Source organism: Meriones unguiculatus, chromosome 19, assembly GCF_030254825.1.
Source record: "Meriones unguiculatus strain TT.TT164.6M chromosome 19, Bangor_MerUng_6.1, whole genome shotgun sequence".
NCBI lineage: Eukaryota > Metazoa > Chordata > Mammalia > Rodentia > Muridae > Meriones > Meriones unguiculatus.
This window is the reverse complement of record NC_083366.1, coordinates 7,526,716-7,587,663: the sequence shown is the minus strand read 5'-3', so window position 1 is coordinate 7,587,663 and position 60,948 is coordinate 7,526,716. Positions and strand designations below refer to the sequence as shown.

General features: G+C 45.5%; 1 protein-coding gene and 1 non-coding gene across 2 annotated transcripts; both read right to left on the bottom strand.

Moving 5' to 3' along the window:
- Positions 1-1,113: 1,113 nt before the first annotated feature.
- LOC132649326 (uncharacterized) lies at positions 1,114-29,676 on the bottom strand. The gene is made up of 6 exons (XM_060372994.1): positions 29,596-29,676; positions 18,912-19,049; positions 17,088-17,268; positions 16,324-16,568; positions 15,539-16,088; positions 1,114-3,144 (listed from the first exon to the last, which is right to left on the bottom strand). The coding sequence occupies exons 1-6, from the start codon at positions 29,674-29,676 to the stop codon at positions 3,023-3,025; spliced, it is 1,317 nt and encodes a 438-aa protein (XP_060228977.1). The 3' UTR covers positions 1,114-3,022.
- Trnan-guu (transfer RNA asparagine (anticodon GUU)) lies at positions 16,914-16,987 on the bottom strand. Its single transcript has one exon. It is a non-coding gene; the product is annotated as a tRNA-Asn (tRNA).
- Positions 29,677-60,948: the final 31,272 nt, after the last annotated feature.

Sequence of the window (60,948 nt, the reverse complement as noted above, 5' to 3'; positions counted from 1 at the left end):
ACAGGAAGAGGGGAGAGGGCGGGACTTAGAGAAGGAAGTATCTGTTATCGTGAACTATACTTAAAAGAATAAAAATGTGCCAGGCGTGGTGGCGCACACCTGTGATCCCAGTGCTCTGGGAGGCAGAGGCAGGCGGACCCTGTGAGTTCCAGGCTAGTCTGGTCCTCAAAGGGAGTCCAGGACAGCCATGGCTACACAGAGACTGTCTCTAAACAAACAAACAAACAAACAAATCAAAATCCAAAGCCTAAGGAATTTTGCTGTGGCTCCCAACTCTGAGAGTACACCCAGACTGTGGGGTTTCCACCGTTTTCTTATACTGAGACAATGGCAAAAAGGAAAACAAAACAAAAAAAAAAAAGCCAGACTTTGACTTTTCTCTTTCACATGAGAGCTGTGCTCATGAGTGGCACTTAATGGTTTGTGTTTTGACCGTATTGATTTTCTTTTCTTTTTTTTTTTATTTTATTACATTTGTTTAGCTAGTTTACAGTTCTTTATTTAGTGTATTGTGAGAGCACATGTGCCTCAGCATACACACGGAGGTCAAAGGACAGCTCTGATGACTCTGTTCTCTCTCCCGACCATGTGAATCCCAGGGATCAAACTTAGGTCGCCAGGCTTGGCCCCGAGCGCTTTATCCACAACAGCGTCTCCATGACCCCTGTGTCACTTCTTAATCTTGCTTCTCAAAGATTTAGCCTATAAGTGACCAGCAGCTCTAGTTACAGAGGGGAAAACTGTGTGGATCTCTGTGTGTGAGTGTGCATGAGTGTGAACATGCGTGCATGTGTGGCGGCCGGAGGACAGCCGTGGGCGGCGCCAAGCTTCTGGATTTGCGTGTCTCAGTCTCTCAGTGGACTCCCCCAGGGCTAGGCCCACTGGCCGGGAGCTGCGGGGACCTGCCCTCCTTGTCTCCTCAGTCTTGGGGTGATCGCCGGACCCTCATGCAGTTTTCCACATGGGTTCTGTGGACCAGACAGGAGCCTCGTGCTTAGGAGGCGGTTTACAAACTCAGCGCCCCCAGCCCAGCCTGAGAGCTTTCCACAGTCCCAGATGGTGGAAAACAAAGGCTCAGAGAAAACAGTCCTGACATTCCCGATTACTCAGATGACTAAAAGTTACGGCTGGCATTTCAGTGAGGACATCGCTGTGTCACATCTACTGAGCATACCGAAGCACATTTGGGTTCTTTGTGATTCTGCGAGCTTTCTGAAAGTTATACCAGACATGCAGACGACAGTAACATTAATACATTGATTTGTATATTTTTCCATACAATCTTATCATTAACTCCAAACACAACAGAGAAAAGCAGAAATTAGGCCTGACTCATCCTTCTGAAACATGCAGTTTTTAATGGCTTATAAAAATCTGATCCCTGTTCTTATAAAATTTGATAGCAGGAGACACAGCCCAAATAACCTTTCCAGTCCTTTCCATTTGTTTTGTAAAGAGAGTAAAATCCCTTGCGGGGCATTTTTAACCTAGTTATTGATTTATGGTCTCAAGAGTATTCCTTCAGGAAGTTTCCAGCCCATTTGGCAATCTATTTTTGGTACAAAATCTAGGCCAAACACAAGCTTCTTGAATCCTTTCTGGAATAAAAACGTTTGAAAATTTTTTTAATAAATACAGTTTGTGTTCCCAGCACAAAGATTACATGAAAACTTTTGTCTAGGACGATGGGTGTAGCTCAGGCTAGAGTGACGTGTTTAAGGTTCGGATCCCAGGCACCACACACAAAAAGAAAAGAAAAGCCCATCTGTTACAGAATAATTCAGTATCTCCACTCAAATAAGGAAACAAAGTGTCTCATTAGCCACTTCCCTCCGTAATTCTCTACCGAAAGGCAAATTCTCCCTGAAGCCCTTGGCCACCTCAAACGCCTCCTTTGTTTAGGTTGTTAGTACACAGCCCTTTCCCCAGGAAACTTGGAAAGGAATGAGAAAATGCAGGCTATTCAGTCACTGCCAATTACATCTAGCAGGTGGCAGTTCGCAGAAAACCTCCAAAACGGAAAAGCAGACTAAAGCTTCACGTATTTCCTAATTCCAGTGAATATTCCCTACCTTGCTTTCTAAATAAAACACTGACCGAAATCAACCTGGGGAGGAAAGGGTTAGTTTGGATTACCAGTCCCTGAGGGAACCCAGGGAGCAGGAACTGAAGCAGAGGCCATGCAAGATGGAAGCTTGATGGCCTGCTCTCAAGGCTTGCCCAATCTGCTCTCTTAAATAGCCACCTGCCCAGGGATGGCACTGCCCACAGTGGGCTGGGAGCTTTCGTATCAGTCACAACCAAGATGCTTCACATTTTCTTGTGAGGGTCAATCTGATAGAGGTCATTTCTGAAATGCCATTTCCTCTACTTTGTGTTGACAAAAACCTAGCCACCACAACACATCAGCACGTAACAGAACAGGTCATCTGCAGCGGCTACAAGCACAGGTGTGTGAGGGGCTGGTCAAAACTCAGCGACCAGGGCTCTATGAGTTTGCTGTATGTATTCTCTAATTTCAATTTCGTATTATTTCTTCTTTAAAGTGTCTTCAAAATTGTATAAGCAAAATGTTTTGTTTTTAATATTTCCTCATTTCTAAGCTTTAAAGCATTCCTCTGTAGATTTGTTAATTTAAATATTAATGTTCATTATAATTATTCAAATAATTTGAGATATTTTTCTGCATAAAAAATTCAATATATTAGTACATCAACTCTTTCAAAGTCAAATAGCAAATGTGGTAAATACCCTGACTATATTTAGAATACCCAGAAAACTTTGACAAAATCTGCGAAACATTTGAAAGAAGACTAAGTCACTAAAAGTATTTGGAAAAGAAAATTAATTGGATGTGAGGTGCTGGGTTGCAAGGGAAATAGTTGTTTTCTTCTTTTTAACATACAAAACATTTTATGAATTTTTTACTAATTTAAATAATTTGGCCCAGGTACAAAAATTGACATGCTGACCCAGACAGACATTAGGGCATGGAAGCACCTACTGTAAGCAAGTGCTGGGTTCAATTGCACCACAAGCCATCATCATCCTCGTCATCATCCTCGTCATCCTTGTCGTCAACGTCGTCATCATCATCCTCGTCATCATCATTATCGCTGTTGTAGTCATCATCCTCACCATCATCTATGAAAGAAGCACATCAGTAGAACAGAAGGAAGAAGTTAAAAAAGGTTAATTGTTCAGGTAATGTCGACTGAACTGAGTGTTATGCACCTCTACTGACTCAAACTAATGAAATATTTTAAAAACTCGCAATATCGAAAAATTAAAAAAATAACATCAATACTCAATTAAGATTTACATTGTGCAGAGGAATTAAAATGTTTTTCTGCGGGCCTAGGTGCTTCTCCCCAGCGTACTGCTTGCATGTCCAGTGCCCATGGAGACCAGAAGAAGGCTTTGGAGCACCTAGGATGGGAGTTACGGATGGCAGTGAGCTGCCATACAGGTTCTGGAAATCAAACCAAGATTTTCTGGAAGAATAGCCAGTGCTCTCATCCTCTGAGTCATAGAGTCCTCTCTGGGATGTTTTTAAAGCTTAACATGAAATAAGGTACAAAATATTAACTGAAAATATAAATATTAAAGGCATTTGTTTAAAAAAAACATTACCTAAATTAAAGGCAAGCAATATATGGAGATTAATGATGACCTTATATAAAAACCTTACATAAACCCACAAGAAATCTTCAAGACATGTTGTAGGTGGTGTTTAATATTTACTATTGATTTATCTTTTAGTAATGCTGCTGTTAATCCTAAACAGCTGTATAACCAAATCACTACACAGAGACTGGGTTTATTTAATTAACCCAGTAACTAATGCTGGGCAATAGTTACACCATCCTAAACCTCCAAGCCCTCATAGTTTCCTAACATTTATATTTCCCACATTATACTTGCTTTTAGTGATATCCTAGGTCCAGTCCATCTCTCCATGTAGTTCCAAGATCTGTCCTCCCACTCTCTGTCTTAGCAATCCTCTCGCCCCTTCTCCTCCCATTCATTTCCTGCCCTCTGGCTCCTCCCCTTTCCTGTCCTCTGGCTCCTCTCTTTGCACAACATTGTGGCTAGTTGTTTTATTTTGGCCTGTTCACACACAGTTGAGACAGGATGCTCAGAGTAAGTATCACAATGCAATATCTGGATTGAAACCAGGGGGGGGAGAAATCAGCATTTGAATGAACAAGGGTAAGGTGTATACATTTCAAAAGAACGTTATACCAACAAAGACACGAAGAAATTAATGTGTGTGTATATAATATATGTGGTGTGTGTGTGTGTGTACAACTGCAAAATTTTCAGCATCATAAGCAGTTTGCTCCCTAATATACACAGGGAGAGATGAAAACGTAAGTCCCTCAGAAACTTGTGCATGAATGCTTAGAAACAGGACTGCCAGTACGTAATAGTGAGCAACCTGAGTAGCCACAGACGCAGGGGAAACGAAACAGGCCGCATCCACAGGGTGGAGTCCAGTCAGCCGAGGAAGAGGGAGATGTGCATGTGAACGCCACAGCGTTTCTCAGGAGAGGACATGCTAAGCCAAGGCTGTCCCCAAAGGTCCTGTGTTATGTGATTCCGCTTGTGTGAGATATCCAGAGTAAACCACATCCGTGAAGCAGAAAGTAGACTAGTGGTGCTTAGGTGACTGGGTCGGCGGAAGGGAGGCGGCTGATGAAGACTGGGTGTTGTGCAGGCCAAGCAGGCCTCAAACTCATGATCCTCCTACCTGAGCCTGTCCCAGCTCAGCCTCCTGAGTGTTGGGGTCTCAGGCCTACATCACCACACCTAGCTCAGCTAAGGTTTTCAAGTAGAAGGCTGAATTACAGATGGAAACTCAAAATCGTCTGCATTCTCAAAAGTCAAGGAAACACAGACTGAACAGGCAGTCAGGAGCTTGTGTTAAAAGTCTTTTTGTCTCTGTGACATTTCGCACTGTCTAGAAGTACGACAAAACATATATTCTTATACATTGTTGTAGATGGATGGTCACAGTAGCTTGAATCATAGCAATAAAACAAGGGGAAAAACTTAAATAGTAATGAATGCATGGGTAAACATATAGGTTATATGTTTACTATATCCATACAGTGGAATATTATTTAGCAAGAAAGTAACACGTAGTAAAAATTGGCATAGTCCTTGTGAGAGTCAATTTAGCACTGCCTACCCAAAATTCCACACATAGTAAAGCTCTATTCTATTGATATTGCTTATTAAAACATCACCAAAGAACTTCACCCTGAATATAAAGGGAGAGAAAAAAAAATTTCTGTAACCACTCAGTTCAGCTCTATAAGCGATAGGGAAGAAATGCAACCTAAATGTTTAGGGACAAGAGACTGGACAAGCGTGCTGTGGCTTGCACAGACGATGAAGACTAGCAGCCAAGATAGATTCCTACGGAAAAGGTATCATCACATGACAGAGATGACGGTTTAAAATTACATAATGCAAAATGTCGTTAACACTAACTTTCATCTCTCTCTTGGGGGGGAGTCACTGTGTAGTCCCGGCTGAACTTGAACTCTAGATCACCTGCTTTCACCTCCCAAGAGCTAGCAGGGGCTGGAGTTGTGTGCCTCCAATTTTGGCTCTCCCTGTTCCCCTCTGTTAGTACTGTAAATTATCTTTAGTAAGTTATCTTTATAGGTATTTTTTGTTTTATTTTTTTTTAGGAAAAAAAAAGTCCAAGATAAAACACTAGCAAGGACTTACATGAAGCGTTGCTTTAAAGTGCTGGAATGAAATCAGGTGGCTCAGCACCTCCAACTTCTCCTACCAACAGGCAATTCAGACTTTGTAACTGCTCTTCAAGCAACTCTAATCTAGCTTCTTAAAATATATTTTAAAATGAAGGTAGCAGATAATTGATTTAGTCGTTGTTAGGAAATGTGCGCCTGTGAAGCTTACACGACGGGTTCACAAATCACACGAGTTCCACGTGGGAGGTTTATTAGGGGAAGGGAAAAGGGGCCACAGAGAGACGAGGCGGAAGAGAGAGAGTGGGGGGGGGGCTCCAGGAGTTCTCTTATAAGGTGACCCAGGGCATGCGCAGGTAGTTCCGGGTGATCAGCAGCTGGTCTGGTGGCTTCACAGATGCCTGATAACTAGTTTGTCAGGTCCCTTGGGGCTGGCCATAGAGATGCCTGCTTACTGATCCCAACAGTCATCACCAAATTGAAGAACTAAGCCCAGCAGGGCAGCTTCCTGCATGCGTGAGGGGTTTGGCTTACAAGATTTCTTTGGAGATAATAGTCAAATGGCTGTCACACCTTAATTGCTGGAGCCAAGCATGACAAAATCAAGAAAAGACACAGTAACTGAAGACTGAGGATTTTAATGAAGAGATGTAATTTACAACTTGTGATCACACAATGAGCTCAAGAAATTTTAAATGGATTTGTTTGTTGGTTGGGTTTTTGTTTGTTTGTTGTTGTTGTGTTGTAGTCTTGTTTTTGAGGCAGAGTCTTGCTAGGTAGCCCACCCTGACCTGGAACTCAAAGCTTAATTAGATTGTCAAACACTGAGAGCTTGGTCAAAATGCCTGCATAAAATGCTTCTGAATAAAATGCCTCTGGCTTTCCCTCCACTTCTCGGTTCTTCCCCAGTTTATTGTCCCTTTTTTTCTGACCAAGTCTTAAATAGAGACTCTGAGCTGTTTCATTTTCTTCACCTCAAGCAGCCTACAACTCATCATTCCAAAGCTCATGTTTATTACAAAACAAAAAAAACCCCTTTCTATGCAAAAGCATTTTTATGGTTCTTTTTTATTGAAAATAAATTCTTTTTCATGCAATATATTCTGATCACTGTTTCCCCTCCCCAGCTCCTTCCGGATTCTCCCCATCTCCCATCCACATAAGCTCTTTCTTTCTTCTTTTCTTTCTTTCTTTCTTTCTTTCTTTCTTTCTTTCCTTCCTTCCTTCCTTCCTTCCTTCCTTCCTTCCTTCTCTCTCTCTCTCTCTTTCTTTCTTTCTTTCTTTCTTTCTTTCTTTCTTTCTTTCTTTCTTTCTTTCTTTCTTTCTTTCTTTCACAAACAGCCAAACAAAACAAAGCAACAACAAAATCCAAATAAGCCAGAATAATTTTTTTTATTAATTACAGTTTATTCACTTTGTATGCCAGCTGTAGCCCCCTCCCCCATCCCCTCCCAATCCCACCCTCCCTCTTCTTCTCCTATGCCCCTCCCCCAGTCCACTGATAGGGGAGGTCCTCCCCTCATCGGCCAAAGGTTAGCATTCCCTCCTTGCCTGGAGGTGATGCAGATCTCCCTGCCTTGTAAGACCACTTCTCCTGTAGACACAGCTTCTCCCCCAGGACAAATCAAAACCCAACCCACCCGCTGAGGCAGAGAAGAGGCTCCACTCCCAAAGGTCCATAGGACCAAGCCTAACGTGTCATCAGAAGCCACCAGAGTATTCACATGCTTACTTATGACAGATGTCATCTCCATAACCACACAGGAAGTTGAAAGGCTCACAGTGGAACAAGTGTGTAATACACGTAACCCGCTGAGCGCCCAGCGATGGCACATACAGTATCGACTGTCCCCCTAAGTGATAAGTGCCACTGCCCAGCTTCACCAGAGACTGCACCACGTCACCAGCCCAAGAAAAGGTCAGAATTTCAAGTGCAGTATCCGCTGAATGTGAGTGCTAAGCTGATCTGCCTCCTTGGGACTGCTGTATCAAGTAGGTTGAGAAGGAAGCTGCTTACAGAATCAGTGTGGACCACTGTACTATAAAACAGTATTATCTGGCAGCAACTAGAGGACGATGCTGAGTCCTGCACAGTCATGATCACTTGGAGAAAACACTGCTACTCTAGGAAAGAGCAGTAGAAAGCCTATCTATCTGCACACTAACTTGATGCCTTTGCTCTCTTCACCGGGTGATTATCACTCACAATGCTCACAACACTTGCAGCTTCTGGTATGATAACAAATCAGGGGCTTTTTTCCCCTCCCTTCTTCACAGTTTCATGCATAAAGCGTCGGTTTTTCCCAAACGTGTTAGTGACCCCAGTACACATTATTTCTTTGGTTACTAAGGTGAGACCTTTTCCTTCTTCAGCTGATGGATGCAGGCTCTCTTGGACATATCCAGTTTTTAGCCTCACTACCCTGGTGCCTCAGGACCAGCATTAAGGAAAGTAAGGTCACTCAGTCACAAGCCCTAAGTGACATAGGGTCAGGTAGCACATGACAGTGGATACACTGGGCAAAGGGGCTGTTCCCTTCCAGGGGCAGGACTGGGTGTGATATGAAGTTGTTCACAATTCATGAACTGTTCACTTCTGGAATTTTCCATTTAATATTCTTGGTCCATGGTGTGTGAGTGCCGGCAATTCAGGAAATCTACCAGCCAGCAACGTTTTGTGGGCAGGCCTGGGGGAGTCTCTAGTCAGTAAAGTCATAGGAAAGCATGGGAGAAGGGATAAGATCTCTCTGTGTGAGAGCCAGTGTGGTAGCCTCTGTGATTGGGCAGACATTGGAAATATTGTTACAGAGCCAGACCCTGATGCCAGGTGTGGGAATGATGGAGTCCTGAAGTCATGAGGTGGAGTGTGACAACTACTGAAATGACTGGAAAGGATCAACTGGAGGGCTTAGGTGTGTGACCCAGAGAAATGTGGAGATGGTTAAAATAACAGAGACATGAGGAACGAGCAGCCAATAAGTATGTTACTGAAACTACATAACCAAAAGAAAAAGTCTGAAGTAAAGTGTGATGGCGCACACTTGTAATCCTAGCGCTCAGGAAGCGGAGGCAGGAGAATCATAGTTTAAAGCTGATCTGAAAATAAGGGGCGGGAGAAGAGAAAGAAATGGGGCTGAAGAGATTTCTCAATGACTAAGAACTGGCCCCTCTTCAGGAGGATGTAGGTTTGATTTGCAGCAAATCAAACCTGTGGTGTCTCATAACCATCTGAATTTGAGTTCCAGGTGACCTGAAAGCTTCTTTCTTCCACAGGCACCAGGCCTGTGAGCTGCACAGACATACATGCAGGCAAACACCCATCTACATGAGACAAAATAAAGTGAACTGAGAGCCTGCAGGGTGGTTTAATGGATCAAGCCTGACTGATGAATTTAATCTCCGGACGCCGCATGGTGGAAGGAGAAAGCTAATTCCTCCAAGTTGTCCTCTGACCTCATTGTGTGTCATGCCACATGCACAGTTGCACATGCACACACATGCACACTGGGGTGTGTGTGCGTGCACACAAAATAAACGAGCGCATGTTTAAAAACGATAGAAAGCAGACCTCTGCAATAGAGCTTCAGGAGGCCGAGAGCACTCACCCCAGTAATAGTCTGTATTCACCCCAGGGCCTTAAACTGAGTCCCTACTCAAGCCTGAAACCCACTGGACTGAAATACTGGTCTAGACCCAGTCGAGAAGGAGTCTATCACCCACAAAGTTCCACCCCTGCCCTCCCAAAGGAGGGCAAAAGTGCGAGAGGAGGAACTCCCAGTGTGGGATATGGCCCTGACTAACCGTAGCATCCTGGTCCACCCCGCTTTAGAATGGGGACCTTCAAAGGAAGTGGTCAGTGACGCCCTGCCTCCCTGGACCACTCAGAGCAGCTGTGCCCAAGTGTGTGACTAAATGCCCATGACTGGTGGAAACACCTACATCCGATTTCTTGTGTGAGGCAGGGCCGCCCAGTGGGAGAGACAGAATAGAGGCTCTAAAGCTCCCTCCTCCTTTCCTTGGTTTAGCTTCAGAGGAAGAAAAAAATCATATTGCCAGAAGAATGGCAGTGATTTCTGCTACCTTTCAGGAGTCAAAAAATAAGTTGTCAGATCTCTGTGTACCCGGAATTTTTAAAGACGGGTGCTATAAAATGACAGTGAGTGCTGCGACTTCTGTCTCACAGCGCTCTCGGTGGTACCTGCAGCTGGCTTCCGGCCATCGGCAGCAAAGAGGAAGTGCAGAGGCAGCTTGCACTCAAGGCAGATGCGGCGCACATTTCTAGGGCTGCGAAACGAGTTCACGTGCCCTTGTGCATAGTGTGGTCTGAAGGGAGCAGAGCTGCCTATACACTGTGTTGAACATGATTGTGGCACACTCTGTGGTGACACATGGCCAGAAGTAGCCAGAAGTTCAGGCACATCAGAGGCTTTGGAATGCAGCCTCAGAAGTGGGAGACCCATGCCACTGCATGTCCCCCATATATTTGAGGGTACAAAGAGCCTTGGGTCTGTAACACAGTCCAAGAACGACTGGCAAGTCCTTTGTGATTCATGCACCTCACCACTAAGAAAATGCCAAACCCTGTGCAGCCTGGTGCACACTGCAGCCTAGTTACTCGGCTTGCTTACCTGAGGCACAGTTTGCATGAGATGCTGGGCAACAAAGGGCAGTGAGCCCTCACCAAATGGGCCGCCCAACTCAGCACACTTTGTAGTAGGAGGGACCTCTTTGCTGTGAAACGATGCCGTGTGAGTCCATGGCAATTCTGAACATCACTATAGACAGGCCCCTTGGGGTTCTAGCTGATATCGAAGCTGTGGGCATCATATTCATGTCCCAATCAAGTGTCACATACTGTTCAGCACACATCTGAGCAGCTCACTGATTAGAACCCTTGGCAGGATAACCAAATGGTCATGAGACTAGAACTGCCCAACACAAGCTGAGCCTTGCAAGCCTCACTCTCATCCATTGCAAATAAAAAGGACGTAACCAGGATCTGCACAGCCAGATTAAAGGAGACAGTAAATAGGCAGGCGGTCCTTATCTCCTCGTCCTCCACCAGAGTCACCCCATGTGTGTCTCTCAGCTTGCATCAGCGGTCGGACAGGGTGTAGGAGGGTATCTCTATGACCAGGCAACAGAGGAGGAGGGAGTTTTGATGTGCCAGACCATAGCCCTGAGTGTCAGGTCAGCATTCAGGCACAAGGGGAAAAAATGGACAGAAACTGTATTGCTCTCCCACTCGGGAACGACCCAGAAAGACAGCAGCAGCACAGCCAACACTGCCCCATGGTGGGTTACAGACCTACAGTGCTGGACAAAGGGCTTTGTTAGTTTCTAAAAAGACAACTAATTCTCTAACCCCCGAAATCTGGTAGAGCTAAAGCCCACTTCTTTTCAGTGTGGGAACAGCCTAGAGCTATTTTGACTAATGGAATGAAGACTGGTAATTTTGGGCATCTTTTTATTCCTTCTTGGAGCCCTGAAGCCACGAAAGAAAGAAGGGAAGAAAGGAAGAAAGGAAGGAAGGAAGGAAGGAAGGAAGGAAGGAAGGAAGGAAGGAAGGAAGGAAGGCAGGCAGGCAGGCAGAGGGAGAAAAGAAAGAACGAGAAGAGGAAGAAGAAAAGAAAAAAGGGAGGGAAGGAGGGAGAGAGGGAGACACACATACACACACACGCACACACACACAGATTAAGCAAGCTAGTAGGTTACACTGCTAGAGAGACAAAGCCCTGTGGAATGAGATGTCCAAGAGACAAAGGCACCTGAAAGGGACATTGAGATGCTGAATGCCCCAGTCTCATTACAGCATCTGAGCCATCCCTTGTAGGAGAGTTTCCACTGCTGCTCAGCCGAGTCTGGCCAACTCACCGAGCTGGAGCCCTAGTAATCTGGAAGTCTTTTTATGCCACTGAGATTTATAGCGTTTACTTCTGCAACTAGAGATCACTAGAACAGAACTTGGAATCTAAGAATGAAAACTGTGACATTTGTCTTAGACTCAGGAGATGGACTACAATGAACATTTTACAAGATCAGTAGCAAGGGCGTGAAAGGCAGAGATGGAAGAAGGGGGAACAAGTGAGCATGTGGGAAGACGCAGACAACTGTGGGGACAGATGTTCCCTATGGGATGTGGGGAACAGGAGAGACCCTGAGGTCACCCCCAGGTCTGGAGAGGCTGTTTTATAGGCAGAGTGCTGAGAGTGCCAACTGCTTCTACTTTAGCTGCCTGTGAAAAACTATTTGAGGAATAAAATAAGGACTCCCACTCTCACCTGCAAATGTGTGGAATCTAGAGAAATTTAAAGTACAGAGGATTCATTGAGTTAGAAAGCAATGCTGCTTCTCTTGTCCCTCCTGTGGAAGGTAAAAGCCTGTCTAATAAGAATTGGCTTTGGAGAATCACACGAAGGTCACGGGAGACAGGGCCCTCCTTTGGTGCGGTCATGCTCCACCATGAAGTCCAGACGCAGGGTGGGACCACAAGGGTCTGTGTTGAAAGGTCAGTGAAAAAAACATCTGTGAATCCTAGTGTGCCTTAAGCCGCTCCTGACAAGACAGCAAGCTGCTTCTAAGAGGCAGAAGGAGAGGCGTGCAGATCACTGTGGAGACCTGAAGTCAGAGCCCTCAGAACCCACTCAAAGCCAGACACTGTAGTGCACCAGGATAATAATCCCACCTCAGTGTTCTACAGAGAGAGGAGGGGGACAGAAGAAAATGGAGAAGCTCTCTGGCCGGCTGGCCTGGCTCGTGGAAGCAACAAACAAGAGGTCGTGTCTCAAACAAGGTGGAGGAGAAGAACGGGCTCTCAAAGCTGACTTCCACATTCTGTCTCTCCTCTTCCCATCCTCCCTTCCTCCCTCTCTTCCCTTCTCCCTTCCTCCCTCTCTTTCCTTCTCCCTGTTTCTCTCTCACACATACACACATGATGTATGTGTCTGGAGTCAATTCCAATTTTATATAAAAGAAACAGTTTTCAAGAGAACCAAGTCCTCTTAGACTGAAAAAATGGAGACAATTTGGGGTCGGGAAAATGTATTTGAGTCAGTTTACTTGTCATACCTCCCTAAACTCCTCTTGGCGGTGACAGTTTCCCAGACTCTTCTTGCCTTTGAGGATTGTGACAATTTGAGTCATGCTGCTCAAATATTTTGTAGGATGAATTTCAACTGGACTTTGCCCATTTTTTCCTTTGAGAAAAGAGCAGGATTATCAGTTTGGGTGAAGACAAGTGTGAGCGATGGTGTGCTGCGTGGAGTTAAGCATGCTGAGGGTTTGGCCTAGCACCATTGACATCACCATTAACTTTGGCTTTGACCCCGACTCATCTTTTAGGCTTAGTGTTTGCATTAGTCAGACACTCTATAGCGACATTACTAGTAGAAAGAATATATATATATGGGATTTATTAGAGGGCTTACAGGCTGCGTTCCGGCTACTCCAACAGTGGCTTCTCCCAGTGGAAAAGAGGATTGAACAGCTCAGTCCACCGGGCTAGATGTCTCAGCTGCTCTTCAGTATTTGTTGGAGTCCTGAAGAAGCAGGCTCTAATGTCAGCAAGGAATGGACTTGCAAGTGCTGACAAACAGGCAAGGAGCATGTCCTTTATACAGCCTACCACCAGAGAGAGACACAGTTCGAAGGTAGATCTTCCCACCTCAGAAGATCTGGATTTAGGATAGCTCTTCCACTTCAAATAATTTAATTAAGAAAAATCCCTCACAGGTGTACCCAGTTTTTAAAGGATTTATTTAGATGTATGTTTTATGAGTATGGGTGCTTGTCTGCATGTACGCACAGCTTTTGGATCTCATGTGACTACATGCCAGAGGTGTTTGTAAGCCACCTGGGTGCTAGGAATTGAACTTAGGACCTCTGGAAGAACAGACAGTACTCTTCCAGGCTGAGCCATCTCTCCAGGCCCACTCTTAGGTTTAATAAGTTCCAGATGTAGTCAAGTCGACAACCAAGCGTGGCCATTATACTGTATAATACAATTTGGAGAAATTAAATGAAAATTTAGTATATTATACTGAGTGTTTTACTCAGTATAATGTACTATGTGTTCAGAACCAAGGAAACCATTTCTTCAGATTCCCTCTCCCACCCCCAAAAATCTTTCACCATAGGACATCAGATGCAGGGGTAGAGATAAAAAGGAAAACAAATTATCCACATGTCTCTCCCCAACCTCTATCTACAGAGACACTTGCAATACAAAAATACTGTAAATGGGTGATTTTTTTTTTTTTATGACAGACCTGTTATTTTTGTTTAACCTATTTTTTTTTCTTTCCTGGTTGATAAAACATTATATTCCTTAACGAGTTTGCAATGCTATTTTGGTGAATTTCCCTCTGATTTCACATATACTGTTTAATATTGTTTCGCACAATATTAGGGGAATGTTTACTTACCTAGACATTCAGCACAGTCCTTCAAGGGCAGTTTAGCCTTCAGCCAGTGCTACAAACTATCTGAGCATGTGTCTGGGCTTGGTTAGTGAAAATCAAGTTATGTAAATGTAGTTTCCATACCTACTGAAGGGCAGGTCTTCGCCTCCTCCCTGTCTTCTCCCTTGCTAAACCGTTAGGTTATATTCCTAAAGCTAGCCCCAAAAGTCTGTTCCTTTATTTGGCCACTTTCGTATGGCTAACCAAGGTCCAGCAATCAAAACTCATTATTTGGCTACCCTGGCTATCATGTCCGATCAGGGCTTATCTGAGACTGCCCTTTTTCTCCTTAAAAGCCACTCCTGTAATGCTGGACAGTGGTGCACTCATTTAATCCCAGAAGCAGAGAGAAGCAGATCTCTGTGAGTTCGCGACCAGCCTGGTCTACAGAGTCAGGACAGCCAGGTCTGTCTCCAAACACCAAGCCAAGCCAAAGCAACAACGCGTTCCCGCAGACACACCTGCTGCTGCTCTTGCCCTCAGAGGCAGCCCCTCCAGCTCACCATTGTCCTTCTGGGGTAACAAATCTCCTTTGTGTCGAGATTTTGGTGTCTGGGTGTGTTCTGTGCTGATTCCCAGCCCCCTTCATCTATGACCAAACACACACTAAGGTTTTGCAAAGCCAATTCATCCATAACTATGTAAAGCATTTTCCCAAAATGTTTCCTGTCTTTCCCATCTGTATGCAATGGTTCCAATATGCGCAACGTGCAAGCAGCAGTGCCCACACAAGGCAGTCCCCTGCTTCCGTTAGAGGGCGGTTTGTTCTCAGGGTCCTGCTTCTGTTCCCATTCAACCTTCGCTCTTTCTTTCCTGGCCTCTAAATCCCTTCAGTCACCCTCAACAGGAGGAAAAAGAACGTGCTTCGGAACCTAAGATCAAGTTGAAAACTACCGCCCACACACCTGCGGGAGGCGAACCCCCGTGCACCCCACGCGTCCTCTGGGTGAGGGTTTCTGTGGGTGATTCCTGAGCAGCAGCCTGGGGGGAGGATCGCAGACGCCAGGCTTCCTGCACGGCCTGACTCAGGCTTTCTGCTTCTCCCCCATATCTTGTCCGGCCTGTGCCTGTATTTTCAATCCTGTCCCTTTCCCACTAAATGCCACCAAACTGTTACCTAGAGACAGCAGTTCCTCTGAGGTTCCACGTTCGCACACTAATTTCGTGTGAATCAAATCTAGCAACACAGTAAACGTGTAATTTAACATGCCCTTTTATATTTTATTAAGTTTTAAAACTCCCCGCATGACATGAGGAGTAAAATAGTAATTAAACTTCGTGCAAAAAAACAAACAAACAAAAAAAAAACAATTAAAATAGCACTTTGGGTTTTAAATTAAGTAATCACGTTACCGCTTTGGAGGCGGGCAGTGCGGCCCTGAGGACGCGGCTGCTGGCCTGACGTCAAGGCCGGCTGTGACGTCAGGCCAGTGGCTCCCGGTGCGGTCTGACCCCGGGCTGGGAGCCCGCCCCGCAGCGCCGCAGTCGCTGGCGCGCTGTTGTTCGGGTGTTCCCTGGCGCTCCGTCGTGGAAACTTAAGCCCAGAAGTGTTCTGGGACTGTTTGGAGAGGGAGCCGGGGAGGCCCGTCCCGTGCGGCGGCGGCGGCTTGGCAGGAGGCGAACCCGGAGCTCGCCAGCCCGCGCCGTCCCGGCAGGCGGCCGGTGCACCGCCTCGCCCGGCCGAGCCCCGGAAGAGGGCGGGCTGCGCCGGCGCCCGTGCCTGCTCTTCCTCCCGCGTGGGGACTCGGTCGCTGCAACCCAGGAGGAGAAGCACTCGCGTGCAGGCTGGAGAGATGCTCAGCGGCTCAGTCAGCTCTGAGCTCGGAGGCCTGGGTTCACCTCCGGCACCCGCGTCCCGCCAGCTCTTCACGGTCTGCGGTCCGGGGATCCGGCACAGACGTATCTGCAGGAAAACCACCCACGAACGAGAAGAAAGTATTTTTAAAGAGTAAATCAGTATGTGCAACGTCAATGTGTACTACATGTAAATCTAAATTACGCATATTAATAAATTAACATATACACACATGCACAAGGAGAATGAATATGTGAGCCCAGGGGAAATAAAAAACGCGGGTGTATACGTGTGTATATGTGCGTATATGCGGAAACAAGATTTGAAAATTATTAATACCCACACTGAAACACTGCCAGTGCCGGCGGAAGTCAGTGATTTCATTTATTTCTTCTTTGCTGCGGTTTCCACTGAGGTAGACACGGCGGCCTCTCGCTTCAGCCTTGCGAGAAGCTGGTGCAGGCGACAGGTGCCTCCTGATGGCCGATAGATCCGTTTTTACCTTTTTCTTCAGACTGGCTTCAAATGTCCATGATCTGCACCAGATGGCGAAGTTATTAAGGAGAAACTGGTTGTTTTCCACAGTAGCTAGTGTGGGAGGTTTGGTACTTTGCGCACAAGTGATGTGTAAGCAAAATACGAAAGTAACTTTCCTTTTTTTTACCTTAATTTTTTATTTTTAGAAATTTACTTATGAAACTGTACAGTAGGTTTATTTTTTCAGATTTATCGCCTTTTTCTACAAAAGCCTAGTAGGCTAGAAGGAGTAGAGGGGAGCAGACAACAACGGAAGCGGGCGTCATTGTGTCAGGACTAATTTCTGAAGGTGGGAAGGGTGGTTTAGCATGCAAGCGGGCGGCTGGACTTCAGTTTGAATTTGACACATGGAAATTCACAGACAGGAGGAGGCTCGGGGCCCCATAAAAGCTAGGGCGTCCCTGGGTGGGCTCGAACCACCAACCTTTCGGTTAACAGCCGAACGCGCTAACCGATTGCGCCACAGAGACTCCGGTGCCGCTGGGGCCTCCAGCCGAGGCTTTTATGAAGAATGATCAAGGCTCCGCGGCTTCTCCCTCTGCCTACGCCTGATTCAAGCGGGAGCTGTACCCGGAGCTCTGATGGAGCGGACTCGCGGGCGCGGGGTGGGGCTCGGCTTTGCTGTCCGCCCAGCCGCGCCCGGGACAGCCGAGGCCGCGCGGCTCGGGGCCGAGGCTCCCTCTGCGTCCGCGCGACCGGCCGCCCGCCCACTGGCCTCCTCCGCGCGCCTCTCCGCGTTCAGATCCCGGCTCTGCCAAAGGCGCGCACGCCGTCCCCGCGGCGCCTCGACCTCGCCGCGCGGCTGGGGTGTGTGTGGGTGTGTGTGTGTGGGGGGGAGGTGTGTGTGTGTGTGTGGGGGGGTGTATGTGTTGTGTATGTGTGGGGTGTGTGTGTGTGTGAGTGTGTGTGGGTGTGTGTGTATGTGTGTTGTGTGTGGGGTGTGTGTGGGGGGGGTGTGGGTGTGGGTGTATGTGTGGTGTGTGTGTGGGTATGTATGTGTGGTGTGTATGTGTGTTGTGTGTGTGTGGGTGTGGGTGTGGGTGTGTGTGGGTGTATGTGTGGTGTGTGTGTGGGTGTGTGGGTGTATGTGTGGTGTGTGTGTGCTGTGTGGGTGTGGGTGTGTGTGGGTGTATGTGTGGTGTATGTGTGGTGTGTGTGTGTGTGTATGTGTGTTGTGTGTGTGTGTATGTGTGTGTGGAAGGGAGGTGTGTGTGTATGGAGGGGAGGTGTGTGTGTGGTGTGTGTGTGTGTGTGTGTGTGGGTGTATGTGTGGTGTAAGTGTGTGGTGTGTGTGTGTGTGTGTGGGTGTGTGTGTGTGTGTGTGGTGTGTGTGTGGGTGTATGTGTGGTGTGTGTGTGTGGGTGTATGTGTGGTGTGTGTGTGTGTGTATGTGTGGTGTGTGTGTGGGTGTGTGTGGGTGTGTGGGTGGGTGTGGTGTGTGTGTGGGTGTATGTGTGGTGTGTGTGTGTGGGTGTGGTGTGTGTGGGGGTGTATGTGTGGTGTGTGGGTGTGTGTGTGGTGTGTGTGTGGGTGTATGTGTGGTGTGTGTGTGGGGGTGTGGGTGTGGGTGTGTGTGGGTGTATGTGTGGTGTATGTGTGGTGTGTGTGTGTTGTGTGTGTGGTGTGTGTGTGTGTGTGTGTGTGGTGGGTGGTTGGGGGTCGGGTCCCCCTCGGGATGTACGGAAGCTGTGAGCGACCTGCTTTAGTCCAACCAACGTTTCAAGTCCCTCAACGGCCTGATGACAACTCAGATTGGCTTTAGAACCAACTAGCAGCGACGTCCCTTGAGGTGAGGCGTCGGGCCGCTGGGAATGGAGGCCGGGCTGGCTCCTCAGCTTGAGCATTCTGAATCTGAAGCCAAGCAGGAACCTTCGGGGCGTACTGCGAGCACAGACACCTTCATGGTGCTGACGTCAAACCTTCGGTTCTTAAACCTCTTCATCTGTGCTAAAGCCAGGAAGTTCTGGCTCTTTTTTCTCAAAGTGTTTCTCCTCGGCTGTTGTCAGGACCACTTAGAGCAGACTGCAGCCTTGTACCTCACAGGCCTGTCGTTAAATATTGCTCTCCTGCTGAGAATATTAACAGCAGTTGTGTTCATGTCCACGTCTTTACTTCCCATCTCTCTGCCTGGCTCAAACATCACCACACTAACATACATTTTCATTTCCAAAAAGAGAGATGAACCATTAAAAAAAAAAGACTAATTCAGAAAAAAATTTTGTTGACTACTACTGTCTCTTGAAAACTCTTCAAGCCTGCCTCTAAAGTTGTTTACATTTTAGATAAACAATGGTCAGTTCCGGTACTAATCAGCTTTGCCCGGTTGTGTCCCTCCATTTGAAAATACTTCAAAGGAGCATGTCAGTATTCTTTAGAACTGAGTGGGACCATAACCTCTTTCTTCAGTGACACCTGCTGACATTCCCACTCGGCGATCGTAACAGGGCAGCCGACGCTGCCGTCGGAACACTTGCGCTCGTAGGCCTTAACGTTATACACAACCTTGAAAGTCCAATTAAATCCACTGAATTCCTTTTAGAGACAATTTCCCCTTAAGTTTTAGGATAACCTAAGAAAAGCGATTTCCCACACTTGTCTTTAAAGTTACTGAAACTGAACAGCGTGGACATTCTGTCTCCTTTTGTAGACTGTCCACCTCTCAGCTGCAAATTTACCTTTCCCAGGAACACCCTATCAGCGGAGGCCGACTTTCACAGATTAATGGGCCCATATATTTAATTTTCTCTGGGAGAGGAAAGAAAGAACATCTGTGCAAATGGCCCCACGTGTCTTACCAGACAAGGCAAGCTGGACCTCGAGGATTTATGGAGCCCCAGCTACCGTGGAGGCAGGGATTCAGAAAAGACCTGCTTCCTCCCAGAAGAGCAGGCGGCTTCCGGGATCGCCTCTAACCCGGTGTGCTAGACAACCCTGCTTCTCAGCTACTGACTTTGAGAAGTACAACTAAGTCGTTAAAAAAGAAGCAATCCAGTCAGAGCGGGCTGTGCTCCAAGAAGCCAGTTAAAAGAGGACGCTAACCAGAGGTCACCAAGAGGAGGCCAGGACAGACACCCGTGTGAGTCACAGTTACACAGGGATGTTGTGCTGAGCTCTGGGACACAAGTCGTGCATTACACTTACTGAAACCTTTCTTTTTCAGTGAGACTGCAGACTTAGGGGGTCAGTCAGGTCAGAAAGCAGGGTTTGTAGGTAACCAACAGGTCCAGTACTCAGAAGCTACGCAAGACATTTCAGAAAGGTTTTTGGATATAATTTATTCTCTTCTTCTGTTTTAAAAATCATTTAAAAAACCTTGTCACTTGGAGCTTTCTGTGAAATTATTCAGACGATTGTCTCCATTTTATTGTTACTAGATGACAATATATAATAATAGATAGAGGCAAAGATAGTACGGTAATATATGTACTGCCCAAAGTGTTTAGGCAACATTTAAAGTAAGTTCTCACATCTCTCTCTGATATGTGAAAAAAATCCCAAATACATATACATACATACACACACACACATATATATATATATTAAGCAAATAATAAACTAAAATTGTAATCCCCTCCAGCACTACAGCATCACCCCCGTTGTCTTCCTCTGGACTGTCTCCAGATCTACTCCTGGCAGTGGATGGACCTCTAACTTGCTTTAGCACATGGTCGGGTCTCTGCTGGGAGCCCTTGTCAGCTCAGGAAGTCTGGCAAGTTCTCCCTCAACTCCATCTCCTAGGAAGTCGCAGCCTCTGTTGCCCGTGACAACAGAAGAAGGAAGGGGCAGCTTCAGACCTCAGGCCTCAGCTTACCCATCTACACAGGAAAAGCGCCAACCAGCTGTCAGGTTGCCAAGCTTGCTTTTTTTTTTTTTTTTTTTGTCTTTATTTTCCTCTTTTCTTTTCCTTCTGACCCCCACCCCCACCCCTCTTCCTCTTTAACCATGCAAGAGGAAGGGGGAAAAGGGTTATTTAGGTGCAAGAGACAGCAAGAGGGTCACTAACGAGAGGGTTGTCTAAGGCTCCTGCCTAGCTTTTAAAGTAGTCAGTTAAGGAGTAACATTCAGCTCACTGTGCCGGGGCCACACCTTTAGTAGAAGGAGGCACCAAAGTCATCCTAAGCTATAGAGTGAGCTCCAGTTCAACCTAGGCTGTAAGAGACGTGACTCAAAACACGAAAGAATATAAAAATAACCATTGTCTAAAAATTAGAGCAGATACACTTTCTTATTTGATTTTAAGAAATGAAGTAAGCAGATAGCAGAGACAGAGGCTTCAGAAAGGATGAGGGTGGAGAGCGGACTCAGCAGAGAGGGTGGAGTGGAGGGGCTCAGCCTTCCTCCGCTTGCTCCAGTGCCAGGGAATAAATTTTGCTTTGTCTAGTTCAGAAGTCTTTTGGGAAATAGTACATAAATATGCCTTTTAAAAATGTTAAACAAATAGGTCACTTATAAATTAAAGATCGATAGCTCTGCTTAAAAACAAAGAAAACACAAAGCCTTCCTTTAGCTAAAGGTCATCCTTTTAATTACACCTCCGACCTGCCAGACTGTGGCGGCACACCCCTTTAATCCCAGCGCTCAGGAGGCAGAGGCAGGCGGATCTCTGTGAGTCTGAGGCCAGCCTGGTCGACAGAGTGAGTTGCAGGACTGAAAGAGAAACCCTGTCTCAAAAGAATATTTTAAATTAAGTAATTTTTAAAAAGCAACAAATCTAAGCTGCTAGTTGTTGATAAAACTCTAGGTCCTTCATGCAATCCTGGTGGCCCCCAGGAGGGCACATAAGACGCTATAAAAGAGTGAGGCCAGGGTCCCTGAGACCCACAGGCCAGGGTCCCTGAGAACCACAGGCCAGCAAAAACTCAGGTATGAACATTTCAGACTAACGCCCTGGAGACAGCTTCCCTCCTCGAAGACATTTCCCACAGAATGAGCAGGAAGCCTTGAGTCAAAGTCAGTAAATCATGAGGGCAGCTATGCCTCCCTGTCCACATATCTTTAAAATGTTTGGAGACAGACAACACCTTAATATTTAGAGCAATGGGTGTGGTCTACATTGTAAGCAAACGGTGTAAAATCTGTATATGACAAGAAATAGATTTTGAAGTATTACAAGGTGGGAGAGTACTGTGACTTCTAAGCGCCCTTGTGTAGTTATGTATTCTCCCACGAGGTAACAGGGATAAAGCGTTTTCCTGTTGCTTATAGTTTCTGTGGTTTGGCCAAAGTTACACTCCACGGTAGGGGGTAGAACACAAGGAATAGTATTATGTTTATCACTTGTCAGACTCTAAGTCCAAGTCCCCAGCACACACACACACACACACACACACACAGTGAGCTAATTTTCCCTGGAACCATTTAAGAACAGTGTCACTCTCCTAGAAGCCCAAGCTGAAACCCTGGCATTAGCTCAAGCTCTTCTCAAGTCTTACCTTGGTTAGCAGGTCCCATCCCTACCAGTGAGTCTCAACTTTGACTCAATGATACACTGTGGCAACATACGTGATGGACTGTCCCACTGTATGTGAGATGCTGTACCTTATGTGATACGACGGACCGTTGTATGTTCCATGCATGATAAGCAAGTCCTGTGCTAAACACGAATGGTCATCTCCTCCTCTCCGCTCAGCAAGTGTGTGTCATTGTTAGGATGCCTTTTATCTTCTTCCAGGGATGCTGGGCATTAAATCCAGGGCCTCTCTGTGCTGAGCAAACTCTACCATGAGCCATGCCCCCAAAACACGAAGTCCTTGTGTTTATACACAAGACTATGTTTATCCATAGTTGCTGAGAGTTCTGTAATCCCAGCACTTGGGAGGCTGAGGCAGGAGGATGGAGGCCAGTCTGGGCTACATAGCAAAGCCTTACCAAAGCAAGCAAGCAAACAAAGAAACAAACTCAACTTGATTTGAGCTTCAGATAATTTGCCCAAGGCTCTCACTGCTCCTTGACAGTGTCTAGCTTCTGCCCAGTCTCGAGTTTAAAATGCCCTCCTTTCTCTTCTCCCTTTCAAGTCACTTTGCATCTGGGCATCACTTCCTTCCTGCAGACCTCTGTAGCTCTGTTTACTTCCCCAAACGCTGAAATGTGTGGCTGTTTGTGGCCCTACTTAGTTCCCTTCTTTGCTCCTGCAGAAATGTCACCTCAGGAAGTGTGTTGGGAAAATTCAAACAGTCATGAAAACAAAACAACTGTCTTAAACATTTTTCATGGAAAACCGACAGTTTCTAAGTTCCTAATGTGAAACATAACACATAAAAATTAGTGTAAGGTGTTATTAGGGACACAGCAGGTCAGGGATGGTGGTTAATACTTAGAACTCCAGGACTTGAGAGGATCTTAAGTTCACAGCCAGTGTGGTCATACCCTGTCTCACAAAACAAAAACAAAACGACTAAGAAGCTAAGTCAGTGCAGGTGGGAGGAGGCAGGGAGGCCTCAACAAGCCAGAGTTCGGCCGCTGACCCCGTGGAAAGGTGGAAAGGGGGGACCAGCTGCACAGAGCTGTCCTGGCAGCTCCTCAGTGCTGTGGCATGCTCACCCACACATCACGCATACACGCTCACACAGATAGTGAACGTTTTCAGCTGGCAAGGACTTAACAGAAAAAGAACCCAAATCAGTTTTTCTTGTAGAAAAGCTTCTTTAAAAGTGGGTAGAGTTTAAGGTACTATGTTTCCTGAGGTGATTTTGACAGTGTTAAAGCTGCAGTGTTTCCTAACTGAGTCGTTCACTCAGCACTTTATAAGCGACAGGGAGTGACATAATTCCAAGTCCTTTGCAAATATTTACTCATTTAAAATTTAAAGGCTGGGATACAGCTCAGTGATGGAGAGCTTGCCCAGCACGCGTGAGGCCCACGGTCTCATTCGAGTGCTCTGTCCTGTGCTGTAACAGCATGGTGAGTTAGGTAACTCACTGAAGGCCGCAGAGCTGGTGTCCGAGAAAGAAGTTAAACCAGCCGTGCCCGCATGCGTGGGTGCATGAGTGCGTGCCTGTGTGTTAGGGAGGAGACCCAGGTCTTCCCTAGTGCAGAGCACCAAGCTCTGACACTTCTCCAGCTCTCTCTTCCTTTCTTTTTTTCTTTTTTCTTTTTTTTTTTTTTTTTGCTACAGACTGGTTCTCATGTACTAAATACTCATTAACAACCTGGAAACTTAAAACTATTACACAAATTTAGAAAGGTTTGAGTTTGACATATTTTTGGAGTTAAAAGTTTCAGGAAATAATGTCAAGAATTCTGTCACATTTTGAAGGTGATAATATGCTACTTTGCTGGCTTTTCCTTTTTCTCTTTTATTTTCCCTCAAAGTGAAGTATTTTCCTGACACACTTGGAGTAAATATGAGAAGACAGAGTGAGACCCTGTCACACACACATGCACAAATTTTTTTAGTCAAAACAAATATTGGAATTGTAAAGACTACGAATTGAAATCAGAGATTTTGTGGCCCAAACTGTTAAGAAAATTTGGATTTATTTCCAAGAATCCTTCCATTATGCTAAATCCTTAGTCTACGTCTACAGACAAAATTAATAAAAGATTTTTCTAGAATTAATGATCTGAAGGGTTTTCCTGGGAGTGGAAAAGCAGCTTCCAAGTTACAGTAACAGTGAGAATTCTTCCACTGAATGCCTCAATTCAGAGTCGATGCTTTTGTTTTCTGAGGCAGACAGAGGTACCCAGGGGAGCTCAGGGCAGCACAGCCTGCCGTGCCCAGCGTAAGTGAGTCTTCAAAACTGGTTTCCTAGAACATGCAGAAGAGGATGCCAAAGCCACATCATTAGCATCAGTAGAGTTACATAGAAGGGTCCTGCAGGTGAGCATTTAAATTTGGATTTGTGCATGCAATTTATTTTAGATGTGGTTGGTGGAAAACTCTCTTTTCAAATAAAGGTGAAAGAAAATTTGTAACCACATGTCTCTTCAATTATTCAGTCGTCATTGGAGAATAAGAACTTTTTCCATGCTGTTCACTGGGCTATTTCTGGGATTGAGTGATGGCTGAGAGTGGACATGGAGGTCACGGTTACAACTGATGGTCATACAGAGGTCAGTCATGGAGGTGCTAAGACCATTCGCCAGGGGAAGTCCCTCCACAAACAGCACCAGAACAGCTACAAACCCACACGGGAAAGAAAGAACGTGAATCTCTAACCTATGTGAGGCAGAAATATTAACTCCAACTAGACCAAAAGACCAAAGCAGAAAAGCTCAAGATAGGAATCACTTCAGAAAAACCACAGTTTCTGTGTGGGTGTGGGTGTGTGTGTGGGTGTGTGGGTGGAAGAGAGACCTCGTGGCAGGCAATGGTTTCTTGACACGATATATGAAGAGTGCAGCCACAAAAGAAAAAAATGAAGCAGATGCGAGGTCAGGGAGATAGTGGTTTGGCAGTAAAAGCGCTTGTCTCACAAATCTGATGGCATTAGTTTGAATCCCAGAGCCCACAGCCACAGAGACATGAACCCCAGAAGGTCACGGACATGAAGAAATGCAACCCTGTCTCAGATAAAGCGGCAGGTGAGGAACACACCAGGCTCTTCCTCTAAGTCCCTCACTCCACACGAGCCCTGTGGCGTCCGCACAGTATGAATACATGTACATGGCGTACACATGTGTGTTCGTGCACACACACACACTAGAGAGATAAATGTTTGACAAAAAGATTAGAAATTCCTGGGCCTCACAAAACTCTGCCAAAATGATGAAAAAGTGAACAATTATTTGCAATTATTTGTCTGCTAAGGGGCTGAGTACGGAATATATAAAGCACAATAGAACAACAAAAAGGGGAAATAATCCAATTTAAAAGTGGGCAGGAGTTTGTAGACATTGCTCCCAAGAATATATAGAAATAACAAAACAAAAATGCAAATAAAATGGAGATAGGCCTCCTGCAATTGGTTATTAGGGAAATGCAAGTCAACTGGCAAGATACCACTTTACTATTGAGAAGATAGCAAAAGCGCGGAGCTAGACCAGAGCGGGCCTGGAGAGGCAGGAGCCCTCAGACAGAGGTACGGACACACGTTGAACACAGAGTTACCGGACAGTTTAGCAATTTCTCCTAAACCACTTCTAAGCACCCAAACCGCATGGCCACATAGAAACTCGGAAAACAAGGCCAACAGCTGTATTGCACATAATCATTTGAAAGTGGATATAAATTCAGTTGTCCATCACCTAATGGATAGTCAATGCAATGTGTCCAATGAATTAATATTATTTAGCTGTAAAAATGGAATACTGTACTGAGACATGCTAGAACTCAAAATTTTATGCCTGAACTTTTTATGCCATGAGAAAGGGGTCAGACACAGACTACATGCTATATGATCACACGTACACAAAACATCCAGAACAGCCAGACTGGCACATACAAGAGGGAGAAGCCAGGAACATGGAGTGGTATTTGGTGTGGGGTGTCTTCATGGATGATTAAATGTTCTGGAATTGATAAAGAACTCCTAATAAAACTTCATAAATAAGATGAAGCTGACTTCGCAGGGCGTGGCAGTGCACACCTTTAATCCCAGCACCGAGGAGGCAGAGGTGCTGTGAGTTCAAGGCCAGCCTGGTCTATATAATGACCTCCAAGAGAGCGTGAGCTACCTGACCCTGTCTCAAGAAAACAACAACAAACCCAAAACAAACCACAAACAAAAACCAAAAAAGGGTGACCTTCATGTTATATGAAGGACAACTTAATAGCAATAAGTAAATAAAAACAAAAATAAGTCTTTACTTCTGAGTGATTCACAGACGTGAAGGTGAAGAGCGTTAGATGGTTTGTGCGAAGCTGGTTCAGGTAGCTGCAGACCCAGAATGGCAAATACATTTCAGTTTGTTTTTCTATGTTGTGAACAGCTATCTCTAGCCCCAACCCCAAAATGAAACTATTGCCTGACTTTCAGTTAGTTATTGAAATTTCATTACGGCATGCTAAGAAATAACTCCTTCCTGCTCACCACGTAATGCCACCTTCCTTGATCCCTACATTTACTCAAACCCTCAGCTGACTTAATTATCAATCAGTGGGATCAATGTTGATGTTAATCGGTCCCATTGCTAAGTACTCAGTACTATGCACCTTACAAGAAATATGGCTGTGTGCTGAGTGTTGTGCCCAGAGTAGGAAATGTGCTGCTGTGAAGGAGCAGTAGGAGGAGGCGCTGGGGTCCAGCCTGGGGACCTGGGCATGCCATCAGGAACTAGCTTGCCAGGCAGGCAAGGTAGATCATGTGTGAGGCCTAGGCAGGAGGGGGATCCCAGTTCTAAGTTAGCCTGGATGACCTGGATGACATAGAGAGACCTTGTCTTAAAAGAAAAGAGAAACAGGAGAGAGATGACAGGAACAGGAAGAAAGGATGAGAAAAAGGAAAAAAAGGCAAAAGAAAAGGAGGAAAAAGGAGACAGTGAGATGGATCAGCGCATCAGGGTGCTTGTTGACAAGCAGGATAACTTGAATTTGGGAACCACGTGACAGAAGGAGAGACTCAATCGGTTGTCCCTGATTTCCACACAGAGGAGCGCACACATCCATCCAAATCCATACACACAACACTCTTACATTTATGGTGGTGAGCCTAGTCTTCAAGGGCTGAGCCATCTCTCCAGCCCCCCCCCCCCACTCTTACACGAAGACACATACAAACACACTGTTTGTTTCTTTGTTTCTTAAGAGGAAAAGAAAGACAGCCCAGCACCCCCTGCTAAGGCTGGCATAGAAGCTGTTGCGTGACGGCAGGGAAGGTTGCTGCTGCCCCACCCCCGCTTTCCTTAAAGACCGTGTCTTTGTATTTTCACACTTCACTGTCACACAACTTCTATGATGGTCTCCTTTGGGCAAGCTTCTGCCTGCCCCTACAGAATGATAAGTCACCAATGTCCCCCAAATTCTCACCTTCCATGGACTTCCTCCACCCCTTATTTCTTACCTTGTCTGCTTGACAGTATGAATAAAGAATGGAGCTCCTGCTCCAGCAGGCAGGGCCTCAAGCAGAGTGTGACTGCTCTTCCTGCCCTCGTCCCTCCCCCCCCCACGGGCCACACTGAGGCTCCCACACTGTGGACCAAGTCACCCTGGAGTTTAAATTCTGTGAACAATTACACAGAATGCTGTAGGATATTTCAAATTTTGAGAGACAAACAGACACATGTCCTAGACACCAGACAAATAGCCATTCTCGTGTCACACACAACTAAATGAACAACCTCCCAAAATGCAGAGTTCGGCCATCTTGGGTGCTTAGGCTGTGACATCTATGGGTACAGAGACATGGGTCTCACATTCCAGGGACAAGGTCAGGTGTCCTCGGTGGAAATGGGGAGGATGTTAGATCCAGCAGTAAGCCGCTCCTAAATCCCCACACCTACAGATTCTGATTGAGTTGTGTTGTCTGAAGTGGGAAAGACATTGGTTAGGGATAAAGCTCCTTTGACAGAGTACTTGCCTAGCCCAGGATCCAATCCAACACTCAGCAACAGGCATGGATGTCTGAATCCCAGCACTTGGGAGAAGGGGACAGGAGGATTAGAAATTCAAGGTTACCCTTCTGGTGTATACAGACTTCCAAGCCAGGCTGGGCTACAAAAGAGCCTATCTCAAAACAAACAAACAGAAAGAAACACACGAACAAACAAAAAAATGATTGATTGGGCTGGTAAGGTGCCTCAATGGGTAAAGATGCTTGTTGTACAAACCAGGGACCTGAGTTTAATCTCCAGAGTCCAGCGAAGGTGGAGGGAAAGAACCTACTCCACAAAGATGTCCTGTGACCTCCTTGAACATGCCGTGGGGGGGGGGCTCGCAAACGCGAGAGCGCGCTCGTGGGCACACACACACACACACACATACACACACACACACACACACACACACACACACACACGGGAGAGGAAGGGAGAGTTCACATACAGAAGCAATAATAACAATGAATTTTTAAAAAATAATCCTTTGGGAATCCCTGTGCAGCCAGCTGAAGGATGGAAATCAACACGATGCCCGAGTTTTGTATTTTAGGAAAGTCTCCTTTTCAGTGTGCTGGAGTGTTGGTTGAAGGTTTGGTGGGAGGTAGGAAGGTCATTTGGGAGAGATGCAAGGAGCATGTCACAGGGTTCAATGACAATCAATGACAAGGTGGTGAAAAGCACCCGACAAACGTGACTGTCTCGCCAGTGAGCAACCACCGGCTTCCCCCACAGCAATGAGCCGAAGCTCCTGTGTTCTGGAAACGGCTTCTTTCTCTAGGCTGCGTTTTATCCAGTCACAATCCCACCACGTCATACTTGATGGTCTTTCATGAGTTTCTCGGCCATCTCCTCTGTAAGCCTTAGCCTATGGAGGGCTGAGTTTTGCCTCTTTCTACCAGTCTGGTCACCATGAGTCACGGGTAGATCATGGGTGCTAACACATCCCGGAGGCCCATAGCAGCATCCATCCAACAGAGGTCGATCAACTCAGACCCTAAGCCCGCTCAGGGGGGAGAAGGGGGGAGTGACACTCCTCCTTGGGAAAGCTGAGGCATTGAGGAGTGGACTGAGATGATCCTGGGATTTTTCTGCCTGGTCACGCTCGCTTTTGTTCTAGATAGCCAGCAAGAAAAGGTACATGGGAGGCTTTGAAGGGAGGAAGAGAAAGGAAAAGGTGTAATCCTAAGTAAAATAAATAATTTTTAAAGTCATAGTTTATTAACTAATATTTTTAAAATAAATGTTGCTCTACTAAACTTTATTATCAAAATGCTTGGAACCTTGGGTGGGCAGGAAGGGCAGGAAGTGACTTCCTGTTTTCTTCCTACTCCACAAATCTAGACTATTTTCACACAGACACAATGTATGCAAATGTAAACAACAATCAATAAAATGTTCTTGCTAGAGCTGAAATTAGTCAAGTTTTCTTTTCCTCCTTCCTTCCTTTCTTTAGACAGGGTTTCTCTGTGTAACAGCTAAAACAGGCTGGCCTTGAACTCACAGAAGTGCACCTGTTTCTGCCTCCCAAGTGCTGGGTTGAAGGTGTGCCCACCTCCATGCCCGGGTGATTAGTCAAGTTTCCATCAGTGTTTGTTTGTTTTACGCTTATGTAAAGGAGGAGACCTGTGCCACAGCGTGGAAGTAGAGGCCAGAGAACGTGCAGGAGCCGGTTCTCGCCTGCCATCGTGATGGTCCCAGGGGTCAAAGTCAGGCCGTCAGGCTTGTCAGCCCGCTAAGCCATCTCCTGTCCCCTTGTCAGTGTTTTCACCTGATGCTGAGGGGCTGAGGCACATTTTGTTCTCAGCTTTCCTTGAGCGTACCCACCCACCAGAGGGACCTTGGGAGTCCTTCACTCCTTTTTTTTTTTCTTTTTCTAAAAGGAAAAGATTCTGTTTTTAATGATCTATTTATTTTTCTTATTTTATGTACATTGCTATTCTGCCTGCTTGTATGTATGTGAGGGTGTCAGATCCCCCGGAATTGCAGTTACAGAGAATTGTGAGGCCCACTGTGGGTGCTGGGAATTGAACCCCGGCCCCATGGAAGAGCAGCCAGTGCTCTTAACTGGCTGAGCCATCTTTCAGCCCCTACTCCTTCCTTCTTAAAGTTCCCGCCCATCCCAACTGCAATAAGACAGAGGCTAAGGCATGGACCTTTGAGAAAAATTAGAATCCAACTGTATGCAGCACTTAAAAATTTTTTTCATTGAATAAGAATAAATATTCTTATTGTAAATCAGTTTTAGACACATTTTTACTCTTTTCATTAAATCTACTCAGAAAGCAAACAAGCTTGTACATGGAGACCCGGAGGAGGAATCTCTGCTGTGAATAGTCTCTTCCCTTTGGTTCTCCCGGGTGGACACTAGGGATGCTGTGTGCTCTCCATGGAACATGTGAACCCCACCACACAGGGTCAGTTTTACTAGGAAAAAGAAATGTGTCCTTTGTTTGTTATTTGAATGGCCATTGATGCTAAAGATTTTTTAAATAAATTGTAACAAACTAATAAAAATTTTCAAAGTGCAGACAGTGTTAACAACTTGCCAGAAAGGCCTCTGAGCGTCTAAAAAGAACTGTCGCCTCTCTGGGATTATTTCCAATGAATCTTCCCTCTTTCCATTTCTCCAAGAGGAAACCATTTTCTTTTGAAGTCAATATGCATCCTTTTTGTTAATTGCCCTGCACTATTACTTCATGTGTGTGTTCCTACCCACACCTTTCACTTACGAAATCTCTGTAAATTATTAATTTTTCTGCATGACTTATTTATACATTCGAAACATTAATTCCTTGTCAAGTACACGCCTTGGAAAGACCATCTCAGTCTATCTTTTAATTTTTATGCTGTCTCCTGTCATATTAAAGGTAGTTTAAAATTTTATATGGGATTCATTTTGTCATTTCCCCTATGGGTTGTGCATTTTAAAGCTTTGTTTAAGACATACTTCCCAAGCTGGAGGAGCTCAGGGGTAGTTGCAGCATCCTGAGTTTGAACCCCAGTGTCACAGCAGGGAGGAAGGAAGGGAGAATGGAAGGAAGGAAGGAAGGAAGGAAGGAAGGAAGGAAAAAGGGAGCCTTCCCTATGCCATGCTTATGAAGAAATTCTGTATTCATAAGCAATATTCTAAAACAGCCTTGTTTACGGGCCTGTGTCTGTGCTGGTGCACATGTGTGCACATGCCGGGAGAGGGCATCAGGTCCCCTAGAGCTGGAGTCACAGGCGGTTGTGACTCACCCAGTGTGGTGTGGGTGCCGGGAACCAAACTCAGGTCCTTCGGAGGAACAGCCAGCGCCCCCGGCCAGCGCTCCGGCCCTGTGAGAAACATTTTTCTGTAAGTTTTATTTTTCTTTAGTTGGTATTTAATGTCTCTGAAAGTTAATTTTTATATAGAGAAAGGGAACATGTTTGTTTCTTAACTGAGAGGAAACGAGAAAGAGCAAGTATTTCTTGTACTCTGTAAATACTGGCTTACGTGGTCCTCTCCATGCTGCCTCAAATGCCTTTTATGCTTCTCATACTGAGAAGACACAGTCTGGCCACTTTTTCCCGGCAGTGGGGATGGCTTAGACGGAATACAAAGCTGACCCTCTACAGTCATCTGAGTTGTGCTTAATTTTTGCTACTTTGAGCAGGAAATGACATCTTAATAGAATTAACTTGATTTAAGTACTGAATTATTCTAACTGAATTAAAGAACAAGAGAGACTTCCCGATGAGGCCCATTTTTAGAAAGCTCATTGGGGAAAAGTCTGTATTCACAGTCAAATGCATTTGCCATCCACCAAGAGAAATGCATAGAAGATATTTTAATCTACTGTCCACAGTGCTAAAAGTCAGGTTCTCAAATCAAAAAATCCAAACAAAAATAAGTAAATCAACCTTGCTGCCAGCTTCCTCATCTATAATTTGAAGTTACCGCTGTAAGTTTAACAAGGCCTGGCTGCACTGCTAAGGTTCATGCTTTCTTTCATAAACAGTCTGAAAAGCAGGTGTACCTACCTTTTAGAACCTGATTTTTGTGTGTGTTTGTTTGAGTTTTTTGTTTTGTTTTTAATTTATTTATTTTTTACATTAATCATAGGTTATTCACTTTGTATCCCAGCTGTAGCCCCCTCCCTCATTCCCTCCCAATCCCACCCTCCCTCCCTCATCTTCTCCCTGTCCTTTCCAAGTTCACTAATAGGGGAGGACCTCCTCCCCTTCCATCTTACCCTAGCTTATCAAGTCTCTTCAGGACTGGCTGCAATGTCCTCTTCTGTGGCCTAGCCAGGCTGCTCGTCCCTCGTGGGAGGGGAGTTGAAGAGCTCGCCATTGAGTTCATGTCAGAAATAGTCCCTGTTCCCCTTATTAGAGAACCCATTCGGACACTGAGATACCATGAGCTATATCTGAGCAGGGGTTCTAGGTTATATCCATACATGGTCCTTGGTTGGAGAAACAGTCTCATGAAAGACCCCTGTGCCCTGATATATTTGGTCCTTGTGGAGCTCCTATCCTCTCCAGGTCATACTAACTCCCCTTCTTTCACATGATTCCCTGCACTCTGCCGAAGGTTTGGTTATGAGTCTTAGTATCTTCTTTGATACACTGCTAGGTAGAGTCTTTCAGAGGCCCTCTGCGGTAGGCTCCTGTCCTGTTACTTGTTTTCTCCTACTCCCAATGTCCATCCCATCTGTCTTTCTAAGTGAGGATTGGTCATCTTACCCCGAGTCCTCTTTCTTGATTATCTTCTTTAGGTGTATAGGTTTCAGTATATTTATCCTATCTTATAGGTTTATATAAGTGAGTATATACCATGTGTGCCTTTCTGTTTTTGGGATACCTCACTCAGGATGATCGTTTCTAGGTCCCACCATTTGCCTGCAAATTTTAGAACCTGATTTTAATCAAAGGCAATGAAGGCAAACTAAGGAAATCATTTTGTTTTAAAGGAAACACTGTGATTTCTGCTAAGAACAATTCCCTCTAGAGTTTTTGTTGTTGTTGTTGTTTTGTTTTTGTTTTTTTAAAGAGTCTCACATTTTTTATCTTTCAAATGTTTCTAGGAAGCCCAAAGTCTGTCGCCTAAGTGAGGGACACCCTTGTTTGTTCTGGAGGGGCTGGCTGTGCTGGTGAGGAGGACATGTGAATCCAAAATGTGAATCCAAACGGTTAATGTTGGTGAATTATTTTATTTTCAGTCTCTACAAATAGACCAACTTCCCTCATTATTATTGAAAGAGGTGCCTAGGTCAGCAAATGATGTCATTTCTTCCCATCACTTGAAAAGCTTCTGTCAGCTGGCTGGAATAGAGCCAAGGAGGGTCCTGCCCAGTTCCTCCACTGTCTCCTCTGTGAAGACCAGCTAATGGGGAAACACCTCAAGGAGCCTTTCAGGAAGACACATGGCCCGCTGCCGCCCAGAGACTTCAAAATCACGCGGTTCTCAGGGACTCCCCAAGGACCACAATTTAGAAATATTTTTAATTAAAAAACAATAACAAAAAACAGCAGTCTTGAGTTACTCTTTTTCAGAGAGAGAGAGAGGGAGGGAGGGAGAGAGAGAGAGGAGAGCAGCCATGAGTTTATAAAAGAGTAATTTAAACAAAATTTAATCTTTAAACACTGCTTTCGAGGTCCCCGTGTCCAGCAGAAAACAAGCACGAACTATTAACACTACCGTTTTCTTGGCTTCTCCACCAATCAGCACTGGAAGTCTGTCTAGAAAGAAGATTCCTTGCCTATCCCAAACCAGCTCAAGGCTGCCAGCTGCAATGGAAGAAGAAAGCAAGGGAGAAAGCCAGCCAGCTAACCAGAAACAGAAAACAAGAGAGAGAAGGGGGGAGAGGGGGAAGGAGGGAGGGAGAGGGAAGGAGAAAGGGAGAAAGCGGTGGAGAGAGACGGAGGGAGGGAGAGAGAGAGGAGGGAAGGAGGAGCACGGGGAGCACTAAGTAGGCCCCCTCGTCGCAGCGGGGGACCACGGTGGCCTCTGCGGCCACCGGCTCTCCAGCCCAGCCACCGGCGGCCCAGGCCTCTCGACCATTCACAGACTCAGAAAGCGCCGGGCCGTCCTGTGAGCCCAGAAAGCAGCGGCGACGGAACAGTCCGGCCACAGACACAAAATGGAGAAGGGAACGGAGAGGACAGGGAGGAGGGTGGCGCGGGGAGGAGGCCAACGCGGGGACGGTCCAGGGGCCGGGGTGGAGGATGCCCGAGGGGGCGCCCGGGGCGAGCGCGCCGGGGGACGAGCGAGGAGGCCCCGCAGCCCCCGGACAGGCCCTCCTGTGCGAGGCTGCGTCTGCAGCAGCGCCATGTTCGCGCAGCCTGTCCCCGGGTGTGATTCGGTCTCCCCCGGCGGCTGGGGACCTGCCCCGGCGGGCTTCTGCAGCTCGGGCCGAGGGCTCGGCGGCCGGGCAGGAGGAAGGGCCCGGCTGGGCACCCTCCTGCCCGCACCCTCCTGCCTGTCCATATCCGGCAGGGCTGCAGGGCGTCCCTAGCGCCCGCCCTGCAGGGCCGAGGGCGCTCGCTGAGGACAGCGGCCGCGGGGCCCGGGAGCGGCCGTCCCGTCCGGGGCGAGGCCGCGGGACCCCCTGCCCGGACCCTCCTCCTGCGCAGCCTGCCCCGGGGCGCCCGGGGCCCCGCAGGGTGCACTGTCCGGCCCGCTCCCCGCAGCCGGGTCCCCGAGCTCCTCGGGGTTGTTCGTGGGATGGCTGCAGGTGCCCCCGGGGAAGCCACGTCGGCACGCGTCGCAGCCGTCTCCGTAGAAACGCGCCTCAACCTCTTCACTGCTCCCTCGTTCCCGACGCGCCCTGTCCCGTCCTCCGGACGCCATCCTTGCCGACCTGGGGAAGCGCCGCGGGGAGCCGGCGGGCCGGGGCGCTCGACGCCGCCGCACCCCGGCCACAGTCCCGCCCCGCCCGCGCCCTCGGGGCTCCACGCCCTGGGCCAGGCCGGGGGTTTCGGGCTTCGTCCCCGCGGCGGGAAGGGCCGGGGCCGGAGGAGAGGCTCCCCTAGGCCCGCGGCAAAAAGCCGGGGCGCTCGCCGTCGCCTCCGGGGTAAGGACACCGCGTCGCCCGGGGCCTTCGCGGGGCTCCGCGCTGGCTCCGCGCCCGGAACACGCCCGCTTCGGGCTGGCGGTCCTCTGCTCCTGGCCACCTCTGTCCACACCGAGCGGTGCCCGCAGCCACCCAGCGCTCAGGTCAGACCCCCGGGCTCAGGCTGCCCCCAAACCCGCAGCTGGCCCGGGGGCTGAACTGAGTCACTGCGCTCTTCACCTGGTCTTGACTTCTGAGGCAGTTCTTGCACAGACACATCTGCGTTTCTGCGTTCACAGATTTCAGATTTTTCAGATCTCTTCCCCAAGCAGGAAAAACAGATTTCTTTTTTAAAATTCCGTTTGAAAAGTTGCATTCCAGTGCAGGTTGTAAATCTCTTGAAGCGGAAAGAGAAGGCTCATTGGCTAGGCTCCCACGGTGCGGACCGGTTGGTTTCAGGAAAATCCTTCCCTGGGTTTTTCGTGAAATGCTAAAACCAAGTTTCAAAGTGAAATAGCCATGTGATGACTTCGAGTTATTCCACAGAATCCTGAACCGGGAGCCTTGGCAAGCTGAGAGCCTGCTCAGCAAACAGTCTAGCTTGTGTTGCCCGAGTGGCTTTTTTTAAGGCTGTAAGACTTCTGAAATTAAACAGTTGATCACAGCACACACGTTTATGGTCTGACAAATAGCTGCCGCTTTCAGCCGCCGGTGTGCGCTTACGTTTCTCACCTCCTGTGTGTTCTTAACCAATTTTCTGTGCTCTGCTGACTGTTCACCAGGTCTGTTAGTTTAGTCAGGAGTTTTGTGACTGTTAAGATGAGTGTTTTATGAACTACAAACGCACAAGTGGTGCTTAAAATGAGCTGCAGCCTCACCTGGCAAGACAACTGCCTTCTAAAATAAAAGCTGGAAGTTACATTTTTGATTGATAGTCTGTCCGCTCTTGATTCTAGTCACTGCATCTAGCTGATTAGGTTCTGAGGCCTACTTTTTTCTTTAAAATCATTGCAGAACATTATTAAATCCCAAGAGAAACATGGGTTTCCTGTTAGGAGGCAAGAATCAATGTGATGATTTTTTTACATGTTCACATTGATGCATGTTATTTCTAGCATTTAATGTGTTAAATATTGCTGACTAATACAAAAGAAAATAAAGATTTACCACATCTAAGAGAGCACATGGTTCCTGTCCCAGAATTTAGTGAAGTGGATGTTAAGTAGAGCTCTTACGTTTTATTCAAAATCCGTTTACTCAACTAGACGTTGCCATCAGAACAATTTTGAGCAAGACAGTTTTTAGGAATGCAAAAACATGACTTCACAAGTGCCTAACATATGACACTCAGCTTTTCAACTTCTCTCACGCCCTTTGCAAAGGGCTGTGATCTTAATTTTGACATTATCTATATTGCCATTCAAAATGCCATTAGCTCTGTCATTCAAAAGCTTCACGTTGCAATGTATTGCCCACCTGGAAGACATTTCTTCACAATTATCTTTGTTATGTTGCAAATCATAGCCTCTTTGACCCATCGACATATACAATCCTAAGTGTATTTTAAGTGGTTCTTACTTACCTGTATACCTCAAGTTTCAAGCAGCTACTCTATAATTTGAAGTACATTTTCTTTTCTTTCTTTTTTTTTGAAGTACATTTTCTTAAATGCTAGATATGCTCATATATCGGCACATAGAATAATTCATGTGTTTCATGTACCAAAATATTGGAAACCAGTATAACTATATTCTCTGGCAGCTTCTCCCAGCCCAGGGCTTTGTTAAATCTCCTGATTGTGTATGCTCCCCAGCAGATACTACCAAACAGTTTAAATAAATGGAGATATTCTCATCTCCCTTTCTAATGTCCCATGCTGATTTCTAATTGTTTTATGAGAGGATGGTAACATTTTCACAGTTAAAACTATGACAAACACTTGTATTCATTTATCAGATATGTACAGTTTTTGAGGTCTAGTGGCACCTGAGCAATGAATATCTCCAAATTATGTTCTGTTATACAGAGAAGTCATCGTTGCGACTCTTCGCGCTGCCTGGGGTTTAGAAGTGGTGATCTTTTAACACTTGTGCTTGCCTCTTGCTTTAGGATAGCTAAATAGGATACAAACTCTTCTAAGGAACAAAACGTGCAGCGGGGTGGTGGGGAGAGAGGGGGAGTGTTGGAATGGCCTTAAAATGTTCGTGTCTACATGGTTTTTTGAAAGCAAGACTTGGTTTTTTTTTTTCCCTAAAATTGTGATATGTTTAATTCAATGCCTCAGCAACAATAAGGCAGTTTAAAGACCTAAAAAGTTTTTTTGTAAAGCAAAACATTAATAGTCAGCCAAAATGTTAGGTTTTCATGTCACAAAAAAGAACTACCCATAGCCATTGATCTTAAGTGGTGATATGACTGAAAAGTTTACAAAATATTACAGAAAAATATCCTGGTCATGTTGCTGAATGGCAAAGCTTTCAGGCCATAAATGCTGTGTTTATAAAAGCTAGGGAACGTTCACAGTGGTTTCCACACAACATTTTCATATGTTGTTTTAAATTCTCTTCATTATAGCACAACCCTTCTGAACTGACTTCTTTTAAAGCACATAGAATAGCTGCTTTGTCATGAATACGAAGAAATTACTGAGTCCAAACACAATGACAGCAGTTTCATAAATCAATTGTGCTTGGAAGGTCTGAAGGCCAGCGAGCTCACTGGCCTAGCCCAGCAAAATTGTTTCTTCACAGAGCAGACCCTGAGCTGTTTTCAGTTGCTGTCCTGAAGTGCTAGCCCCTGGAAAGAAGGGTTAATGTAACGATGGCCTCTCTGCACTGAGCCCGGACATGAGCTTGCCAGTTGTTTGCTAGTTATAGTTTCCTTATTTTCATAATTGATTTTCTAACGAGGAATTAACGATTACCTTTTTTTTTTTAACTGAACAACCTGGTTAAACACACACAAATTAAAAAAAATCATACATAGTCTTTATGAATGATATGATATAAAATGAAGCCTTTGAAATGGCATGTCAAAATTGTGCTGTAATTCCTGTTTAGAATACCGAGCACCAAGTACTGTAGTTTTGTCACTCCTTATACCCTGCCAGTCCCTACAAAGAGACAGAAAAATGTGGAAATGAAACAAATGTCTAGATACTGTTGAAACTATTGTGGGGGCGTGAGACGCAGACTTCTCTGCCATTTTCATGAGTAGAATAGTCAAGGGCTTCAGTCTTTTCACTAGGTAAAATCCAAACAGTCAGGAGGAAACTCACACCCTGTTATAGTTGATATCTTTGACTGTCACAGCAAATGTGGGTGGCAAAGTGCTAGGACGAGTGGGGGCATGGAATAATTATCACGAGTGGGAGAGGTGGCAGGGCAGAGAAGGGGCTGCATTGTTGAGCAAGAAAGACAATCAATTTTGCTTACCATTTTGCCTGGTCAAAATTAACTCACTAGATAATATCTCATTAAAATTAACTCTTAAATTATTCACAGTCTGCCCATTTGGTGCAGTTTCTTTTTTTCTGGGTAATAAAGATGTTAGCACAAGGTATAATGGAAAAAATGAATTAATTAAAAATTTCAGGTACAAAGGTAAATATAAAATAGATCATTACATAAAATGTGAAATATCAGTTTGGCTGTGTAGTTGGCAACCAGATAAGTTATCTGTCTACAGAAATCAAATTAACCACATGAATGCTAAATTTCCATTTTATGCAAATGATATGAATAAATATCACCTCTTAAATCATTTTAGAGTCAATCTTGGTGTTTCCACATTGGTTTTATTATCAACAGACTTCCATGTTGTGTGGAAATTGTGACATTCATCAGTTCAACATATAATAGTTTGATTATTCTGACAAAACCCACCAGAGTCATATGTGATCTTCTCTAATGAGCTTGTTTCAGCCCACTCGAGAAATATCCTAAAAGCAATCGTTATCACATTCAGGTTAATTTCAAACAAATAAAGATTAATGGATCATCAGTAATTACATTTATGCTCACACATTTAAGTGAAAAATGAATTGTTGGTCAAAAACCTCGTGTATAATTTATGCCTTATATATGTCCTTTGTCCTTAGATACTAAGTAAATAATATCAACTAATTGTTTAATTTAGCCACCCCCTCAAAAAAAGATACAGTCTCTAATTAACTTATCATTTATCATTTATAATTTATTATTGTTCTTTGCAGCCCAATCAGTTATCTGTAATCAAAGATATGTAAATTTTCAGACCACTCGAGCCCTTTTCCCAGTGGTGCGTCAATTCACAAGACATGTAGACATTTTTCTGATTTTGAAAGTTGGTTTGTGCTGGTTTCCAAAGGGCTTGTTCAGCTTGTACTCTGGGCCATGTGGAAATGGAGCGTTCAGGTATTCAGAGATTCTGAACTGCTCCCCCCAAGCTTTCTGCTTCCTGGTTTTATTTTTTTATTTTAATAGCCTAGGAGCTTCTGCACCCCAGTCTGGTGTGACTCTGGCTTCTTATTTTTGTGGCTGCTGAATTACTTTTTCCCTCCCACAGTTTGACTGAACAAATACACAGATTTGCTTGTTGATGTCCATCTGTTTTATAAATATGCGGTCTTCTGTCCTACAGAAGGCTAGCCCAGTGCTGCTCCTTCCGGAAACCTGACCCCCACCTGACTACCGACCTTTGTTGAGAATGGGGACTTGTTGGCTGCTTCCCTCTCAGCTGTGCAGGACACCTGACTGTGCGTGCCAGGGTGGCTGGCTACGTGTCCCTAACAGCACAGAACAGCAGAGGAACACTGTTGCAGTCCTTCCTGGCCACGCTCACTCCTCATTCCCTGGGTTAATTAAATAGACAGGATCATCTTTCCAGTTTGTTGGTTGCCGAAGACTATGCTTGACCAGGATCTTCTGAGACCTTGACTAATTAGCCTGCCTCCAGTTGAAGGAAACAGGAACACGGACAAGCTGTAATATCTTTACACGGGGCTACCCCGGCAATGACTGCATGTTTGGCTTGAGACCAGACCTCTGGGTGGTAGAATTCACGTAACGGGTGAGCCCTGAGTGAGATCCAAGCATCTATGGCCTTGTCTTGCTCTTTGCGCTTGTAAACAACAAGAAACACTGTGACTCTCATTATTGGCATTGGCTCCTCTACTCCAGGGCAATTGTCTGGACCTTTTGCTGAATGGCAGCGCAGCTTTGAAATGTGCCAACAATCCAACAAGAGAGACCCGAGGCTAGGTTTAATTTACATAGACTATATAATAACGGTTGGAGTTTTAATTTATTGTTGAGGTTCTGCGGCACAGACCTCAGTTTTTGCTGATACAAATCCTTCAGCAAAGGATTCTGACATAAATATTATGCATGGGTGGCAGGACCAAGTCCTGCTCCTGAGCCTGCTTCCGTGGAGGTTCGGTTGGGTCCTTCTCCTGCCAGATGTACCCAGCTGTGCTCAGCTTAGACACAGAACAGTGAGGCTGGCTCCACTTAGGTCATTTTCTTAAAGTCCATTTTCTAGGGCATATGCCACTTCATTTACATCTCCTGTCAGGGTTAGGAGGAGGGTATTACTAAACTTATTTTTCTTTTTAAGAATTTTTTTTGTTTTTTTAAATTTTTATTTGCATTAATGTTTTGCCTAGCTGTATATCTGTGTGAGGGCGTCAGATCTTGGAGTTATAGACAGTGGTGAGCTGCCATGTAGGTGCTGGGATTTGAACCCAGGTCCTTCGGAAAAGGAGTCAGTGCTCTTACCCACTGAGCCATCTCCAGCCTCCTAAGCTTGTTTTTCTAAGTGTGTGTTGTGAGCTGCTGAACTGGGTGTGCAAACAGCTGGGAGGCTGAATGAACAGTGATGCAATTGCTGTGACATGTTTTAGGGAGAGGAGACTTAGAACGTGAACCACTGAGAGACTGATGAGTGTGTGTGCACTCATACACAGATTAATAAAGCAATGGATTTAAGAATGTAATAACTAAAAAAAGACCAAGAGAGCTGGACTATAGTGATCAGATGGGAGACGGCAGGACGCGAGCTTGGGGACGGGTGCAGAGCCCTAGAGTAGGAGCCTGAGCGTTCTCGACCACGGCAATGTGTATCTGAGCGTAAGGAAAGCCTTCGAGAGGGTCAGGCAGTTGTGTCATAGCTTACTTTCTTGCAGAACTGGCTATAGCAGTTACGTGTTGGAAAGCGGGCGAAACCACCCCAGGGGTCTCAGAGTGAGTGCTGATACACAGCAGGGTTAGGCTGGGGAACACCATCAGACCACGTGTTTGCACTTTTCTGTAAATGATTTTCTCTGTGACATTTTTGTAAAACTTTTGCTGTAAAACCAATTGAAATGTTTCCGGTATGTGAGGCAGATTTCGGGGACAGGGCTGGGAGGAGGAACCCCTTAAGCTGACGAGGGCTTGAAGCGACATGGAAGCTATTGAGATAGAGAAACATGGAATGTTTTGGAGCAAAATTGCCAGAAGCTGGTAATGGACGGAAGATATAAATTTCAAAGAGAAGAAGAAGCGAGTCACCTTTCCACTACTATGACAAAAGCCTGGAACTATTTAAGGAGAGAGAAGGTTAGACTGGGCTTGCAGTATGTTCTCCCTTGGTGTTGGTGCCTTGTGCCTGCGGCAAGGCAGGACATCCTGGCACATTCTGGTGGAGAAAGAAGGTGCTGGCCTTGTGATGGGCATCTCACACTCCCCAGGAGGGCAGGCCCCTCAGCCTAAGGCTTTCCACCAGGCCCTGCCTCTTAACTGCAACCATCTTCCAAAAGCATGCTGAGCTTGGCCCCAGGGGGAAAGGAACATGGGCTTCTGGGGACACACCCAGGTCACAGCAAAGATTTCCAGGTTTCGGCTTGAGCAGCTAGGCAAAGGTGACACCACATTCTGATTTATAGGCAAAAGGATTGCACTTAGGAAACGTGTGGGCTTGGATGTCCATGCCAGTCAAGACTCGCATCAGGCGGACCGTGAGTGAACGGCTGCTCAGAGAGATCGAGCGGGGTCGGCGTTGGCCTGCCAGTCACAGCAGAGTGGAAGATGTTTAGGGTCACTTGGGGGAAGAGGTGAAGGTCAAGAAAGAGATGGGGAGAAGCTTGTCTTCAGAAACACCCTTGACCATTAAGGCGAACGGGCTGGAGAATGGGCTCAGAGGTTAGGAGAACTGGTTGTTCTTCCAGAAAATGGGTTCAATCCCCAGCCCTATGGTGGCTCGCAACTGTCTTGTCTGGAACTCCACCTCCCAGGATCCAACAGTGTCTTCCTGCCTCCTTCAGCACCAGGCACACACGTGATGCACAGACATACATGCACCCAAAATATCTATACATATTTTGAAATTGAGAAAATAAAAAACAACAAAAAACATGCTACTCATGGCGTACTATAGTGCATGCGCAGGACAGAAGCCAACTTTCAGGGCTCTGTTCTCTCCTTCCATCACAAGGACCCAGAGTTTTAAACGTCAGGCTTTGCCGCTGACACATCTCTTGTTTTTATTCTTTCAGTATGCCAGGGAATTTGTGAAGGCCTTGGCGGGTGCTTCCTCTGCGGAAGCTACTTTAGCAGGACTCCTCCCCCCCCCCCCCCCCCCCCCGTAGCCTCACAGGCTCACTGATACAAATTCCCTCTTTCCCTGGCCATGACCAGAACATCTCATGCACTCCTCCACCTCCTGCCAAGGACCAAAGACAAGCAGGCCTCCGGAAGGCGGCTGTAAATCAGGGATGGCTCAGGCCCTCCTGAACTTGGCAAACAAAAGGGAGCGCATGGGTGTTTTGTCTTCTTCCTTGCTTTAGTAGCTGGGCTCACATATAATTTATGGGGTGGGGGATTCAAATGTGTTCAATTTGGTTTAAAAATTTGGAAGAATTTGAAAAGCATCGGGCGGACGGTGGTAGCAGGCCGGGGAAGAGCTGTGTCTTCCAGGGGGCAAAGGAAATGCAGCCAAAGCTGGCTTTGCTGATCCACCGGCGGGGGAGGGGAGGTGACGCCTCCGTTTTAAAGGTAGAAATCCTGTGAAGAACTGCTGTACGCGGGCAGAAGAGCTGGGTACCCGGCAAGCAGAGACCGGAGGGAAGAGCCAAGGAGAGGGGGGCACTGAGGGTCCTAACACCCCTCCGGGCCACACCACCGTGACCTATTGCGAGAACCCACCAGTTAGGACCTGTTGACAACCAAGTCTTCGGAGCTTGGTCTCTGAGGGTCACCGAGGGGTGCAAGCCATACAAATGGTGAACAGAATCTATAGAGTAACCTTGCTTTTAGTGAATTCTCTCTACACAGCTAGTACCTTTTTACACACCTACCATAGGACACTATTTTTAGAAAATACATCCTTAAAAAAAGCCCTGCTGTGGACTGTCTATTTGATCCAGCTGTGCAGTGTTACTTGCTGATTGAAGACGCTAATGTACTCATATACGTATGAGTATATGTGTACTCCAGCTCTGTAGGCGAGGGGAAGCGGGACGGGATGGGGTGGGACTGCCGAGCCTTGGACACCTGCACTCTGCCGGGAGAGAGGCCTTTGGGGAGCACTCACGGGCTCCAGACGCAGTGTTCAAAGTAGACAGTAGATACTTCTGATCTGTCTCAGCAATATTAAACATGAGCTTAACCCGATTGATTGCTCCCTACAGCTCAATGGGAACCAGGTGACAAGGGAACGGAGGAAGTTGTTTTCTTTTTTTTCTTTCATAGGCAATTCTGCAGCAGTGAGAGTAAGTTTCTCATTGTGAACGAATGGGAAAGGTTATATACTCCTATTGGCTATACCTAACCACAAAACTACCTGCCATCTCTGATTTCCCACACCCCTTCGTCCTTGCAGGCAGCAAACTTCCGTCATGTCCAGGTGTTTCTATTTCCGAGGTGTGTGCTGAGTCTGGCTACCCCTTTCCTAGAGGGGACCCTGTAATGGGTCCCACCTTAGGAGTATATCCAACAGCGAACAACAGAAAGCCGAGCTGAAGCCTTTGACAAAGAGAAAGTTATTTCCATGTTAAAGGAGCAGCCGGAAGGCCAGCAGCCCAGGCCTGTTGCAATAGCTCAGCAAACCTTTGGGAACCTAGGCTCTATCATTTTCTCCTATCATCCTTAATATGTCAGCTTCCACTGTCACATTCGTCACCTCACAGCCTCCAGATGGCTGCTAAATTGTCAGGCCTTGCATCTGTTCTCCAGAGAGGAGAGAAGGTAAGAGCAAAGAGTGATAGATTACCTTCAGACTTTCATCTGTTTATTCCTAAGGGAGGCACTTGCTGGGAGGTGTGTCTTCTCAGGCAGAGGGGCCATGCCCATGCTCAGACCATCCAACACCCCAATGATCACTATTTCTGAGGAGATATAGGCTTGTTTCTGTGGTGCTCTGCTAATGTTTTAGCATGCGTTCCAGCTGAGGCAGAAAAGACAACAGCGTTTCTTGGACTCCCTTGCGGCTTGAGAATATAGAGATCTCGGGGGGGGGGGGGGCGAGGCAGGGACCACTGCCCACTCCGTTGGTGTCATGTGGAGGTCGGGCCATCCTGCAGTGATTAAGCCAATGCTTCTGTGATCACTCCTTCTTTGTGACATGATTTAAATTATTAGGTCAGTATTAAGTTTGCCAGTTTGGGGCCTGGGGCTCCAGGTGTTTCAGTGAAGACCACTGTGCAGTTAAATAACCACAATAAAGTACTTTCCAGAATACTTGGCTGGGGAATGGTGCTTAGAACAAGAGAACTCTTTGGTCTCGGCACCTCAGATGGTGCGGCTTCTCCAAGTAGGCTACTGATAGGTTGCAGTGAGAGTCATCTAACTAACCTGGATGCTGAGAACTGTGGCAATGTTTTCAGGCTCCTCTTGATGCCTGAAGTTTAAGGTTAATGGATCTTCCTAAAAGCAGGGTCTTCACGCTATATGGTGCGAACATTCCATGGTTCCTGTCTTTTCTGCTCTCTGTCCGCTTGTCCTGAGTCTCTCACTGGAAATAGGGAAGATGATAAAGTATGTTAGCAGAGGAAAAAGATTAAGCAAATACACTAATCTCACATCCAGAAACTATCAATACTCTAGCTGAGAATACAGCTCAGTTGGTAGAAAGGCTGCCTAGCATGTACGAAGCCCTGAGTTTGACCCCCTCACCTCGTAATAGGTGTGATGGCACATGCATGTGGTCTCAGCACATGGAAGGTAAAGGCAGCAGGATCATTAGGCTGTCCCCAGGTCAGAACCTCCACTTTAGATCTCCACTGTGTTTGTCACAGATTTCTGAGTGGGGTGAAGGTAAGAGGAGGATGCTCAGGACTGGCGTTCAGTCATCTCTCTGTGTGATAAAGAAGGCATCTGGCACGAGGTCCAGCTGCAGTGTTTGTCACTGACATGAAAGTATTTTACACACTGACAGTCTGCATTGCCTGGTGAGGAGAGAGCCATACCCAGATGGCAGAGATGGTTCAGAATTCAGACAGCCACGTAGGTCGGAGGAGATGTTGGCGGTGGCTGCTGTGTTACTCTCTGCTCTGCCTGTGCTGGCCTCGCTGCCCAGCTGCCACTTCGCTTCAGGGAGGACATGGACTACCTCTAGAGCAACTGTACGGCTCTGCAGCTGTCGCCCCTTAGAAACGGGAGGACGCAAATGTCTGTCTTATGATACGCAACAAGAAGCAAGGGTTTGGCTCCATGATGGAGTGCTTGCCTGGTGTGCAAATACAACCATCTCCAGAACTCAGGGGGAAAATTAGTTTCGTGACCTAACAATCAGTGAGCATTTCAAATAATAATCGCCATGCTTACAAAGATTCCTTTTAACACAGCTGCTGGTTCCCCTCCGCCCACCCTGGATGTCCTCTTGACCTTGACCCTTCTGTTGGCCCTGAGCGTGTCCCACGGGAAGCTGAATCATCTTTAGAGGTATTCTTTACCTGCAGATAGGAGCATCATGAAGTGCCATGGGAGCAGCCCCAGCCTAAATCAGTCCTTGGCTCCCCAGCTCCCTCACAGCACAAAACCAAAGGCGTGGCTCCAGGTGCTGAGACTCCTGCCTGTGACTTGTGTCATTGCCCTCTGCCCTGCAAGGTGGACCCTGCTGAGTGACATGTCCTCATAAGCTGCTGCCTGGCTCTTTTGCCTCCAGGTGTCTGTGAGCAGGGGAGAGCAACTCTCCTTCCCTGATGGCTCCTCTTGTCTGGAGGGTGGTGACTCGCCTCTGTCGTCACTTTCATTTGGGAACCTGCTCTCACTTCCACGTTTGTGTGAGGGCACCTCACACTGCCCTCAGGTTGACCATGTGCTGTCTGGTTCCACGTTGTGAGGGGGTCTATGTTCAGGCTCACCACTGTGACCCTCACGTAGTGCAGAGGAGCCACTGGACACAGCTGTGCCACTTGAGCAGCAAACAGTATTCCTAAGGAATGCTGGCTCCTTTGGAACTGGTTCCAAAACTAACTAACTCATGTTAATAGTTTTGCTGTGTTTGAAAATAAAATCATTCATGGACACAATTCATGTCCTAATGTCTCTCATGACCCCAAATATTAGTATTCAATTTGAAATTCCCATGCTTTTTAATCCTAAGTATGACTTGATGCGCATGAGGAACTCTAAGATGTTTGTTCTTTGGTTTAAGGTTCATTTCGTTTTTTATGTATGTGTATGTGTTTTGTGTATGTGGTTTATGTTTCTGTATGTGTTTTATGTATGTGTGTGTTTTATGTATGTGTTTGCATATTTTGGTATGTACGCGGAGCACAAGTGCCTGAGGAGATATCGCCTTGGATCCTCAAGAGGACATTGATCCCCTTTGAGCTGAAGTGCAGACTGTTTTGAGCCTCCCAACTTGGGCCCTGGGAACCAAACTCAGATTCTATGCAAATGCACTAAGCAGTCTGACTGCCCAGCCATCCCCTCAGCCTCAGGATGTCTGCTCTCAGCTCAGGGATTACATGTCTTCTCTTTTTTTCTGATTAACAAATAACTTATCATCACCAACTGACAAGTTTTAACCACAAACTCTAAAATCAAAAGAGGAATTCTTTTTTCTTTTCTTTTTTTTTTTTTTTTTTTATGAGTGGAGGCTTGCCTGGAACTTTTTGTCCTTTTGCTTCAGCCTTCCAAGTTCTGGGATTAACACACCACACCTGGCAATTATGAAACTTAACATCTGAGGACTTTTCTATTCCAAAATCTAGTCTATGTACTTTTCTATTCCAAAATCTAATATAGCACCTACAATGCAATGGGCTGACCTCTGACCTCCAGAGGTCACAATTTTTTCAGGCTGATGACACACATTCACCATTTTTGTAATCTGATCCTTCTGTAATGATGACATGAGTTTGGGCTCAGTCTTCACTTTATTGGGAAAAGAAGATATTATCTTCCTTCTGTTACTTAATAGTAAAACACTGACACAAAAATGAATAAATCTAATAAAACTTTAAACAATAATTAAAAAATGAATAAACTTTGTTGCATTTTATTGAACAGCATGGAGAAGGAAAATTACTACTTCCAGAGGAAACTGAAAGAAAAGTTTGGCGAGTTACTACCACACTTGCTAAAGAATTTGCACCCACTAATATTTTCCGACTTAGCACAGAGAAATATATTCCAGTGGAAACACATTTTCTTATATTGTTATTTACTCTTACACAACCTTATCCTCACCATCAATTCAAAGTATCTGGTTTTATTATCCAATATAATAAGCTGACAAAAATCTATATGTCCAAAACAACTCTCCACTTCAGACAAAAGCAGATCACTCGGCCGTCCTAAACAGTGAAAAGCTGACGTTTCTAAGGCGCTCCTCAGGTCCAACTCCAAGTTAATTTTGTGTGTCAGCTAAGTTTCCAATAGAAACAGCTCTTTTGGTGTGCTTTCTGGAGAGTGGACTCAAGTCATCAGGCTTAAAAACAAGCCCCTTTGCTGGTCCTGCAGATCCAAAGCTGATAGGGTAGCAGAAGCGAAAAGCCTTGAACCAGACTAATGATTCATTGCAGTGAACATTTGGAAGTAAAGATGTGTGAATGAAAGAGTATTCCATGGGACACGCTGAGACGCACCACAGCTTCCATGATGAGATGTTTTTATACTTTGATTTGTTTATTTATTTTTAAATTTTCTTTTGGGGGAGAGGTTGCAAAGGCAGAGGGAAGTTATGAAGAGACAGGGGTTTAAGTGGGATTGGGGTGCTTGAGGTAAAACCCTTTTACTTTGAAGCTGCCATGTTCTTCCCCCGCCCCTTTCTTTAGAAAGAGATTGTTTGTGTTTAGCTCAGGGTTATAAGGAATAATAATTGAACCATCCTGCCAGTCATCAAGTGCCTATTTACTGTCTGTTATTACTTTACCCTATTTATAGAGCCGTTACATAGGTATAAATGATGATTGCACAGGATATGCATATGTTCCTGCGAGGAAATTACAATCTTGTTACTTACTTGAAGACATGACTTCAACTGTAGACACAATTTTAAATGAAATTAAGATAGAAATGTAAATTATATGCTGGAGATGTAATAAATCTGATGGACAAAAAGGAAGCAATTGATATGCACCTGTACACTTGAGTGAAATGAGAAGTGAAGGGTAAATTTTAAATCAGCAGTTAAGAGACTTTCAACAAGAGGCTTTGGGCAAAACGTATTCTCATCTGGAATAAGAGAGCAAGAAGCAGCCGTGATGGCAGTCCCAGTGTTCCTGGCCTCACCCTGCCAGGGCTGAGGGTCTGGTTTGGGAGTGATGGGAGGCACATGTGGACAGAGGGAGGAATTCCCAGAAAAACAAGGCAGAAGAATTCAGACTGTCCGCAGACAGGCCCGGCAGTCAGCTAGCTGCAGACCCTGAAGCCGGAGTGGCGAGGGCGTGCTGTTGTTTGCTTTCATAAAGGCTCATGATTTCTACAATGATTTTCCCTTTGGACATTGCAAAAAGTTAACATCTATACAAGGTTAAACCACTTAGAAGCTCCCTTTTATCCTTGGTGATCCAGTTCTAAACAGCAAAATTAACCATCTATCCTTCTAGAATTCTGTTTATATGTGAGAGCAGGAGCATATAAAATGTTTCCTAACACATTGTATAGATGACATATATCATATTCAATCTGCCAGGCATAGTGGCATACTGCCATTGTTCCAGCACTTGGAAGGCAGAAGCAGAAGATCAGGAGTTCAAGGCCAGGCTCGGCTACATGAGAGCCTGTTCATGTTCAAAGATGAACAACAAAGTTGTATCAAATATGGAACATATTTTCCACTGATAAATGACAGGTTTTCTTAAAAGTGAATTTTTTAGTTTGTTTTATTTTGTTTGCGATAGTGTTCATAGTCTGACCTTGAAAGGATGTGTGTGTGTAATGTGTGTGTGTGTATCTATATATGTGTTTTACTGTGTGTGTGTGTTGTAATGTGTGTGTGTGTATCTATATATGTGTTTTACTGTGTGTGTGTGTTGTGTGTATCTATATATGTGTTGTAATATGTGTGTGTGTTGTGATGTGTGTGTGTGTCTATCTATATATGTGTTTTACTGTGTGTGTGTTGTAATGTGTGTGTGTGTCTATCTATATATGTGTTGTAATGTGTGTGTGTTGTGATGTGTGTGTGTGTATCTATATATGTGTTTTACTGTGTGTGTGTGTTGTGATGTATGTGTGTATCTATATTTGTGTTTTACTGTGTGTGTGTTGTGATGTGTGTGTGTTGTGATGTGTGTGTTGTGATGTGTGTGTGTGTATCTATATATGTGTTTTATTGTGTGTGTTGTGATGTGTGTGTGTGTATCTATATATGTGTTTTACTGTGTGTGTGTTGTGATGTGTGTGTGTGTATCTATATTTGTGTTTTACTGTGTGTGTGTTGTGATGTGTGTGTGTATCTATATTTGTGTTTTACTGTGTGTGTGTTGTGATGTGTGTGTGTATCTATATTTGTGTTTTACTGTGTGTGTGTTGTGATGTGTGTGTGTTGTGGTGTGTGTGTGTGTATCTATATTTGTGTTTTACTGTGTGTGTGTTCAGTGTGCATGCTCACATGTACTGTGCAGAGGCCAGACGCGGATGCAGGGAGCGCCCTGCTTGAGTGTGTGCTGTTCTGTCCGCTGAGGCAGGCTCTCTTGCTGAGCCTGCACTGCTTTCCAGCTGGGCTGGCTCGTCAGCAGGCACCAGCAATCCTCCTGTCTCCACTACCCAGCACCTGGGTTACAGGAGCACACACATGACTCTTCATGTGGATGCCAGGGATGTGAACTGTGGTCCCCAGGCCTGTGCAGTAAGCACTCTCCCAGCCTCTGAGAGCACCGAACTTTCTCCAGTGAAATGAAAATGTAATTGACTAAGTAATTGCGACTTCTTACTTGGCAAAGGTGATGGTAAAATGATGACAGGAAGGAAAGACAAGAGACAAGACCAGAGCCTCTGAAGTTCCATTTTCTCAAGTTCCAGCTTATTGTCTTTGCTCGTTTCATTTTGTTGTCACCTAAAAAATATTAAAATTAGTAAATAAAACAACATTGGCGGGAAAGTGAAATTCAAAACAGATAAGAGGAAATTGCTTGCGATTACATACATACATACATACATACATACATACATATATGCATGCATATACATGGATTGTCTTTTGTTTGCAAAATGATTTATATAAGACAATCAAACATAAATACAATCTAATCCATGTGTCCAGAGAGCTTATAAAATAATAGAAGTGTTAAGGAATATTCATTAGACATTTTTATTACATTGTTTTGTTTTGTTCTTCGAGACAGGGTTTCTCTGTGTAGCCTTGGCTGTCTTGGAACTCAATCTGTAGTCCATGCTGGGCTTTAATTTACAGAGATCAGCCTGCTTCTGCCTCCCAAGTTCTGGGATTACAGGCGTGCCCCACTGATGCCCCTCTCAATATATACATAAACACTTACATGGATATATATGTGAATATATATGTATATATATGTTTATAAATGTTGCTAACAGAAAGCAGATATTGCAAAGCAGATTCACAGAGGGGTATGAAGTGTCTTTTCAGGTACTGGATGGAGTGGGTTTCATGGAAGGGGTTTTTATTTTCCTTATGTTTTGCAAATCTAAAATCAGAGCGTTGTCAGAAGGAATAGCGAGGGAATCCATCCAAAACAAAATTTCTTCAGTAATCTGAGTAAAAATCTGGGATTCCCATAGAGAAAAAAAGATGGAGAGAAGAGATTTGGGCTGAGAGAGGAGAGGGCAAAGGCAATGTTGGCCACAATTGGTGTCTGGCAGCTAATAAGAAGGATGTTTTTGTCCTCTGCCCATACCAGCTTTGAACGGCTCCTTAGCTAGAATACTTCAGCTAATGAAATCCGAGGATTTCCCAGGGAAAGTAGGGTCATAAGGTTACCGTGATGCGGGGTGGGCCAACGGAGATGCAGAGGCTAAGTCTGGAGGGCTGAAACCTGGTGTGACTTCCCGGGCTCCCGGGCTCCTCCCACAGGCAGCCCTGGCGCTGGAGCCTCCTTCTCTCCCTCTGCCCTTCCTTTCTTCTTCACCACTTTCCCATCTTGATCCCTGGAAACTGCACTTCGACGAGGTTGGCCATCCTCTTGCCGCAAATCTTCTATAATGCAGCGAGTGTTGACATACTTAATCTCCCTTAATGTGGCAAGCAATGAGGTCAATTAGCCGGAAAACTTTAATGTAAAGAGAGTCGACAACTCTTATCATTCACCAACATTTCCCTCGGCGGCCATTATTCCCGCATTAAAGACCTCCTGTGACCCCAAGGATCAGCCTGGTCCTCTCTGAAATGGACCAAGTATGCTTTCTCCTCAAGCATGCTTGTTTAACAAAGCATCAATATCTAATTAATGGAGCTGAGACTTTAATTTGCATACTTATAAGCAACATTTAAAAAAATCATTAAAAGACAAAATGCTTGACATTCTAGAATGGGCTATAAAGACATGCCCCAAAGGTCAGTTCTGCAAATGGTTACCTAAATATTTAATAGCACCCCAAACATGAATGGGCTCTACCTTCTAAAAAGAATACCTCTTTACACAGCATGCCACGCTTGTAATAAGCAAGCGTAATATTGCCTGGGGAGAGGGGTCATTCCGGCTTAAAATCAACACGAGGTCTGTGCTACAGTCGGAAACTGTGAAGAAACTGGTTTTAGGAAGTTTTAGAGGCTTATGAGGTTGGGCCTGAGCTGAAGGAAGCAGGTCGCTGGGATCATGTTCTTGGGGTTATAATATCCTTGGCCATTTCTGGTCTCACCCTCTGCTTCCTAGTTAGCCATGAAGTAAGCAACTGGCCATTGCCATGCTGTACACGGAGCCACAGGCCTTGGATTACACCCTCCAAAACTGTGAGACAAACCCTTTCTCCCCTTATGCTTCTGTTGGGCAATTTGTCACATCAGTGCAGACGTAGCTAAGACATTCTGTGACTTCCAGAATCACAGGGGCCTCTGTGCTCCCTTCTATGCTCGGCTCCGTCTCCTTCTTGCTGAACTCTACTGTGGAGCTTACTGTCTGCGTCATTACTGTTGTCCTCCTGTAATCTCTGTATTTTAAGGAATGCCTTGTGGTTGTTGTTTTCGAAACAGAGTTTTTCTGTGTAACAGAGCCCAGGCTGTCCTGGACTCACTCTATAGACCAGGCTGCCTTGAATTCACAGAGATGTGCCTTTCTCTGCCTCTTGAGTGCTGGGATTGAAGACATGTACCACCATGCCTGGCCAAAACATGTCTTTATGATGACAACTCCCAACTTCCTATCTTCAGCTCGGATTCCTCCCTTGCCCTTCAGTCTCACGTCCCCTTCTGCCGAGGACGTTACTGCATGGACATCCAATATGTACCCAGCTTAATGTATCCTGAGCAGAGTTCTGAGCAGAGAACTGTGACTCCCACAACCTTCCACATCTCAACAGCTGGCAACGCCGTCCTTCTACAGCGCTCTAGTAGGAAACACCGGTGGAAACCCGGCTTTCTCTTTCCTCACACACTTCCAACAAAGTGTGTTTTTGCTTTCAAATCTTCAACCACCTCAATTATGGAGCATGTGGCTCTCCCCACATTCCTAGATGTTCTGCCTGTTTCCCCTTCTTTGTCCTTCTCCCCAAACCACTCATCTCATGTCCATTGGAATACAACAGCCAGGATGCTCCTTTAATAATTTCCTCAGATCAGCCTCTCCTGGAATATTCTCATTTCTCAAAGTCAAAGCCATTAATGTCTTCATCAATCTTCCTAATCACTCTCTCCTAGATGCTTCTTTTGCTCTAGCCATCTGGCTTGTTTTCCATATTTCCAACCACCATATTTCCAAACCCAGAAAATGTACCTCAAGATATTTAACTCAGTTCTGCCAAGAATACTTTCTAAATCTAGAGTGGTCTGTACACCCTTAATGCCAGCACTGAGGAGGCAGAGGCAGGTGCATCTCGGAGTTCCAGACCAGCCTGGTCTACAAAGCAAGTTGCAGGACAGCCAGGTCTACACAGAGAAACCCTGTCTTGAAACAAACAAACAAAAACAACAAAAAAGAATACTATCTCCAGATATGCTCATAGCTTCAATTGCTAGGTTCAAAGTCACCTTGTCAGTTTTCAATTAGCTTGTGTGTGCATGCATGTGTGTGTGCGTGCGTGCGTGTGTGTGTGTACATGCATGCATGTGGAGGACAGAGGGCATCTCTCAAGGGTTGGCCCTTGCTCTCCACTTTGTCAAGGCACATCTTCTGCTGCAGTGAAAACTCTAGCCAGCTAGCCTACTGTCCATTTCAGTGGCGGAACACGGGAATTACAGCTGTTCGGCACCACATCTGGCTTTCTATGCGCATTCCAGGGATCAAACTCAGGCATTCAGACTGTTTTACTTAGGGTTTCTATTGCTGTGATAAAAATATCATGATCAAAGCAACTAGAGAGGGGAAAGCTTTATTGGAGCTTATACTTCCGGGTAATGGTCCATCACAGAGTGAATCAGGGCAGAATTCAAACAGCAGGAACCTGGAGGTAGAGGATGATATGGAGGCCATGGAGGGGGGCTGCTTACTGGCTTGTTCAGCCTGCTTTCTTATAGAACCCAGGACCACCAGCCCACGGATGGTACCACTCACAATGGGCTGGGTCCTCTCACATCAATTATTAATTTAAAAAATGCCCTACAGGCTTGCCGGCAGCCTGATCTTATAGAAGCATTTCTCAATCGAGACTCCCTCCTTTCTGCTGACTTTGCTTGTGACACGCTGACATAAAACTAGCCAGAACAAGGAGCAAGCACTTTTGCCCACTGAGCCATCCGCCTTCTCAACTAACTTTTAAAAAATCATAACTCTCACTCTACCCATTAGCTTTTCTTGTCACAAGAACAAGTGTGAGTTCATGTGTGTGCATGTACTACAGAAGCCAGAAGACAGCCTCAGGTGTCATCCTCAGGAATGCCACCCAGCTTCTTTGAGATAGGGTCCTTTATTGCCCTGGAGTTCATGTGTTAGGCTGACCAGTGAGCCCCAAAGATTCTTCTGCCTCTACCTCCGCAGTGCTGGTGTTACAAGCATATGCCTGTACTCACATGCACACACACACACACACACACACACACACACACACATGCACACACACCATTAAAGTTAATCTTTTTAAGAAGAAAGAAAGAAAGAGAAAGAAAGAGAGAAAGAAAGAAAGGGAGAGAAAGAAAGAAAGAAAGAAAGAAAGGAAGGAAGGAAGGAAGGAAGGAAGGAAGAAAGGAAGCCTACCATGTAGGAGCCCTTGGTTCTATACCCAGACTGAAGGAAGAAATGTTAACAAAAAGTTATTTTCCAGACTTTATTCATTTCCAGAAATGTTATATAATGATGGCTTTTTCTAGAGATATAAAAATGCTTCCTTTTTTCAATATTATAGAATTCGCAAAGAGCTTTTATGTTGTTTAATTGTTTATAATAGTGACTACATTAAAGACACCAAGACAAGCACTGCTACTCCACTGAAGAGAAAAGATCCGAAGAAAATAAATGATTTTTTCAAGAATTCTCTGTGAAAAAAAAAAAAAAGAATTCTCTGTGTGTTCTATTCTCAGAAAGAGCTGAAAGTATGTGTGTGTGTGCGTGTGTGTGTGTGTGTGTGTGTGTGCTGTGTGTGTGTGTGCGTGTGTGTGTGTATGTGTGTGTGTGTGTGTGTGTGTGTGTACGGGGCAGGCACACATTAGCATGGCACATGTGTGCCAATCAGAGAGCAACATAAGGGAGTTTGTTCACTCCTTCTATTAGGTGAGTTCTAGGGATCAAACTCAGGTCACCATGCTTGGTTGCAAGTGCTCTTACACCCAGAACCATGTCGCCTGCTGCCTGCCTGCCTTTCTCTCTTCCTCCCTCCATTCCTTCCTTTCTTCATTCCCACTTTCCTCCCTCCCGCCCCCACCATTTTATCAGTGCTCAGAGCTGTACCCAGAGCCTCACACATGCTGGATAAGTATTTAGCACTTGCCTCTCACACAATTCAGTTCCAGTCTGAGCTTCCATAACTAACAATTGAACCTAAGGCCAGAAAATAGATTTTCTAATGCCTAAGACATGAAGGCATTTATAACAAACTTCTATTGATAAACAATTTAATGAATGGGTTTAAATTCTTTGTAATGTTTAAGAGATACTAGGACATGATAAGTGCTGAATACATGTTTTCTAAGTGCTTAAGGTAAAACAATAAGTTTATTCTTCTGTTCTGACTTATCAGAGTATCTTAAGAGTAAAGATAATTCATATCACTTGGCAGACAATAAACTAACATTGTGGCCGAGGCTATAACTCTGTTGATAGAGGGCTTGCCTAGTTTCGTCCTCTGCACCGCATAAACTGGGCATGCTGGTACACCTCTATAATCCCAGCACTCAGGAGGCAGAAAGGTCAGAAGTTCAAAGTCATCCTCATCTAAGGTAGCTCAGGGCCAACCTTGAAGAAGTGGGGACAGAGAGATGGGGAGGGAAAGAAGTCTCACCTCTAGATCTTGTTATGCACAAACTACTGTAATGGGTCCTCGGTCTCCACCCATGCCCATATTTACCCTTTGTTTTTCCAAAAGAAAGACACCTTGTCCATCTCCCAGGAGTTCTGCAAGATTAATGAATAAAGAGCTTCATAACTTATTTTCTTCTGAGCCAGAGAATAAATCATCAGACTGTAAGATCTTGTTCTTCCTTCCATGATTCCAGCCCTTCTCCTCCTGCATTTGAAGCATCAGAGAAATCTGACCTTAAACTGTCTTTTCCAGAAGTTTGAAACCTCATGTTTGACGTGCATGTAGAACGAGTCACCGATACCGGGAAGCCTGAGTCCAGGAATTTGCGGCCAGCCTGAACAATGCATTGAGGCCCTGTCTCAAAACAAAACAAGGCAGACAGAAACCCGTATGCTCAGCACTCCATTACTACCGACTGCTAGCATTTTGTAGGTTTAATGAAATACAGGAAGCAGGTAATCCCTATGTTCAAGGATTTTCTGTTTGCATAGGAGAATTTAGTAGATTCTGTACAACAGACTTATCGTGTGTATTGTGTTCCTCTGAGACAACATTTAGCTTCTCTAAGTCTCAGAAAACCTTGTTTTCCCAAGACTGTTCTGAAGGCGTGCCAGATTTCAGAGGCCCTGGCTATACCTAGCCCACGGGTCAGACACTTGCCTAGAATGCACAGGCTCTGGATGTGATCCCCTGAAGTCCTCTCCACCCTCGCCCCAAAAGTTTGTCCTGGAAAAAAACTTCATCCCTTTGACTCTTGCAGTCTTTTCGAGCAGAGTGCAGCCTTGATGATGCAGCTGTCTGCTGAGTGGGGTGTCCTTGCAGGCGGGGCTACTGACGCTTTCCTTCACAGCTGCCTTAGGGAAATCATTCTGCTTCAATCTGGGGTACCTCCCACCTTCTCCCACCCTCCAGTACTGCCTTCTTTATTTTCTCCGTTGAGAGGACACGGTGAAAGGTAGGCTGCAATGAAATCAGGTGCACAGTGCCCTGGCCCAGCGGACCTGCGTCTCGGTGCAGGGCTGAGAATACACGGTCATGACTGCCCAAGTTGCTGGAGTCAACTATGACTTTTCTGGCACCCACACGCTAAGGCAGGAGTCCAAACTTGTGGATGGGCAGCCAGCCACACTAGCAGATGGGCACAGTGAAGGTGACCAAGGAAGCATGTGTGCACATCCAGCTTAGGTGTTCAGAACAGGAGCTCCAGCTGTGAGCATCAGGGCCGGACTCCCGCTTAGGCTAACAGCCTGTCAGCTCCTGCCTTGTCTCCTGTTGACAGACTGGGGTTTCAGGGAATTGACAGATTTTGACAGAATCTTGAATTTGTCTTTTTGTAAAAGAAATAATGTAAAGTGGACATTTTGTAGCACGTGGTTTGGTGGTGCTGTCTGAGTAGAAAGATCTTTCAAGGGCCCTGTGTGGCTCCCACAACTATTAAAGCCTCACTTGGAGATAGAAAGGGTCCTTTTACGACTTTGCAGTGTTTCTCATTTCTCATTAAAGTTCTTAAGTGCACCCAATTTTGTATTTTAAATTCAGTTCAAAAAATGTTTTTAAAGTCAGGGTCTCATTATATAGAGCTGGCTGTCGTTGCTATGGAGACCAGGCTGGCCTCAAACTCAGAGATTCACCTGCCTCTGCCTCCCAAGTACTGGGACTAAAAGTGCTCTCTCATCCCACCTTTCTCTTCTTTCTTAAGGAACAGATCAATGAAAGTAAATTTCCTAACTTCAGTAATCTGTTCAATATAAAACATGCCTCATCAGCTTTACATTCTTTTTAAATTCATAACAGATAATCCAGAAAGATACTCCACTGGGTGCTTTCAAGTTTGCCTTCAAAACTCACCTACAGATCAGCAAGACGGCTTCCCAGCTAAATGGCTCTCTGTGCAGGCCCATGGACCTGAGTTCAGTCCCTGACACAGACCTTAAGGAGCTGAATGCCGCGGCTCCCCTCTGTACGGCAGAGGCAGGTGAATCGCTCTGACTGCCAGGCAGATCTCCTTCAGTATATGAAGCAGCAGGAAACACGAGAGAGCTTAGCCCTGCAAGGGGGGAGGAGAAAAGTGCGGGCAAGCTTTCCTAGTGAGCGTCTATATGGGAGCACCGGCCTGGAAGTTCTGTTTCTAGTCAGTTCTGTTTTTAGCTCTTTGGGGGGATCACCACACTGATTTCCACGGTAGCTGAACAAATTTATATTCCTAAATACACAGTGTATAAAGGCTCCTCTTTCCCACTTCCTCATCAATGCTTTAATCTGCGTCTGTGATGACTAAGGATGTTGAGCCCTTTTGTATTTCTTCTTTCGAGAACTGTGTTCGGTTTATTGGGAATTTTGTGCTTTATTTAAGGTTTTCTGTATATAGTCTATGTACTAATTAGGATTACTATTGCTTTGAGGAAACACCACAAACAAAGCAATTGAGAAAGAAAGGTTTTATTTGGCTTATAAATTACGGTCCACGGGGGCAAGTCAGTACAAGAACTCAAACAGGGCTGGAACCTAAGGCAGGAGCTGATACAGAGGCTGTGGAGAAGTGCTGCTCACTGGCTTGCTAACCATGGCTCTCTCAGCCTGCTTTCTTATGGAACCCAAGACCACCAGCCCGGGGATGGTGTAGCCTACAATGGGCTGGGCTATCCCTCATTAATCACTAATTAAGAAAATGCCCTACAAGTTTGCCTATAGAAGCACTTTCTCAATTCCCCCAAATGACTCTAGCCCATGTCAAGTGATCATAAAACAAGCCAGCACCAGGCGCTCTACAAGAAGACCAACCGAGCAATTAACCAGGGCCCAGAGGGATTTGTGGAGAATGAAACACTAACCAGACACCAGGCACAGATTGGAAATAGGCCCCCCCACAGATGTGGCAGAGGGCAGTCAGGCTTCGTGGGGTTCCTAGTAAGGGGAGCAGTGCTGTCTCTGACATGGACTCTCTTGCCTCTTTCTGATCACTTCTCCTGGCAGGGCTGCCTTGCCACAGAGGAAGCAGATGCACTCAGTCCTGATTCGACTTGATGAGCTGTGGTGGGTTGGTAGTGGTGGGGCGCTCCCCTTCTCTGAGGAACAGGGGAGGGGGTGTGGGGGAAGAGGGAGGGAGTGTGGGACCAGGGAGAGAGTAGAGAAGGGCCTATGATCAGTCTGTATGTAAAGTGAACAAAGTAATTAATTAAAAAATAAGCCAATACAAGGTGCATACTAATTCCTTATCAGATACTTAGTGGGCAAATATTTTTTGCCCATTCTGTGGTTGTCTCTTTAAATGGCAATTATCTCCTTTGCTGTGCAAAAGCATTTTACTTTCATGTAGTCCTATTTTTCAATCTTGGAATTATTTTCTGTGCTATTAAAGTCCTTTGTAGAAAGTCCTTGCCTACGCCCATATCTTGAAGTGTTTTCCCTGTGTGTTCTTTCAGCAGCTTCAAGGCATCAGGTCTTAAATTAAGGCATTTGATACATTTTGGATTTACTTTTCTGCAGGGCAAGAGATAGAGATGTGTTCATTCTTTGACTCAATATGCAATTTTGCTAGCATCGTTTGTTGAAAAGGCTGTTTTTTTCCATCATGTGTTTTTGACACCTTTGTTGAAAACTAGGTTCCTATAGCTATGTGGGTTTATTTCTCATTAATCTTTTCTATTCTACTTACTGGTGTATAAGTTTGTTTTTGTACCAGAACCATACAGTTTTTGTTATGAAGGCTCCATAGCATAGTTTCAGATTGGTTATGTGATTCCTTCAGCAATTTCATTGCTTTTTCTGCTTCAGATTATTATTTTGGCAATTGTGATGGTTAGCATTGATTGTGAACTTGAAAAGGTAGAGAGATGAACTTCTGAGAATGCCTGCGGGAAATTATCTTGTTTACATTAATTAAAATGAGAAGACCTATGCCAGGCATGGTGGCTCGTGTCTTCAATTCTAGCACTCAGGAGGCAGAAGAAGGCGAGTTTGAGGCCAGACTGGTCTACATACTGAGCTCCAGGACAGCCAGAGCAACACAGTGAAACCTTGTCTCAAAAAATAAAACAAAATACAAACCACAAATGACAAGAGATGGGAAGACGTGCCAGGGTATGTGGCAGCTTTCTCCGGGCAGCGTGATGTCTGAGTAGGTTTGGCCTCCACACACTCCTTTGTGTAATGTTTGGCTCCTAGGGAGCGGCACTGTTAGGAGGTGTGGCCATTTTGGAGGAAGTGTGTCATTTTGGAACGGGCTTTGAGATCTCTTTTCTGTTCAGGCTGGGCCCAGTGTGGCACACAGCCTCCGTTTGTTGCCTTCAGATCGGGATGTAGAACTCTCAGCCTCCTCTCCAGCTCATGTCTGCCTGGACGCTGCCATGTCCTACCGTGATGATAATGGACTACACCTCTGAAACTGTCAGCCAGCTTCAATTAAACGTTTTCCTTTATAAGAGTTGCCTTGGTCATGGTGCCTCTTCACAGCAATAGAACAGCAATAGATGGCGGGGTCCTGGAGTGCAGAGAGTAGAGAAAGTGAGCTGAGCAGGCATGCATGCACCGTTTGCTCCTTGTTTCTTGACTCCAAATGTGATGTGAGTAGCTGCTTCAAGCTCCTGCTGCCTTCACTCCCCACCATAAAGGACTGTGCCTTTAACAACAAACCAGAATAAACCGGTTTCCCCCTAAGTTCCTTTTGTCAGGGTACTTTATTACAGCAGCAGGAAAAGAAGCCAAGATGGCCTCTGCCATCAGTTTCCTGGTTTCTGTGGTTATGCCAGGTTGCACTCACATTCAAAGATGCAGAGCTAAGATACACTGTAGTGGAAGGGGTTTGTTTGTTTACAAACTCAGTTATGCTATGTAAGTATGTTTTTGTTTCAATCCCAGGTGTAGGATATGGGGCTGCCTTAGTTATTTATACAGCGCCTCCTGTGGCTCAGAGAGGGCTGTGGTCTTTGCCAGTTGAATTCTGAAGACTTG

Excerpts from the sequence above, each read along its gene's own strand:
- LOC132649326 (XM_060372994.1), bottom strand. The coding sequence starts at position 29,676 with ATGGCAGGCGAGAACCGGCTCCTGCACGTTCTCTGGCCTCTACTTCCA. Across the intron at positions 19,050-29,595 it reads GTCTCCTCCTTTACATAAGC|GAATTCAGTGGATTTAATTG; the intron begins GTAAAACAAACA and ends TGTCTCTAAAAG. Across the intron at positions 3,145-15,538 it reads CACTGCCCGCCTCCAAAGCG|ATGATGGTGAGGATGATGAC; the intron begins GTAACGTGATTA and ends CTTCTTTCATAG.